Consider the following 72,089-nt stretch of genomic DNA (forward strand, 5'->3'; position numbering starts at 1 on the left):
TTGACCTTATCTTGGTGTACGGTGTTAAGTATGGATCAATGCCTAGTTTCTGCCATATTAGTTTCCAATTTTCCCAGCAATTTTTATCAAACAGTAAGTTCTTATCCCAAAAGCTGGGATCTTTGGGTTTGTCAAAGACTAGGTTGCTATATTTGTTGACTGTTTTATCCTTTGAACCTAATCTATTCCATGATCAACTAATCTATTCCTTAGCCAATACCAAATAGTTTTGGTAACTGCTGCTCTATAATATAATTTTAGATCTGGTACAGCTAAGCCATCCTTCTATTTGTTTTTTTCATTAATTCCTTGAAATTCTTGACCTTTTGTTTTCCATATGAACTTTTGTTGTTATTTTTCTAGGTCATTAAAATAGTTTTTGGGAGTCTGATTGGTATAGCGCTAAATAAATAGATTATTTTAGGTAATATTGTCATCTTTATTAATTTGCTTTCCCTATCCAAGAGCATGTTAATATTTTTCCATTGGTTAGATGACTTAATTTGTGTGAAAAGTGGTGTAATTTTGCTCATAAAGTTTCTGATTTTCCCTTGCAGATAGATTCCTAAATATTTTATATTATCAGTAGTTACTTTAAATGGAGTTTCTTGTAACTCTGACTGTTGGATTTTGTTAGTGAATATAAGAATGATGACTTATGTGGGTTTATTTTAAACCAGCAACTTTGTAAAGTTGGATTATTTCTATATTTTTGCGAATTGGGGTTTTAGTTACCATCATGTATCGGTAAAGAGTGATAATTCTGGTTTTGCTCTTGCTTTTTATTCCTTTAATCTCTTTCTCAGTCTTTGCTTATGCTAAGGTTTAACAATTTAAATAGTGACTGGTGATAGTGGGAACCTTTGTTTCCTCAGATTTATGTGGGAATGGTTGCAGTTGTCTCATTACATATGATGCTTACGTGGTTTTAATAGATGCTGGATTATTTTAAGGAAAGTCCATTTTTGCTATACTTCAGTGTTTTAATAGGAATGGATGTTGGTTTTATCAAATGCTTTTTTGCATCTTGAGATGATATGGTTTTTGTTAATTTGGTTATTAACATGGCCATTATTGATAGTTTTCTAATATTGAACATCCTGTATTCCTGGATAAATCTACTTGATATAGTGTATTATCTTGGAGATGATTTTCATAGTTTTTGCTAATATCTATTTAAGATTTAGTATGCAATATTCATTAGGGAGATTGGTCTGTAATTTTCTTTCTTTTTCACCTCCTGGTTTAGGTATAGTCCATGTCTGTGTATAGAGAAGAATTTGTGGACTCCTTCATTCCTATTTTATGCAAATAATTTATATAGCATTGGGGTTTAAATGTTTGGTAAAATTCAATGTAAATCCATCTGGTCCTGGTGATTTTTTTCTTAGGGAGTTGTTAATTGCCTGTTTATTTTCTTTTTTTCTGAAATGGGATATTCTAGCAATTTACTTCCTCCTCTGTTAGTCTGGGAAGTCTATATATTTTTGGAGGTAGTCTATCCATTTACTTATGGTTATAAATTTAGTGGCATAAAGTTGTTTATTTGCAGGAAATAACTCCTAATTATTTTCTTCTATTTTCCTCTTTCTTTATTGGTGGAAAGTTGCTTTTCATTTTAGACTATAATTTCATTTCCTCTCTTTCTAATCAGATTTACCAAAGGCTTATCTATTTTATTGGCTTTTTCATAGAACCAACTCTTAGTTTTATTAATTTGTTCAATAGTTTTTTTTTCTAATTTTTTAATTTCCTTTTTAATTTTAAATTTCAATTTTATTTGATTGGGGTTTTAATTTGGTTTTTTTAGTTTTTTAGTTATCTTATTTATTTTTTTTTTTCTGTTTGATTTCAAGTAAGCTTAAGGTTATCAAATTCCATGTTTACGTTGTGCTATTCAAATTTGGTATGTTCATGTTGCATTTCTTGGTGAAATTTAATTGTATTTTAATTATGTTTTCATGCAATATGGTTTTAAGATGATTGTTTTGTTCAATTGTTTTGTTCTTTTACTAATTTTTGTTAATGGTTTTTGATGTATGAATTGTAAAGATGTTTGCTATTTGTTTCTTAATTTTTTAGTTTTTCTATATGGTCATTCTTTGAATAGGTTCATGATGCTGAGAAGAAAGTGGTTTCTTTTATTCATTAATTTTTCTTAAAGATCGGATATATTTTTTGCATTTGCTATTTGCTTTTTAATTTTTTTTATTTGTTTTTGGTTTGATTTGAGAGTGAAAGGTTGGATTTCTGCTTTAGTTTTTGTTTGTTTTTTTCTTGCAATCTTACTTCTCTTTAGGAAGTGGATGCTATCACTTTGGTGATATATGTTTATTGGTTTTATGTTTGTAGCTCTTTGAGATTATTTTTCTTTCTTTATTAGATGATTTTTTTTGCTGATTGAGATAGATAAGCTTTCTTTTTTTTGGCATGATGGCTATAGATTTTGCTGCTATTTTTTTTATTCTCTAATGTGTTTTTGTAAATATATGTGGGTTCTGACTTTTGATTCATTTGTATTCTCTTTGTGGGGTTTTCTTTCATTTGGTTGAATTATAAATTTTTTTCTCATTTATAAATTTGTTGTTTATTGTTTTGTCAACTTTTTCTTTTAAATTTGTCTTTTGTGAATGATGTATTCTTTTATAATTCTCCCTTTTGGTTTTTCCTTTCTTATTTTTTTTTTTTTTTTCTTTTTTGAGGTGTAGAGATTTTTAAAAAATTTATTTTTTTTTTAGCAATTTTGATGAGATAGATTCAAATGTTTCGTTTAAATTCTAGATTGATTAAGTTTTTTGCCTTTTGTGGGATGTGGTTTCTCTTTTTATCTTTTCACTTTTTTGCTATCTCTTTTTCTTTATTCTTTTTATGTTATATTTTGTAAATGCAATTATATGGTTCTTTTTTGTTCATTAGAAATAATTTTTAGTGTTTTATTTCTTTTCTGTTTTGAGTTATTGGTTGGAGATCAAATTTTTGTTTGTTTGGTTTTTTTGGAAAAATGGATTATTGTTTTATAAATTTCATTTTCTCCTGGAAGAAAATGCTTTAAGTGGTGTTTTTTTGGTGATTTTGTTTTGTTTTTTGGATATTGTTCAGTTCTTTCCTTTATTAGAGGTAGGATTTGGTGATCTTTTTTGGTACCTCGTTTTAATGGGTTTTTTTTGGCTGTTTTGTAAAATTTTTCCTTAATTGATGTTTTAATTTTTCAAATATTCTTTGTTTTTTTTAGGCTTTTTCTAGAAGTGTTATGATTCTTTAATGCTATTTTACTTCTGATTTTTACATCTGGATTCTCTTTGATGATTTCTTGTAAAATCAGTATTCTAGGCTCTTTTTCATATGTTTTGGAAATTCATAATCCTCAGATTATTCTCTATCTTTTTTCCAAGTCTCGTTTTTGCAAGTAGATAATTATGTTTTTTTCAATTTGTCAATTTTTTGTTTTTTACTTTCATTGTTTGGTTGTCTCTATGAATTTAGCTTTCTATTTGTCTTTCTAACTTTTTAAGAATTATTTTTCTTCATTAGCTTTTTTACTTTTCTAAATGTCAATTGTGCTTTTAAATGTATTGTTTTGGTTCTGAATTTTTTCCATTTACTATATTTTTTTAGTGAATTATTTTTTTAATTACAATCTACTTTCTTGGAGTGTCTTGTCTTTTCAACTTACAGATCCTACTTTTTGAAGATTCTTTGTTTTCAATTCACAAATACTACTTTTAGTGAATTCTTTATTTTTCCAATTCAATTCTTACTTTCCTGAGATTTTTACTTTCAATTAGTGATTTCAGGAAGTGTTGCTCTCTGGTAAAGTTCTCTTTCTTTCCCATTATCTTCTAATCTTTTTGAGACTTTTAATGGTCTCTTCATGAGACATCATGAAGGAGACAGCTTGATGCCTTTGCTGCAAGGTCTCTTCAGGTTTGCTGAGCTCTTTTCTGCATAGAAGCTCCAATCGTTCGTTTTCATCCTTTTTATTCATGTTTAAAGCTTTTAGGGTAGGTCTCCTAGGCAAGGGTTAAGCTTCTCTGCAGAGCAGGAAAGATGTAAACCTTTGATCTCGAGGTAGAGTGTCTCTGGGTGAGAGTTTTCCCCTTCCCCAACGGAAGTGGATTCAAGACTGGCTAGCTATAAACTGTTAGTAGGGTGAGTGGGTTAGTGAATTGCTCGGCAGACTAAGTGAAAGTGTCACTCTGCATCAAGGTAAGAGACTTAGAGTTTGCAGCTGACCGCTGACGACTGCCACGCAGATCTCCCTAACACTGTCAAAGATGTTTCTCCAATTAATCGCCCTGAAAAGCCTTGGCCCCAAACTAGCTCCCCCCTGCACGTTGGAGGGTAACCGATCGCCTCCTGCTGCAGGATCAAACTGCAATGAAAAGCCCCATACTGCGGGTTGGGGCTGCAGTATGCTGAGATCTGTGCTTTCAATTTCGGTTTGAGGCTCTCTCAGAACCTAATTTCTCTCCGTCAGCTTGATCTCCCACTAGCCCCGAACCAACCTTTTTGGCAGACTGCAGATTTTCTTGGACGGTAGAGTTGTTCTATTTCTTATCTTTACGAATTGTAGCACTCAAGACTATTTTTGAGGCTCGATATAATATTGATAAAGAGGGTAAGAGAAGAGCTTAGAAAGTCGCGTGTGTCTTCTCCTCCATCTTGGCTCCGTCCCCTCTTCAACAATTCTTCAACAACTTCAACAATTAAACAATGATTAAAAAAAACTTCCCCCTTCAATTTATCCTTCCCTTCCATTATCCTTGCCCTCCTATTCTGCCCTCCCCTGCCTCCACTTTCCAGCCAACCAAACAACCAAACGCAAGAACTTTAGGGAAAAATTGATATATAATATCCAGGAGAAATATAAGGGATTCAATATGGCCAAATTGTTCATTTCTCATATGTGAAAATATAATCAGTACTCTTCTGACTGCCATCATTATTTGGATAGTTTGAAAGAAAGACTTGGACTAAGCTAAGCAAGATAGGGTAATTCTAAAAAATAAAATTGTGAAGGGAAAGATAAAAAAGTGTAATTATCTCATGCAAATGAGGCATAAAAGGAAAAAAAATTGGTACAGAAGAAGCTAATGGTGGGGAGGGCAGTTAGTGCTGGAACCTTTTTCTCACTGGGCAGGAATAAGATAAAGAGGGAACAATATATACAACTAGGAGGGTATAAAAGTCTTCTAAATTCATAAAGACATAAGAAAAAGAAGAGATAGAGGACTAGGGAAGTACTTGTGGAGGGGCGGATAGGTTAAGGAATAGGAAAGCAAGGTAGTAAGTAGAAGTAAAACAGTAGTGAGGAGGGACCAGGTAAATAGGATGAGAATAATGAAGAAAAAATAGGAAGGAAAAAAATACACAAGCAATTGTAGCTAAAAATGTGAGTGATATGAATTTATACATAAAACAAAGAGTAGGTTAAAAATTTGAATTCAATTATATATCACTTTCAGAAAACACTGAAAATGAGAGCTAAAGATAAAATGAAGGACAAGAGTAGAACATATTACTTAAAAGAAGCAGGGGTAGTAGTCATTATCTCAAAGTTATAGTTAAAATATATTTCATCAAAAGAGAAAATGGGGAAACTACACTATGTGTCAACAATATTATTTAAAATAACTAGGCAGTATAAAGTATCTTAGAGTATATGTGCCAAAATCTGAAGATTTCATGAACATAAACATAAACCACTTTTTGTAATAACCTTTTATTTTTCAAACTACATGCAGAGATAGTTTTCAACATTCACCTTTGCAAAAGCTTGTGTTCCAAATTTTCCTCTGTCTTTCCTCCCCTAGACAGTGAGTAATTCGATATAGGCTAAATATGTGCAATTCTTCTAAACATATTTCCATATTTATCATGTTGCACAAGAAAAATTGGATCAAAAAGGAAAACAAATGAGAAAAAAACAAGCAAGGAAATAACAATTACAAAAGGGTGAAAATAACAAGTTGTGATTGACATTCATTTCCCACAGTTCTCTCTATGGATGCAGATGGCTCTCTCCATCACAAGTCTATTGGAATTAGCCTGAATCACCTTATTAATAAAACACTTTTATCAAATAAATACAAATAAAATAATTGAAGTAATATTTATGTAAATAAAGAATAGGTATGTAAAATAAAGAATAAATAATAAAAAAAGACAATGTAACCTAATTAATCTTTTTATTCAATTCCATCCCAATTAAAATACTGAGTAAGAAAAAATAATAACAAAGTTAGCTGGAAGAACAGCTTTATAGAAACTGGGGGGAAAGATATAAAGAAAACAGATTAAGCAGTAACTGATTTTAAAGTATATCATAAGGTGAGTGCGCTATTGAATTATAAAAAGGTTAATTTCAGTTATGTTATATTAGAATTTTCTTGTACAAATAAAACCTATGTACTCAAGCATAGGAGGAATGCAAAAAAATTGAAGGAAAAAACAGAGACAATCTCTCAGATATGATGTGATTGGGTTGGAACACTGCTGTAATGTAGGGAATGATGAGCTTGTTGATTTAGAAAATAAGGATATACTTGTATTTGTGAAGGAAGATGCTACTCATCTTCAGAAAAAGAGGATAAAAAATGGAAATAAGCATAGTATGGTCATATATTTGTATTAGTGCATATGTGTATATATATATGAATGCATGTTTATTGATATCTGGGTGTGTATACACATACACATATATATGTGTGCTTCTCTGGAGCAATGAAAGAAGTGGATGGAGGAGAAAATAAAGTTAAAAAATGTCCACCACAAAGAAAAGAAAATCAATAAGGAAGAAAAACAAGAGCTGCATTTTAAAAAGTGTATAGTAGGGGCAGCTAGGTGGCGCAATGGCTAGAGCAACAGCCCTGAAGTGAGGAGGACCTGAGTTCAAATCTAGCCTCAGACACTTAATACTTTCCTAGCTCTGTGACCCTGGGCAAGTCACTTAACCTCAATTGCCTCAGCCAAAAAAATAAAAAATAAAAAGTGTATAGTATTTATTATATAGGTTTTCTTGAAATGGAAATTTGTTGTTTTATTAAATGGTATATTATGTTTTGCTGTGTTTTTTTTCTTTTTTCATTTTGTATTTAAGTATGAAATAAATTTTTAAAAATTACAAAAAAAGTATTTTGCCTTTTTGGTATTCACTTTTGTGTAGTCCTGTAGGCTTGACCTCAATTATTATACTTCTAAATTCCCCTCTTTTGATGTATTTTTGAGAGTTAATGGAGTCTGCAGAAAGTGTCTTCAATGTTTATATAAAAATAGTCACATAGTGGAAACAAATAATTTTGAAACAATGAAGTACTCCATTTAATACAATGACCAACCCTAGCTACAGAGGACCATGAGGAAAACTATTCATCTATGAGAGAGGTGATGAACTGAAAACATAGAATAAGATATACATATTTGGATGTACATTGGATGTATATACATATTGAATGTAGAAATTTCTTTGGATTGACTGAATATTTGTTACAATGATTTGTTTTTGAACCTTCAATCAGTCTAGCCAATTGATGGGGACATTTTCAAATTCTAACTCCATATCACCCCTAAAACATCAACATCCATTTATAGTTTTAGTTTCTTTTATGGAAAACTAATTCCTGGGTAGGTACGGTGGATAGAATACTGGGCCTGAAAGTTCATCTTCATGAATGGTCTCATACGTGACTAGCTATTTGACTCTGGGTAAGTCACTTAACCCTATTTGCCTCAGTCTAGCATCTACAAAATAGTCAGAGAAGGAAATCGCAAACCAATCCAGTATATTTGAAAAGAAAATCATGGAGTCATAAAGAGTCTGATATAATGTCAACAATTAAACAATGTTAAAAAAAATATTCCTCCTTCAATTTATCCTTCCCTTCCATTGTCCTTGCCCTCCTGTTCTTCCCTTCCCCTTATTCCACTGTCCAGTCATTTTAATCTAGATTTTAAGGGGACAAAAAATTTCCTGTATTCTTGTACTTCATGCAAAGAGTACAATGTCTTTTTTTAAATAAATTTTTATTGATAGAACCCATGCCAGGGTAATTTTTTACAATGTTATCTCTTGCACTCACTTCTGTTCCAATTTTTCCCCTCCCTCCCTCCACCCCCTCTCCCAGATGGCAAGCAGTCCTATACATGTTAAGTAGGTTACAGTATATCCTAGATACAATATATGTATGCAGAACTAAACAGTTCTCTTGTTGCACAGGGAGAATTGGATTCAGAAGGTATAAATAACACAGGAAGAAAAACAAGAATGCAAGCAGTTTACATTCATTTCCCAGTGTTCTTTCTTTGGGTGTAGCTGCTATTGTCCATCCTTGATCAACTGAAACTGAGTTAGATTTCTTTGTAGAAGAAATCCACTTCCATCAGAATAAATCTTCAGGCAGTATCGTTGTTGAGGTATATAATGATCTCCTGGTTCTGCTCATTTCACTTAGCATCATTCCATGTAAGTCTTGCCAATCCTCTCTGTATTCATCCTGCTGGTCATTTCTTACAGTACAATAATATTCCATAACATTCATATACTATAATTTATTTAACCATTCTCCAATTGATGGGCATCCATTCATTTTCCAGCTTCTAGCCACTACAAATAGGGATGCCACAAACAATTTGACACATACAGGTCCCTTTCCCTTCTTTAGCATCTCTTTGGGGTGTAAGCCCAGTAGAAACACTGCCGGATCAAAGGGTATGCACAGTTTGATAACTTTTTGAGCATAATTCCAAATTGCTCTCCAGAATGGCTAGATGTGTTCACAATTCCACCAACAATGTATCATCAGTGTCCCTGTTTTCCCACATCCCCTCCAACATTCCACATTATCTTTCCCTATCATTCTAGCCAATGTGACAGGTGTGTAGTGGTATCTCAGAGTTGTCTTAATTTGCATTTCTCTGATTAATTATGATTTGGAGCATATTTTCATATGGCTAGAAATAGTTTTAATTTCTTTGTCTGAGAATTGTCTGTTCATATCCTTTGACCGTTTATCAATTGGAGAATGGCTTGATTTCTTATAAATTAGAGTCAATTCTCTATATATTTTGGAAATGAGGCCTTTATCAGAGCCTTTGATTGTAAAAATGTTTTCCCATTTTATTGTTTCCCTTCTAATCTTTTCTGCATTAGTTTTGTTTTTACAAAAACTTTTCAATTTGATATAATCAAAATTTTCTATTTTGTAGTCAATAGTGATCTCTAGTTCTTCTTTGGTCATAAATTCCTTCCTCTTCCACAGGTCTGAGAGGTAAACTATCCTAAGGAGCACAATGTCTTGAAATAGCAAGTGCATTCACAGAATCTCTCTGACAATAAAGATTCTTTTAATTTGTACTTTGTCCAGGATACAGACTTTTACAAATGAAGAAACTTAGGCAAACAAGTTAAGTGACTTTCCAAAGGTCATACAGCTAATAAGTATTTGATATCAAATTTAAATTCATAAGAAAAGTTCTTGACTACAATTATAGCACTCTATAAATTGCACTATCTGGCCCTCTATTTATTCCTATAAATTCCATTTTGCTAGATTTGGCAGAATTTTCTAGATTGTTAAGATTGAATTCTTTCTCAACTCTGTCTCCAATATATAAGTTATTTCTTCTTTAGTTGTGTCATTTACAATTTGATAAGGATGTTAGTTATGACTATACAAATCACTGATAAAAATATTAAACAGCCAAACACAAGATTTCTGGGACCTGACATTATAGACTGGATGCCAAGTTGACTTGGGAACCATTAATGATTATCTTGAATCTGGCTTTCACCTTCAATGAAGTTGAAATGAAATATACTTAAATGATTACTTTTAACCACAGAGGACAAAAATAGTGCAATGAGTGGAAAATGCAAAGAGGCAGATTTAAACTTGAGATAAGGGGGAAAAAAAGCTTCCTGTTCTGAAGTAGAAATGGGTTGACTAGAAATAAAGGAATTTTCTAGTTTCCTTTTTACTTCATTTAGAGGAATCTTCTTTCTGAAAAGTTACAAATGACTCACTAAAGATCTTTTTAAAAATCATTTATTTTATTCTGAAATTAAGAAATAAAATAAGCATTTCCATAACAGAGTAGAATAGAAAAAAAGATGATTATATACAAAACTGCAACATCTAATATGTACAAATTGCTCTTCCTTTTAAATATATAATAAAGCTATCATGTGACTTTTGATTTCCTTTTTTAATTCTCTTCCCCCACTCCCTTTAGAGAGATGGCTACTATTAGACACAAATATGTATGTGTGTATGTATGTACACACATATATATGTATGTAAATGTTTATACATAAACATATTTTTAAAAAAACATTCTATACAAACTTATTTTTATCTATTCTTTCTATGGATATAATCAGCACCTTCCTTAACAGCTTCTTTGTAGTTAATTTGACTGTTTATAATGGTCAAAATGTTTAGTTGCCCAAAGTTGTTCTTAAAACAATTCTGTTATTATTGTACACAACATTGTCTAGGTTCTGTTCATTTCTTTCTTCATTATTTCATTCAAGTTTACCCATGATTTTTGAAAATCACCAAGCTCATAATTTCTTATAACAAAGTAGTATTTCATCACAACCCATGGAGATTTTTAATTTTTTTTTCAGTTCTAAGAAGGATTTTTTCCTACATGTAAGTTTTCACCCAGATATACTCAATCTTCCTGATTTTACCTGTTTAATTTCCATTTACTATTTCCTTATCTAATAAACCAGATGCTGAGTTGGTAGAGTCCAAATGCAACAATTGCATATCAATGTTAAGAATAGGGCATCATACCAAAGCTAAGAAACTTAATCTATTTCATATCTAATGGTTATCTAGTTTCATGTAAAAATTCTCTTGGCTCCTATGCCAAACTTCTTAAAGGTTCATTGCTACCTTAAATAATTTTCATTGCTTTGATGAATTTTATATACTAAGGCACATACTTTTCAAAACTTCATATAATTGTTCATTATTTTCTGTCAAAATTTTTTATGAATTAGTTTATAATTATTTATATCCATTGCTATGAATACTTATTTAATTTTTTAAAAAGAATTTGTAATCTTCTTGTTATGGTGACTATTTTGTATTCACTATGTTTCTTTCAGGAATACTGGAAGAGTAATTCTTGCTTTTATTTTTGTCCACTTCCTTTTTAAAACACACATTTTAGTCAAAGTTTTAATTAATCAGGTTTTAGAGCTGCAATATTTGCAGGCAATGTTGTCTTCCTATTCTTATCCTTTCTTCTTTTTATTATTGATTTTGTTCTTTAATCAATAGAGGCTCAGACTGCACACTGACAGCTGATACTAAAATTACTTCTATATGGTTAACTAGTTGTTTCTTGTCAGCTAAAATGTAATTGCATTTTTGTGACTTTATCTGATACTTGTCATGTTCAATGCTTTCCAATTTTCTTCTTGAAGATAAAAATCACAAACACAGATGTGAAGCTTCTGAGGTATCCATAGGCCTTTAACCTTTCTTTCATCTCTGATTTCTGTGTCATATTTATCAACATAATTCCTTTGTCTTCTGGTGTGTTTAGAGTTTCACATATGTCAAAGGAGAGGAAATTTATTATAGTGGGTAGAGAGTTGACCTTGGAGTCGAGAACATTTAAATCTTGCTCCTGCTACATGCTTACAGTATGATCCTTAATCTTAAAACACTTAATCTCCTATTGCTTCAGGCAACTTGTTAAGATTATAAACTGCTAAACAGTTGCCCATTTGCAGAGGTGAAAGGGGAATCCTCAAAGGAACTATACAACTCAGATGAAATCACAACAATTGCTGATCACATTAATCTCCAGAGTAACTCTACAATCAACAAATAAAATTTACAATTCAGTTCAATTCATCAGAAACTCGAAAAACTAAAATGTTTCAGGCATTTTATTAAGTATTAAGTGTGCGTGGATGGTAAGTGGAAATGGGGAACAGTGTGCAAAATAAATATGAAAAATAGTCTCTGCTCTCAAAAAACTTATATTGAGGGGCAGTCTCTAATGTAGATTTAGCTCTAGACTTAGAATCAAGAATATCTAAGGTTGAATTCTGCTTCAAACACTTATTAACCATGTAGCAATGGTGAAAAAAAATCTTTCTGAGCCTCAGTTTCCTTAACCATAAAATAGAGAGATTACTGTGGAGATCAAATGCAATAAAATATGTAAAAAAATTTTGCAAATATCAAAGTGCTTTGATTATTCTACAGGGGTAAAGCAATTGATGCATGTAGCTAAATGCTTCCTTCCTGACTTGGAGCCATTCATAATAAGGATATACTCCTCCCTCTCAGTGATGTCCTTTTCAGAGACTGTGATTTGAAGGTCATGGATAGCCCACTTTCTCTTTCATCTCACCTGAGCTTCGACTTTCTTACTCTCAAAACCATGAGTCTGCTTCAGTGTCATTCTAGAACCACCCTCAGTACCTTTTAGACCAAGAAAATATTTTTACTATTTCTGCTTTCTTCCACTGATGAGTTCCTTCTGAGGCCTTAATTTTCCAGAGAGGACCGAGAGGGCCAAATTTCATTCCCCTTCCACTTGTGCTTCTGGGTTTTCAGAATTCAACAATACTCCCCCTGAATGAGTACCTTCATACACTTTATCTTTCATTCTCCAGCTACTCTTCATGTTTTGCCTTTCCAAATTAGAATGTAAATTCCTTGAGGGAATTTTGGTTTTTGGTTTTTGTTTTGCTTATATTTGTATTTCAGTTCTTAGAATAGTACCTGATACATAGTAAGTTCTTAATAATGCTTCTTATTAAACTTTAACCTTAAGTAGATATGATGCATATGCAGAGTAAATACCATTTTCCTTGGGGTGGGGAGGAAAAATTATAACAATTGGAAGAATCAGATAAAACATTCTATAGGAATTAGTTAAGCTGTCTTTGAAGAAAACTGGAAATTTTACAAGACAAAAATGAGAAGGAAGAATATTTGAGGCATGGATAATTCCTTGTTAAAAGACATTGTGGCGAAGACAGAATACTTTTTTGTTGTTCAGTCATTTGTATTTTCACCACTCTTTTTAGAGTTTTCTTGGCAAAGATTCTGGGGTAATTTACCATTTCATTCTTTAGCTCATAGATGAGGAAACTGAGGCAACAGGGTTAAGTGATTTACCTAAGTTCACACAGTTAAGTGTCTGAGACCAGATATGATCTCACAAAGATGCATCTCCCTGATTCTAGCTCAGCACTTTATCTACTATGCTACTGATTTGGTTAATAATGACAAGAAGACCTGTAATTTAGGAATAACATTTTGACAAATGTGTAAAGGGTGAATCAAAGAGGAGAGAGATTGGAGGCATGAAGACTAATTAGGAGACCATTGCAATAGTCTAGGTTAGAGATTATAGGCTAAAGTAGTAGTTGTTCCAGTGGAGAAAAACAGGCTAACACAAGAGATGCTGTGGAGGCAAAACTTGTCAACTGATTAGGTATAAAAAGAATGAGGAAATGAAGAGTTAACAATTACTCTGACAAGTTAAATCTAATTATCTGCATGGGAAAGACTAGAAGCCAAATGTCTAGTTTATAATATGAGATGGAATGGGAAAAGGCTATGTTTCTACTCCACTAACACATTTGCTTTGGATAGACATGAGAGACAGATAGCGATCAAGGCCAAGATATAAAGAGGAGGAAAAAGAGAGCAAGGAACTTGCCTTTAAGGAGTGATAAAATGCTTCTAATGACTTGAATCTTCTTTTTGGAACAAAGGCTAAGCTTTTTTAGATTAATATTTTGTCACTGTCATAAGAGTAAGTTATTACCACTGGGCAATTCTATTAATCTATCAGCTTCTACCTAAGAGCATTGTGTCTAATAACAATGGACCTGTATTGGAGGATTTATAGGGAGTATATACAAGGAAAATTATGAGAAGGCATGAGCCAATTGTCATATGTGGCCACAGAGAGAATATTCATATTGATATCTTTCTTTTTTTTTTTAATTGAATAGTATTTAATTGTTTTGAATTACATTTGAAGACAGTTTTCAACAGTCACTTTTGTAAGATTTTGAGTCCCCATTTTTTTCCTTTCCCATTCTTCCTTCCCCAAGACAACAAACAATCTGATATAGGTTATACATATATAATCATTTTAAACATATTTCTATATTAGTCATATTGTGAAAGATAAATCAAAACATAAGGAAAAAACTATGAGAATGAAAAAAAAAACAAAAAAGGTGAAAATAGCATGCTTCAATCTACATTCAATTTTAATAATTCTCTCTCTCTGAATGCAGATGTCATTTTCCATCTCAAATCTTTTGAAAACGTTTTGCATCACTCTACTGCTGAGAAAAGTTATGTCATAATTGATCAGATAATCTTGCTGTTAATGTGTACAATGTTCTCCTATTATCCTGGCTCTGCTCCTTTCACTCAGCATCAGACAATATTGATGATTTCAAAAATTATTGACATACATTTACTTAATTAGCACATTTCATATCTTCATCTCTCATTTCTTAAAAGAAGACTTCTTTTTATCTAAAAACATCTTTTAAAAAGCTTTGCAGTATTCCAGCAACACGAGACTCAACCAAGAAATCTATGTTCACCATGTTAATACTCCTGCTTTAACTACTAATGTCAGCCAATCAGCTAATCAACCAATCAGCAAGAATTTATTATGCAGGTCTATCCCCTTTTATCATTTGTAAATCATTTTGATCTGATAGTAGAGAGGATATTTGATCTAAACTAAAAAAAAATCTGATTTTGAATTCTCAGTCAATTACTAGTCAAGTGACCTTGGAATACATTTAACATCTTCTAGTCTTAATTTTCTTAACTGTAAAATGAGGATAAAAATAGCGCCTACTTCCCAATGATGTTATATCAGATCATATATAAATATATCCATAAACTTATATATATGAATATTTATTTAAAGTGTTTTGCCTTAAAATGTATATAAATGCATTATTTTCATAGCTCTTTATAGATTATAAAATGCATTAAATACATTTTTTATCTTAATAGCAGAGCTTTGAGGTAGTCCAAGTGAGAAATAATATTCCCCTTTCATGAATCAAGAAATTGAATTTCACTGAAATTGCATAATTGTCAAACAACAAATGGCACAGCCAGGACTTGCATAGAAATCTTGTCTCCCATTAATTAATTTCTTCTTTCCTTTTTACTAGGTCTTTTCCAGTTTCATAATGTCCTTTAATAGGTGACCAGGAACAACAAAAATTCCAGGTACAGATAAATGGTGTCTAGTGTATTTCCAGTGGTATTCTTAGTCCTGCTCTAAAATTCTTAGACTTTTTCTTTAGAGCAACAACATAGATTAATGTCTTTTGGGAACTATCTACAAAAACTCCTAGATGTCTTTCCTTTATCTTCCTTATCTTCTAAATGTAGCTTACTTTGTTTTTTAAATAAGTATTCCATAACCTACATTTATAGAAATGATCCATAGTTCAGGAACTCTATCCACAAAAATATATCCAGCACTATATACCTACTGCTCGTGCAGCCCAGATGATCCCACTAGGTTTCTGAACCCTACTAAGCATCCTGGCTGTGATCACCTACCATAAGAGGCCTACAGAAAGCCACACTTAGCTGGACTAGGCCAATATGCTCTGGGAGGGAGTTTGGAGCTCTGAATAGAAGCCAGGGACTTTTCCTGAGACATGTGCTCTTCACTGGGGAACAATTTCAACCTAGCAAGATTAGAGATAGCAAGTGTTGTTCTTTTCCACTTATCTACAGTTCTGACAGGCTGCTTCCTTTATGTTTCTTCTCTGCTTCCCTGCATTTTGTGGATTATTTTATGGGTACTGTGTTGAGAAAAGTGCATGTCATCAGAATTAATGTTGTTATAAAAATTTTGAGCAGAAAAATGTATTTTCAGCAATGCAGCAAAAGATTACAGTTTTTAGTGGTTGAAAAAACTTTATCCACTATTTTATAGAATTTCACTTTGATCAGCATTCTTGTTCTTGACTTTTGCACTGTTTTTAAGGAATGTTAATCCTGTGAAAGTTGAAGATAGATTGTAACCTTAAATTTTGGACAAGTTTTCACTACAAAAGTAATGTAACTTAAAGGGAAAAAAAAGAAATCCTAGAAATAAATATGGTTTATTAGTTATCTATGCAATTTAAACTCATTAAAAATTTTAAATTGTTTTATTTCTTCTGGTTACACATGTATATTAACTTTTTAAGGTACATATTTCTTTATGAATTATGTTGGGAGAGAAAAATCAGAACAAAATGGAAAAAAACCACAGGAGAGGGAAAAAAAAACCAGAAAAAAAATTAACACAGCATGTGTTGATTTACAGTTAATATCCATAATTCTCTTTCTGAATACAGATGGCATTCCCTCTTTGTTTATTGGGATTGCCTTGGATCACTGAATTGCTAAGAACAGCCAACTCTTTCATAGTTGATCATCACATAATCTTGCTGTTAACTGTGTATGATGTATTCCTGGTTCTGCTTGTTTCTCTTAGCATCAGTTCATGTCAATTTTCCAGATCTTTCTAAACTCAGCATATTCATAATTTTTAGAACAATAATATTTCAGTATTTTCACATATCATAACTTATTCAGCCACTCTCCAATTGTTGGGCACCTACTCATTTTCCAATTTTTCAGCACCACAAAAAGAGCTGCTACAATTTTTTTTTTTGCACTTGGGTCTTTTCCCATCCTCCTTTGTAATTTCCTTAGTATACAGACAAAGAAGTGGTGATGTTTGATCAAAGGGAATGCATAATTTTATAGCCTTTGGGCATAGTTCCAAATTCCAGGATAGCTGGATCATTTCACAACTTCATCAACAATGTACTAGTGCCCCAGTTTTCCCACAGCCTCTCAAAATTTATCATTATCTTTCCCTGTCTTCTTAGCCCATCTGAGAAGTGTGAAGTGGTACCTCAGAGTTGTTCTACTTTATATTTCTTTAATCAATAGTGATTTATAACATTTTTTCATATAACTATGGCTTTGATTTCATCATCTTAAAATTATTTGTTCATATTATCTGTTGACAATTTATCAATTGGGGAATGATATTCTTTTAATAATAGCTTTTTAGTTGCAAAATATGCAACTTGAAATTCTAAAAATAAAAGGAGAAATTAATAAATTGAAAGTTAAAAAAAACTATTGGATTAATAAATAAAATTAAGAGTTGGTTCTATGAAAAAAACCAACCAAATAGATAAACCCTTGGTAAATTTGGTTAGAAAAAGGAAAGAGGAAAATCAAATTGTTAGTCTTAAAAATGAAGAGGGAGAACTTGCCAATGATGAAGAGGAAATTAGAGCAATAATTAAGAGTTACTTTGCCCAACTCTATGTTGATAAATTTGATAACTTAAATGAAATGGATGAATATCTTCAAAAATATAGCTTGCCCCCATTAACAGAGGAAAAAGTAAATTGGTTAAATAATTCAATTTTAGAAAAAGAAATAAAACAAGCTATTAATCAGCTCCCTAAGAAAACATCCCCAGGACCAGATGTATTTACGTGTGAATTCTACCAAATTTAAAGAACAATTAGCCCCAATGCTATATAAACTATTTTAAAAAATAGGGAATGAAGGAGTCCTACCAAATTCCTTTTATGACACAGACATAGTACTGATACCTAAACCAGGTAGGTTGAAAACAGAGAAAGAAAATTATCGACCAATCTCCCTAATGAATGTTGATGCAAAAATCCTAAATAAAATACTTGCAAAAAGATTACAGAAAATCATTCCCAGGATAATACATCATGACATACAATGACCAGGTAGGATTTATACTAGGAATGCAGGGCTGGTTCAATATTAGGAAAACTATTAACTTGAGTAACTATATCAATAACCAAATTAACAAAAACCATATATGATCATCTCAATAGATGCAGAAAAAGCATTTGACAAAATCCAACACCCATTCCTATAGGAATAAATGGACTTTTCCTTAAAATAGTCAGTAGCATCTATTTAAAATCATTAGTAAGCACCATATGTAATGGTGATAAACTGGAACCATTACCAATAAAATCAGGAGTGAAATAAGGTTTGCCCACTATCACCCTTACTATTCAACAATGTATTAGAAGTTCTAGCTATGGCAATAAGACATGAAAAAGAAATTAAAGAAATTAGAGTAGATAATGAGGAAACCAAATTATCACTCTTTGTAGATGATATGATGGTATACTTAGAGAACCCCAGAGATTCTACTAAAAATCAGGATACAAAATAAATCCACATAAATTCTCAGCATTTTTATACAGCACTAACAAAATCCAACAGCAAGAGATACAAAAAGAAATTCCATTTAAAATAACTGTTGATAGTATAAAATATTTGGGAATCTATCTGCCAAAGGAAAGTCAGGAACTATATGAGCAAAACTGCAAAACACTTTCCATACAAATAAAGTCAGATAGAAACAAATGGAAAACTATTAAGTGCTCTTGGATAGGTGGAGCAAATATAATAAAGATGACAATACTATCTAAACTAATTTATTTATTTAGTGCTATACCAATCAGACTCCCAAAAAACTATTTTAATGACCTAGAAAAAAATAACAACAAAGTTCATATGGAAGAGCAAAAGGTCAAGAATTTCAAGGAAACTAATAAAAAAAATCAAATGAAGGTGACCTATCTGTACCTGATCTAAAACTATAGAAATGGACTAGTTGATCAGTAGAATAGGTTAGGTTCACAGGACAAAATAGTCAATAACTATAGTGATCTAGTGTTTGACAAACCGAAAGATTCCAATTTTTGGGATAAGAATACACTATTTGACAAAAACTGCTGAGAAAATTGGAAATTAGTATGGCAGAAACTAGCCATTGACCCATTCTTAACACTGTACACCAAGATAAGGTCAAAATGGATCCATGATTTAGGCATAAAGAATGAGATTATAAATAAATGAAATGAACATAGGATAGTTTACCTCTCAAACTTGTGATCAAAGAAGAACTAGAGATCATTATTGATCACAAAATAGAAAATTTGGATAATATCAAGTTAAAAAGCTTTTGTACGAATAAAACTAATGCAGACAAGATTAGAAGGGAAGCAATAAACTGGGAAAACATTTTTACAGTTAAAAGTTCTGATAAAGGCCTCATTTCCAAAATATATTGAGAATTGACTCTTATTTATAAAAAATCAAGCCATTCTCTAATTGATAAATAGTCAAAGGATACGAACAATTTTCAGATGATGAAATTGAAACTGTATCTACTCATATGAAAAGTTATTCCATCCAAATCATTATTGATCAGAGAAAAGCAAATTAAGACAACTCTGAGATACCGCAACACACCTGTCAGATTGGCTAAGATGATAGCAAAAGATAATGATGAATGTTGGGGTGGGGTGGGAAAAGAGGGACACTGATACATTGTTGGTGGAGTTGTGAATGGATCCAATTATTATGGAGAGCAATCTGGAACTATACTCAAAAAGTTATCAAACTGTGCATACCCCTTGATCCAGAAGTTGTTACTACTCGGCTTATATCCCAAAGAGATATTAAAGAAGGGAAAGGGACCCATATGTACAAAAATGTTTGTGGCAGCCCTTTTCATAGTGACTAGAAACTGGAAATTGAATGGATGCCCATTGGAGAATGGCTGAGTAAATTATGGTATATGAATGTTATGGAATATCATTGTTCTGTAGAAATGACCAGCAGAATGATTTCAGAGAGGCTTGGAGAGACTTACATGAACTGATGCTAAGTGAATTGAACAGAACCAAGGAGATCATTATATACTTCAACAACAATACTATATGAGAATAAATTCTGATGGAAGTGGCTATCTTCAGCAATGAGAGGATCCAATTCAGTTCCAATTGATCAGTGATGAACAGAACCATTTACATCCAGCAAAAGTACACTGGGAAATGAGTATGGACCACAACATAGCATTTGCACTCTTTTTGTTGTTGTTTGCTTGCATTTTTGTTTTTTTTTCCTCAGATTATTTTTACCTTTCCAAATCCTGTTTTCCTTGTTCAACAAGAGATCTGTATACATATGTACACATATATTATATTTAACATATACTTTTGCATGTTTAACATATATGGGACTGCCTGCCATCTAGGGGAGGGGATGGAGGGAAGAAGGGGAAAAGTTGGAACAGAAGTGTTTGCAAGGGTCAATGTTGAAAAATTACCCATACATATGTTTTGACAATAAAAAGCTATAATAATAAAAAAGTTACAAAGTTATTTTTCCATCTGGGGATATAAACAATTAAACCTTTAAATAATATATATTTTTCCCTGTTTACCTTTCCATGCTTCTTTTGAATCCTTGTTTGAAGACCTATTTTTTTTTTTTTTTGTTTAGTTTTGTTTTTTTCAATACAAATGATTGAAAGCTTCTTACTTCATTGAAAATCTATCACCTCCCCTGAAAGATGATGATCATTCTCTCTGGGTAATTAATTCTTGATTGTAACCCCAGGTCCTTTGCCTTCTGGAATATCATATTCCAAGCCCTCTGATCTTTTATTGTAGTTGCTACCACATCCTGGGTAATCTTGATTGTTGTTCCTTGATACTTAAATTGTTTTTGTCTGGCAGCTTGCAGTTTTTCCCTTGAGATTATAGTTCTGGAGTTTTGCAACCATATTCCTTGAGGTTTTTCTTGTGGAATCTTTTTCTGAAGATGATTGATGGATTCTGTAAATATTTATTTCTCCTTCTAGGCCTATGGGCCTATATCAGGGCAGTTTTCTCTTGAAAATCTCTTGAAGAATATTACCCAGGCTCTTTTTTTTTTTTTTTTTGCATTTGGCCAATTATATATTTTAAGGAATTGATTTCTTCAGACATTGTTTTCTATCCTTTCCCAAGCTATACTTCTTGTATTATCTCTTTTTTCTTCTTTTCTCATTTTTTTCCTTCTATCTATTTATTTGACTTTTACAATCTTTTATGAGCATTTCTCAGAAGTCTCTTTGGGCTTGAGATCAATTTATATCACTCTTTGAGATTACCTCTATGGACATTTTGTCCTCACCTATTGCTTTTTTGGTCTTCTTTTTCACCACAGTAGGTTTCTGTGGTTAAAGTTCTTTTGTGTTTCTTGCTCATTTTCTTTCCTTCTCTTTTTCTTCTTTTGTCCTTTTTATGGTTGGTCTCTGCTCCTGGGGTAAAAGGGCACTGTTCCAATTTCCTGTGCAGCTCTGAACCTTGACTTTCAACACAAGGCCCCCTTGTGTTTGATGTTTTGGTCATAATAGGAAGTATCTTTATCTGCTCTTTGCAGGAAACAAGCTGGTTTCCCAGGATTTGTCTTCTGAGCTTGAACTGAAGGTTGCTCCACTGGTCTGCTTTCCTCTTGAGCCAGGACAGAGGGTTTCAGTTGCTGATTTGCTGTGATTAATACCCTCTACTGGCTTTGCCAGACTTTGAGTTGGATTGAGCATCCTTTTCACCCCAGTGAAACAAACCTTTCTTGAAGTTCTTTTAATCTATCTTGAGCTAGAGAGTGATTTCATTCCATCAGACTCTGTTCAGAGGCTTGGTTTCATGTGGTTTTCAAGAGAAACTGTTAGAGTTCAAGTAGCTTCCTGGCTTCACTATGCCATTTTTGACTCTGCCCTCAGAACTCAGCAATTTAAACTCATAAACCATATAGACTGAATGGTAAACTTTTCAAGATCACATTCTAAAATGGCACAGTACTGATATATGGAAGAAAGAGCTTTATTAGGATAGGGACAATAATTACTTGGCTTCCTGAAATGTTTTGGGGGAAATGGATTATGCATATGATGCATGTAACTTGTCATTTCCTCTTTATCAAATGGGAGGACCTTATGTGGTCACATGTCAAGTAGGTTCAGTAGCTTATTGTCTTAGGGAACCCAGATTGAGAAACTTGGTTTGTGCATGTCACAACTGAAAGGAAAACTTCCTACTCGTTGTGAAAGATAGAAAATTAATCACTTTTTCTAAAATAATTACCAAAGCTTTGACACTGCTTCACAGATATGGCCACTACAAGTGAAGACTAGACTGAAATGTCATTCAGACTTTTACAATTTGGACATTGTATACTAGTGTTATCATTTTTCTTTTTCTATATAATCAAGGTAGTAAAAAGAAATTGTAGTGGTGCATTTTCTTTTACCTTGTCTTTCTTCCTTCTGTCCTCTACACTTACTCCCATTTCCTGTATTTCAGCTGAAGATTGAACTTATTTAACTGAGAAATTAAATACCATTAAATTCAAAGTCTCTCATCTCCCATTATCTCCACTTCAGAATTTCTCTGCTTCTTTTCTGACTCTTTTCTCCTGTGTCTAGGTCCTGAAAAAGAGATTATCTTTATTCTTGCAAAAGCCAACCCTTGTAAATATGCACATCTTCTCCTATTTTCTCCATGAGATTACATCTTCAGTTATCCTTCTTTCTCTAAAAGCTTTAAGAAAGATAAAGAAGATACCCAGTCAGGATAGGTGAATCACATTTTTTTTTGAGATGGAGGGGAAAGAATTCTAAAAAGCATAAAAAGTCTAAGAAAAGCTTCTGTCTTTCAAAACTTTTGATAAGGCCTTGACACATAATTTAAAAGGTTTTGTTTGTTTGTTTGGCTTTTCTTTGTATGTTACATTTACACAGTATAAGTGTGCCTGGGGTCACTCAGCTAATAAGTTTCTGAGGCCAGGTTTGAATTCAGGAAGATGAGTCTTCCTGACTCCAGGTCTGGGACTCTATCTCTGGTACTCTATCTACTGTGCCACCCCACTGCACTACACACTGTTTAGCATATAGCAATTTTTGTTATGGATTATAGAATGATTAGTTGACTGAGAGCAGGAGCAGACAAGCATCAACTGTGACAGAAGATGCAAGATAGAGGGGAAGATCAGTTTATTATGTTTAGAAGAAGTTGAGGAAAAAAGAGAGGTTCAAGAGCATCTAACCAAACTAGGTTTTCAAAAGTCATTTTATCCATAAATGTGCTATTATAAAATACAAGAAAATGCAGTATACCCAGAGGAAAAGATGTGATTGTCCTTGTTTGTATTTGTTGGTGATATTCAAAAATTATATAAATTCCTTTAAAACAATGTTCTGCTGGATTGACCTTGAATGCTTGCCCACCCTCTTCATTGGGTCAAATAAAAGTTGTTGTATCATAAATATTCAAGTTTATTTTTGGACAACAAACAGAATGGAGAGCAAGATTAATTTATGTATCAAGGCCTTATGAAAAGTTTTGAAAGGCAAGAATCTTTTTTTTTTAGACTCATTGTGTTTTTTAGATTTCTTTTTCCCCCAACCTCAAAAAATTTGACCCTTCTATCCTGACTGGGTATTGTCTTATTTCTCTCCTTCCTTTTTTGTCTGTACCCCTTGAAAAGTCCACCATAACTGGTGCTTCCATTAACTTTCATCTCATTCTATTAACTCTCTGCAGCTGACCTTCTAATCTCATGATTCAGTTGAAATTGCTTTCTGAATTTACCAATTTTAGTTGCCAAAGCTAATACCTTTTTCTCAGTATTCATCCTTGATCTCTCTTGTTTTCACACTGTTAATCATATTCTCCATAATATTATTTCTTTCTATACTTTCAAGACTCTATTCTTCTTGTTTTCCTGCCTTTCTGAGCATTATTTTTGCTAGATCTTTATTTAGGCCATGCCCATTAACTACTAATTTCTACCAAAGCACTGTCCTGGACATTCTTTTCTTTTCGCTCTATATTATTTTGCCTATTGATCTCATCAGTTCCTATGCATCGTCTCTATATAGATAACTCTCAGACTTATTTATCCATCAAAAACTTTTCTTCAGACCTTGTCTTGCATCTTGAACTTCTTATTAGAAATATTGAACTGGATCTTTGATAGACGTCTTAAGCCCAACATGCCCCAAACCAAAGTTATTTTCATTTTTTCAGTTATTTTAGTCATGTCTGACTTTCTCCTTATCTGCCCCCTCCAAATATTCTTATTACTGTGAAGATCGTGTATTTTAAGATCAGCACAAGACAGGAATTCAGGTTAGGGGAAAATCGTCAGTCTTTATTCTCAGTGAAAAGGGATCGGAGGTGGAAGAGCGGGATACAATGTGTGCAACTAGTCAAGAACGCTGACCAACAACCCAACAACCACCTCGTCTGAACCCAGCCAATCCCCCAGCCTCTTCCTGTCTCTCTCTCTGCCTCCACCACCAAAATCGTCATTTCCTATACAATACATCAGGACTTGCCAGAGGGGGCAGGGACCTTCTTTATCCAATCTGTATATTAATAGAGTATAGCCCAATTATATCACCCCTCATGCCGGACCTCAGTGCATCACTCAAACCTCAGCCCATTACATCTCCCGCTTTCTTTTATTTTAGAACACAGGTGGTCATGCCATCCCTGACTCCTGGGAGGTCAAAACCCCCAAGGGGGAGTGATCACAGCCTCTAACTTCTCAGGAAGGAGGTGGCCCGAAAAGGAGGTGATCACAGCCTCTGACTTCTCAGAAAAAGGCGGTGAAAGCACTAAAAAGGAGATGATCCGCCCTACCGACATCTCAGGAAGGGAGATGAAAAAACCCAAAGGGAAATGGGGGGTTGCTGCGGGTTTCTGGGCTGAAGGGTCTTTTAAAACCCATCCAGGGAGGTTTTCAAAGCCTGCTCGAGAGGCTTTAGGGATGACCCTCCCCTCAGTCATGCAGGCTGATGTGGTGTAACAAACATGAATTGTACTAAGTAAGGGGCAAACAATGTAAATCAAATGGTGTTGGAAAAGATCACCAGAAGTCCAGAAGGCGGGTATAAACAACGTCACACAAACCACCTTCTTCAGCAAAGGTATCCAAACCAATCTATTGTCCATTGTTTTTCACATTCAGGTCCAAGATCCCCCTGAGTTTTTGAAGTCCTGAAAAAGTCTTTTTATGTGTTGAAATCAATGATTCCAGCAATTTTGAAAATCTTGTAACAGTCTTATCATTTCTCAGAGAATCAATGATTTGAGAGTTTTCAATCCCTTTGTCTCAGAAATCAATATTCCTGAGGGTTTTCAAAATCTTATGGCTCAAAGGAATCCAATGATTCCTGGGGTTTTGAAAATCCAACAATCTTTGATGTCCATGAGTCAAAACCATAACTGCCACGCTCTTTCAATGGTGAGCACAATCAGCAAAGCACCACCCGATTTTCTTGGGTCTTCTCCTTTGTTTCAAAGGTCTGCTCCGTCTCTCTCCCGATGGACAAGGCGAAATAGGTGTTGGCACCCATCATTCCTTCTCCACCTGTAGAGATACAAGCAAACCCTCTCCCCAAAGCAGTTAGCCTATCTGGTCCTTTCCATTCACCACTTTCTGGGTCTCCCAATCACCTGGCGATTATCTAAAGATAGTGGAGCTGCTCACTGGACACTGACCTTCGGTGAGTTATAAAACCTTCAGCGGACCAGTGCATCTTTAATAAAAATCAAAGAAGTTAATAGTATAAAGAGCTAGATTTAAAGCTCTCTAGGGTTCTATGGCTCCCCCCTTTCTTTTTGTTTTGGAGTAGTGTCTTAAATTCTCTGTTTCTCCTCCCACTTTGCCTGTCTTTGAGGATTAAAAAGGTATGCCTTTGTAAAATCTTATTCTGTGCACAAAGTGTGCAAAATGTTTATAAGCAGGACCATTGTCTGTTTTATTCTTGTGCACCCCTTGGAAATCTTGTAGGGAATTCAGTGACCACCGGGCTGTCTCTTTTCTGCTGGCATTCAAAAGTAATTGAAATGTCTACCACAACATGGATGAAAGACAGACGACCAAAAGATTTAAATGAGTCACATCCATTTGCCAATTTCATTGGGTCTCAAACCAAGGGTTCTTCCCTAGGCATATAGGAGGGCGTGGAAAGGAAGGCAAGCTGCAGCTTTACATGCTCTAGCTTCCTCTTTTGTTATTCAAATTTAATAAAGCTCGACGCCTGATGATATTTAGAATGGATCCCATTCTTGGAACAAAGGGTATTGACCAACATGTTGAACTATCTGCCTTTGAATTGCCATCAAATATTTGGGACCTGAAGTCCATATGAGAATGGACATGTAATATATAGATCTTACCTGGATGCTTTTTCACTTGCTCTTGAAGTTTCTTAAAGAGCTGATATATAAAGAGGCTCAAATTTTTTTGACTTTGTGGCAATTCTTTGTCCACACCTACTGAATAGGCGAATCAGATATTATTTTATTCTCCTGGATAATAAGTAAGGCTAGAAATCGTACAATTCATTCTGTAGTGGACTGAAAAGGAGTTCTGACTACTCTCTTTATGTTAATCTGAGGTACACAGCACAAATATTTGTTTGGATGCATCCTGAAGATTTTTGGTCCTTGGAGGAACTTTAGAAACTTTTTCTTCAAGAGTCCCCGCCAATTTGAATAGTCTATTATCTTTTGGAGACCCATGTAAAAATTTGGAATGGCTAATAAATTTGCCATTCTGGGATATCCCAAATACACTTAATTTGTGTATTGGTAAAAAAATTATATCAGGTCTTGTCCCAGATTTGTACTGCTCCTTAGTGGCCTTTAATAAAATTCTAACAAACTGGGGTAGGGTTAGCTTTGATCTGGTTGTGCGGAGGTTCACCCTCATACACTGTGTCCTTGATGAAGGACTGCTGTGGGTGCCTCTTGTGGAAAACGAATCTCAAGGGTTTTTGGTGACTCTTTCAACCACATTGGATAAAGCCAGTTCAACTTCTTTCAAAACTCTTGGAGCTTCTTTTTAAGCTGGCTGGTGAATTTAAAGCATTCTCCCCTTAAAATGTCATTGATTTGTAACTGATAGTAGTCAAACCTCAATTGCATCCATTGGATATCTCCCTATCAATTTCTGAAAATCATTCAATGTGTTTAGCTTTTCTGTTCTTAGGGAAGTTTTTGAACTGTAAGCACCTTAGGGTATACTTCATATCCTAAATATTGAAAAGGGCATGTCTTTGAATTTTTCTGGTTATTATAATTTGTAATTCCTTAGTTTTCTATGGTCTTTTGTAGACATCCTCTAACATTTGTTCCTCAGGTCACATCCCAAAATGTCATCCATGTATTAATGTAATGCTCTTTTGGGAATGCTTTTCTTATGGGCAAAAACGGCAACCATTTGACACATATAGGGTTTTTTCATTCCTGTGGCAAAAACTGTCCATTCATATCTTTTATAAGGCTCAGCTAAGTTGCTGGGCACTGAAAAGGCAAATCTTTTCATATCCTCCTTATCCAGAGGGATAGAATGAAACAATCCAATATCCCCAAAGGCCATTCTCTAGGCAACTGGTGGAGATGGAAGTCAGGCTGAAGGTTCCCTGTTTCCATCTGTTCATTCCTTTTCTTAAATCCTTAAATCCTCCATTTTTCCAGATTTCTTTTCACAACAAAACTGGGGAATTCCAAGGACTTAAGAAGGTTTTAAGTGTCCTTGGTCAAGCTGTTCCTGCTATATCTAAAAAGGTCTGAATTTTATCTTTACTTAAGAGGCCACTGCTCTATCCCACTGGTGTATCAGTTTTCCATTGGATAGGAACGGTGAAAGTGTTGGAGGCCTTCAACGCAAAGGCAAAAAACTGAATCTCATTTTAACCCTAATTGCTGTAAACGTCTTTCCCCACAGATTGATGGGGATTTTTCAACTATAAAAGGATAAAAACTCCTGTTTTGCCTTCAAAGTCCATCTCATGGGGCAGCACTAACTTTAGGCTAGTCCTCCCTACACCAGGCTTAGGTGTCTGCTTTAATCTTTGGCCGTGACTGGGCCAGCTGGCACCCTCTAATGACCGTCCGATCTGCAAGTGTCTACCAATCCTTCCAATGGAAGGCCATTTATATAGATTTGAGCATGGTCTGTCCAGTTGTTACAGCTGCTTATAAATTGCTGGATTTTTGATCTGGAATGAATCGGGGTGACTATCACTAGGCTGCTTATTAGGATTCTGTTGGGTAAACCTGATGCTACTATTTCTCCTGGGTGATAAGTCACACATTGTCTGCCTTATTGGTGACGGGATTTATCACACATTCCCCAGTTTCCCACATCAGTATGTGGATGGACACTGTTTTTCTACTCTCAGGGGTAAAATGGTCAAGCCTACTGTGCCTGGGGAAGGGATCCATAGGCTGGAGAGGAACAGATTTCCCCTCTCTGGGGGTATCTCAGTTGTCTTACTGCATACAACTCTATTTTCCTAATTTAAATCCCTTTCTTATAGTTTGCTTCTTGGCATTGATTTGTAATCCCTTTCTGCCTCATATGGCTTCCTGGCTGATTGGTCTTTGGGGTATTGGCCGTCTAGGCACCTCTGGGTGTACCATTGGCTGCCTCATGCCCCAAGTGTTTTCCTGGGGCCCTGGGGGCTGGGCCCCTCATCCCGTTCCTGAACCTGTCTACATTCTGAGGCCCAATGGAAGCCTCTGTTGCATTTGGACATGGGATCTGGGTCTTGTTCTCCCACCTGTTTCCATTTCTGCCTCTATACCAACTTGAGCTTTCAGATCCCTACTTTACCACACAAAGCATTGGCGTGTCTCTCTAGAATCCCTTGCTGGAAGGGACCCTATCTACCATTTGGGATCTTGGGAAGTCTCATCATAGTCGGCTATAAAAGGCATTTGTCCCACTGTGGCCGCGTCTTATGAACTCCTCTAAAGGGCATCCTTATGCAGTCCTAGAATAATCCTTCTGCACCCTCATTAGCATTTTTCCTTAGCAAGTTGCCTTATTAAAACATCTTTGTTGGATTTTCCCCATTAGTTCTTGTATTGATCTGCAAACGTCCCACAAAAGTCGAAAAGGGTCATCTCCCCTTCATTATTTTTGAAGGCCTCACCTTTATCATTTTTTTGAATCAAAGCCCGCTTTGATAGCTTGCAAACAATTTGCTACTGAATAATTAACCTGTGCTGTGGGTTGCATATGGACCTAACCTTTAGTAGGTCATGGTGATCAGCATGAACACATTTGACTATTTTTTGGGCTTTTCCTCAGAGCTCACTATATTCAGAAAGCCAATGTAATTTTGTCAGGTTTGGCATACCCTTGCTATAGATTTCCAGTCATCAGGTCAAGACTTTGAAAAAATTCTGTAACACACCTTAACAAGCGTGTAGCCCCATAATTAGTGCAGGCCTTTTAAGATCTTTAATGATTTCTATGTTAAAAGGGTATCTTGACTTTGTTGACCTGAGGCATTAGACTGAAATTACAGGACGATAAGTGTCTGAAGCTCCCGGATGTCCACACCCCTTTTCTTTGGCCTTCATTAAGCCCTCTTGAACCTCCAAGATTGGTCCTTCCTGCCCCCCACTGCCCCTCCTCCCTCCTCCCGGAGGTGGGTTGTGGAGGAGAGTCAATCACTTGCTCCTGGGGGTGGGCTGAAGCCCCCCTCCCTAGGGAAAGGTCACCCCCCTTGCTCTAAGTCCCATGCCCTGTGGGAATATGGTCATTAATCTCTTCATTTCTTCCTCCTTAATATCTAAAGCTAATTTGGGGAGGGTGGAAAAAACCACAGGTTTTTCTTTCTTTAGGGATTCTTATGCTAACTAAATACATTTATAAATAAAATGCCTCCATAAATTGAATGAGGACCATATTCTCTGAAATGTATGGACATCTCTTGTCCAACCGGGACCGTTTCTCTTTTTTTTTTTTTTTTTTTTTTTTTTAATAGCCTTTAATTTAAAATATATACATGGGTAACTTTACAATTAAAATTGCCAAACCTCTTGTTCCAATTTTTCACCTCTTACCCCCCCCCCCCCCCCCCCCAAATGGCAGGGTGACCAGTAGATGTTAAATATATTAAAATAAAACTTAGATACACAATAAGTATAATGAAAATTATTTTGCTGTACAAAAGTCAGACTCTGAATTATTGTACAATTAGCTTGGAAGGAAATCAAAAGATGCAGGTGTGCATAAATATAGGGTGGAATTCAATGTAGTGGTTTTAGTATCTCCCAGAGTTCTTTTTCTGGGTATGCTAGTTCATTCATTACTGCTCCATTAGAAATGATTTGGTTGATCTGTTGCTGAGGATGGCCTGATCCATCAGGACTGGTCATCATCTAGTATTGTTGAAGTATATAATGATCTCCTGGTCCCTCATTTCACTTGCATCAGTTTTAATAGGCCTTTCTGAAATCATCCTGTTGGTCATTTCACAGAACAGTAAACCATAATTTTCATATACCACAATTTTTCAGCCATTCTCCAACTGTGGACCCATTCAGTTTCAGTTTCTAACCAATACAAAGGGCTGCCCAAAACATTTGCACAAAGGTCCCTTTCCTTCTTTTTCTCTTTGGGATATAATCCCAGTAGTAACCCTCTGGATCAAAGGGTATCAAAGTTTGATAACTTTTTGAAACAAGTTCCAAACTACTCTCAAAATGGTTGGATTGTTCACAACTCCACCAACAATGAATCAATGTCCCAGTTTTAATCCTCAACAATCATCATTTTTTTTCCTGTCATCTTAGCCAATTGGGTGTGTATGGTATCTTAGGTTGTCTTAATTTGCATTTCTTGTTAATAATGACTTGGAGCATCTTTTATATGACTAGAAATAGTTTCAATTTCTTCATCGAAATTGTCTTTCATATCGCCATTTTCAATTGGAGAAGGCTTGATTTTTATAAATTAGAGTTAATTCTCTATATATTTTGGAAATAGGGTTTATCAGAACCGACTGTAAAATATTTTCCCAGTTTATTGCTTCCCTTCTAATCTTGTCTGCATTAGTTTTGTTTGTACAAAAAACTTTTCAGTTTTATAATCGAAATTTTTCTATTTTGTGATCAGTAATGATCCTCTAGTTCTCTTTGGTCTAAAACCTTCCCCTTCCCGGTCTGGAAGGTAAACTATTATGTTCCTCTAATTTATTAATAATTTCTTCTTTATCCTAGTCTGAACCCATTTTGACCTTATCTTGGTGTCGGGTTAAGTTGGATCAATCCTATTTCCCATATTAGTTTCCAATTTTCCCACAATTTTTATCAAACGTAAGTTCTTATCCCAAAAGCTGGGATCTTTGGGTTTTTCAAAAGATAGGTTGCTATATTTGTTTTTTTTTCCTTGAACCTAATCTATTCCACTGATCAACTAATCTTTCCTTAGCCAATACCAAATGGTTTTGGTAACTGCTGCTCTATAGTATAGTTTTAGTCTGGAAGCTAAGCCACCTTCATTTGATTTTTTTCATTAATTCCCTTGAAATTCTTGACCTTTTGTTTTCCATTGAACTTTTTTTATTTTTCTAGGTCATTAAAATAGTTTTTGAGTCGTTGGTATGGCGCTAAATAAATGATTGTTTAGGTAATATTTCATCTTTATTATATTTGCCCCTATCCAAGGCATTTAATATTTTCAATTGGTTAGATCGACTTAATTTGTGTTAAAAAGTGGTCTGTAATTTTGCTCATAAAGTTTCTGATTTTCCCTTGGCGATAGATTCCTAAATATTTTATATATCAGTATTCTAAATGGAATTTCTCTTTGTAACTCTGACTGTTGGATTTTTTGTGATATATAAGAATGCTGATGACTTATGGGTTTATTTTATAACCAGCAACCTAAAGTTGTGGATTATTTCTAATAACTTTTGAGAATCTCTGGGGTTCTCTAAGTAACCATCTTCATCGGCAAAAGAGTGATAATTTGGCTTCCTCATTGCCTATTCTTTTCCTTTAATCTCTTTCTCAGCTCTTATTGCTATAACTGGTTTCTAATACAATATTAAATAATGTGATAGTGGGCAACCTTGTTTCCTCAGATCTTATTGGGGAATGGTTGCGTTTGTCTCCTTACATATGATGTTACTGATGGTTTAAATAGATGCTGGATTATTTTAAGGAAAATCCATTTTTCCTATACTCCAAGTGTTTTAATAGGAATGGATGTTGGATTTTTATCAAATGCTTTTCTGCATCTATTGGAATCATATGGTTTTGTTAATTTGGGTTATTTCCAATTATATTGATGTTTTTCCTAATTGAACCAGCCCTGCACCTGAAAATCCTATTGGTCATATGTTTATCTTGGAGATGATTTCTGTAGTTTTTTGCTAATATCTTATTTAAGATTTTATCAATATTCATTAGGAATTGGTCTTAATTTTCTTTCCTTTTTTTCCACCTACCTGGTTTAAGGTATCATCCATGTCTGTGTCATAGAAGAATTTGGTGGACTCCTTTTTATTTTATCAAATAATTTTAATAGCATTGGGGAATTTTCTTTAAATGTTTGTAAAATTCATTAAATCCATCTGGTCCTGGGGTTTTTTCTTGGGGGTTGTTTAATTGCCTGTTCTTTTTTTTTCTGAAATGGGACTATTCAAACAATTTACTTCCTCCTCTGTTAATCAAAATCTATTTTGGGGTAGTCATCCATTTCCTTGGTTATAAATTTATTGGCATAAAAGTTGAGCAAAATAACTCCTTATTATTTCTCAATTTCTCTTCCTTGGTGGAAAAGTTCTCCCTTTTTCATTTTTTAAGACTACTAATTTCATTTTCCTCCCTCCTTTTTCTAATCAATTTACCAAAACTTATCTATTTTATTGGCTTTTCGAAAACTTTAGTTTTATTAATTAGTTCAATAGATTTTTACTTTCAATATTTTAATTTCTCCTTTTAATTTTAAATTTCCAATTTAGTATTTTTTGATTGGGGGTTTTTAATTTGGTCTTTTTTTAGTTTTTTTAGTTGCAAAAGCCCAATTCATTAATCTTTTCTTTCTTTTTTTCAAGTAAGCCTCTAAGGATTAAAATTCCCTCTTATTCGCTTTTGCATCCCACAAATTTGGTATGATTCCATCATTGTCATTATCTTATGAAATTATTAATTTATCTATAATTTTCTTCACCCAATCATTCTTTAAGATGAGATTTTTAGTTTCCAATTACTTTTTGGTCTTTTCCCCTAATTTTTTTGTTGAATGGTTTTTATTGCATTGATCTGAAAAGGCTTTACTATTTCTGCTTTCTTGCATTTAATTTTAGGTCTTTTCGGGACCAGTTATCTAGAGATCGCTCCTCCCTCTGATCCAAGGGGATCAGTTTTAAATATAAATCAAATTGTTCCCAAGTTATAAATAACCCATGTATTTCTGTCAGCAATCATGCTTTCTATGCCCCTCTTGGGTGGGGTTGGGGGCGGGATGGAGGTTTTGCTACATTTGTCCCTTAAAAAAAAAAAAAAAAAGATTAGGTTTGTTTTTTGAAAATAAGTTCCTTTTTGTCTTTTCTCACCCAAGTTCCTGGTCACGGAGCTTCTTAGTCCTTGGTTCCCAGGGGCGTTTGAAGATTGGTATTTTAAGATCAGTGAGACAGGAATTCAGGTTGGGAAAATCATAGTTTTTTCTCAGTGAAGGCGGAGGTGGGAGAATCCGATAGCAATGTTTGCAGCTGGTCAAGAAGCTGCTTGACCAGCAGCCACACAACAACAACTCGAATCTGAACACAGTGCAATTCCCCAGCTTCTCTTCCTGTCCTCTCTCTGCCTCCCACCCACCAAAATTCATTTCTATCCCACATCAGGACTTGCGGGGTGGGCGGGACCATTCTTTATCAATCATTTATATTAATGGTATGCCCAATTCTATCTACCTCATTCGGGACCTCGTGCATCAGCTCAAATCAGCCCATTACAATTTACATCATCTTTCAAGGTCAAAAGAGCATAATTTAGTTATCCTGCCGTTCCTTTTCTTTCTTCCTCCCATGTCAGTTGCCATTCTATGTAGCATCTGTAATACATGTTGTCTTCTCCAGATAGATACTGCCAAAACCCTGGTACAGACTCTCAAAACCTCATACTTGAATTACTGCAATAGCATGCAGGTTGCTCTCCCTGCCTCAAGTCTTTCCCTACTCTAGTCCATTGTCCACTCAGGTTTCAAGTCAATCTTCCTGAAGTATTTGACTATGTCACTTTTTTATTCAATAAACTCTAGTGGCTTCAAATTATGTATGGGATCAAATATAGAATCTGTTGCCTTGAAAAAGCCCTTTATAACCCAAAATCTCTTGCCATCATATTCTTCATACAGCTTACTCTTCTCCATGCACTGTGCTAACCAGTAATACTGGACATTTCTTTCACATCACATTCAATCTCTGAAATCTGGGCATTTTCAACATCTGTACTCCATGTCTGAAGTAACTAAGTGGCTCAGTTGCATAGAATTAACTGAGTTTAAATCTTATGTTGGGCAAGCCTCTTGCACTATTTATGTAGGAGGCATGTAAGTGTCTCAGTGGACAGACCTTTAGGCCTGGAGAATTTAGGAAGATCTAAATTCAAATTTGGCCTTAGGCATTGTTTTAGTCTACAATTTATCTAATCTCTGTTTGCCTTAATCCACTAGAAAAGAAAATGGCAAATCACTCCAGTATCTTTGCCAAGAAAAGCCCAAGGACAGAGTTGGTGTGCTGTGCTCCACGATGTCACAGAGTCAAATAGGATTGAATGATATCAACTTCCTATCTGTAACTGTCCCTTTTCAACTAGACTTCTTGGTTTTTATTTTGTTTATTTGTTCTTGCTCCTTCAGTCCCAGATAGCTTTTCATATTCTCCTGAAATCTTTCTCAGTACTCTTTACTTTAATGCCTTTCCTCTATCAATTAGTTCTAATTTATCCTCAACCATAACTTATTTATCCCTTGTTTGCAGTGCCCTATTCAAAATCTTTTTGGCTCCCTGACATCAGATCAAATTGCCTTTGCTTTTTTTATTCCCAATTAATCACTCCCAGCCATAGATTTTGATCAATAAATGCTTTGAACCTGACTCACTATTCTCATATTCTACTATATTATTAGTCTTTGAGCAAGTTCCTTATTATCACTTAATACATATTCACTGACTTATTAAACTTCTACTCGGTCAGTCAGTTCTCCTTTGATGTTAATTTACCTATTGGCGAACTATCTTTATTTAAGGGCCATTTTGAAATGATATTTTTAAGCCAACAAGGCTGTATTCACCACTGGCAAAACATTACATAAATACCTGAAAAGAATTTTTTTATTCTTCATTTTGATTCTTATAAGGTTAAATTAAATTCTGCTTAAAATGGTTGAAAAATTCTGTTTTGTTTAATGTTTTAAATAATTCTTTCCTTCTGATATCATATAATAAAAAGTACAATTGATACGTTTTGTAAATGGTAAAATAAAAACCTCAGACATTTCTATCAACCTATGAAGTACCCAAAGAAAGATATCCTGTCTGTATTTCTGAGATTATCTTGGAGGAAAGTTCATAAAACCATCGCTCTACTTGAAGGGACATGATAGTTTATAAAGTACTTCTCCAAAAGTTGATCAAACCTAAAAACAAGTTATATTTTATTTGTTTTTATAAAGAATTTCTATACTTCTGATTATTTGGCCTTTTAATAATTTCTTTCCTAGAATTATTCATACTTACAAACACTTGGGTCTTTCAATTTGGCTTAAGGATAATAATAGATCTGGAGAAATAGTTGTTTAATTATTTTTACCCCTAACATATTCAAAGTAATGAATGGGGGGGGAATGTTTAAAAAACTAGATAGTTTGTGGTTATGGAATTAGAATATTTGGCTTTTAGTCTCAATCTTCCTCATTATGAACTGAGTGACCTTGGACAAATTACTTAACCCAAAGAAGTTTCCCAAGATCAAGGCACTTAACCTCTGAGTGAAGTCACTTGCTGGAGTCATCTGTATGATGAATGATTGGCCTAGGTTACAACCAAGGTCCTTTAAAACTCTAAATCCTATGAACTTATGACTTAAGAATGTTTCACTTAGGAGTGACCCATTCATATTTAGAGTAAAAAAAATGATATTCAGTTATCAATAGGTATTAGCAAAGTCTGACTGAGGATCCTTTGCTATTCATGGGACCAATATTGCTTTATTCCATGAGTCAGAATGCTGGCCTGTGGAGTGATTTAATTAGAAAATTCTTTTTTTTTTATTGAGACATATAGTGCTTTGCTGGATTTTGTGAAGAAAGGTTTGCACAAGTTTCTCATGCCCAGAAATATCAAGTCTAACTATCCCATCCTTAATATTAGTGCTCATATTAGTGAACTATTGATAAGCCAGGGTTAGGAATTCCAAGTTGAAACTCTCAGCATTTTCCCATAGAAATAACAGCATGAGCATGAGAAAGTAGACTACTGATATTTGCATATATTGATTGAGTAGGTTTTTGTCACCTGGTGTAGGAGTCTAAAGAACATTAAGTTTCTACAGTGTGTCAGGCACTGTGTTAAGTATAAAGAAAGGTGAAGGACAATCTAGGTTTTCAAGAAGCTCATAGTATAAGCCATAGCTATTAAGAGTCTACTGTGTTCAATACCTTTCACATGATAAATGCCTAGTGAATGCTTGTTGAATGAATGAATAAATCTACCACCAAGGTCACTTGGGTCCTCTTTATTAATTTATCATTAATTAATTAATTATTCAATAATAATTGCTTCTTTAATGCTCAGCAAGGTGGCATCTCCTACCTAAGACCTTTTCTGATCCCCCCAATTTTTAGAGTTTCTTCCCTCAAATTATTCTGTCTATAGTTTTCCCCTTTTATGTACTTGTCAGATTTATATAGTAGACAATGAGTTCTTTCAGGAAAGTGATTCATTTTCATTTTTGTATCTCCATTGCTAGAATCGGCTCCTAACAAATGCTTGATGGTAATGGTTGTAATATGGAAGTAATACTCTTAAAGTGCTGTGATAAGCTCTGGGAATACAAAGAAAGACTGTCCCTTCTCTCCAGGAGTTTACATTCTCCTAATATATAACAATTAGAGGCATGAATAAAGCAAACAAAGGAAGAAATGAACAAACAAACAAATAAATAAATAGCATTTATATACCCCTTTAAGGTTTGTAATCACCTTATATTATCTTGGGTGAGCCTCAAAATAACTTTTTGAAGTAGGTGCTTTTATTATACCCATTTTAGAGATAAGTGACTTTAGACATTGAGTGACTTGCCCAAACTCACATGATTTTTTTATCCTTTGTTTGCTAAGAGGACCAATGACTTCACAGGTGGATGACTTGGCTTCTCTGTAAATTGGATATAAGTGAGGCAGAGTTACACAAAGTGGTCAATCTCTCTCTTCCAGAGTCATGAAATTTCAGTGACAAAATAAATGTCAGCACAACTGGCTATGGCCTGGGTCATAGTGGATAACTTTGGCTTCTTGTCAGCCCAAGTTCTAAACATTCCATAGTTCCTGCTTCAGCCATCTTTATGGATGGAGGAAGTCTTCACATGCTTGGGATAGACATTCCTCTCTCACCCATAGGATTAATCTATCAGTTTTTCTCAACGTGGTTTAGCCCACCTGCTGAGATTATTTTATTGGCGTGTGGCCATTGCACATACTACAACTTTTTGGAGCCAGCAGTGGGAGTTGGGGGAGAGGTGGATATCACAGTGCATAGGCATTATTTGAAAAGAGCACAGCAAGCCTTCACACAAGAACTGTTGGTCCTCCCTGAACAACCCAGTCATGCAGAGTAATATGGTAAATATGTTAGAGAACATTCTAACACAGGTCTTTCTGACTCCAAGCTTAGCACTCTATCTACTGGACCACAGAATGATATCATTTTAGAATGAAGGGAATATTTTTAACTGGTAGGACTATGGAATGTGGGAGGAAGATAGATAAACTTGTTCCTACCTCCCTATTGCCCTGACAATTACTAATATTCCCACCTTCCTCAAATAAAGTCTGAAGTGTATTTAGGTGTTTCCAAATTGAATTAGACTTGAGGAGGGAGTGTGTGGAGATGTGGAATAAATGGAATGCTGAGACAGATTTCATATTCTAAAATGCTAGCTTACAAATAACTTCTTAGAATACAATTTAGTTTCAGAATTAGGATTGTATGAAAACTAGGAAAGATTCTAAGGTCAATCTAATCCAGCCCCATTGTTTTGCAGAGGAAGAAATTGGGTTTTATATCCGAAAGAAAATTGACTTCAAACAAATAAGGATCATCAGAAGGAGAATTTGAACCTATATCTTTTGATTCTAGTTACTTCTTTTATGAAACTACTTATATCAGAATTTGTACAGAAATTAACTGAATATTTTGGTCAGAGAAAGAGGTTTAACCTAAAGTCAGTTGTTTCAAGTTTGCCCCTTATGCCTCAGACTAACTTCTTTCACCTCCTCCTCTTTCTTCCCCCCATGATTAATCCTTATCCTTGTTCTAGGAGGTTTAGGCTGCATCCTGGTTGCTCAGGACCTTCTTCTTCTCTTGATCACTTTCTAAAGTTTTAGATTGTTCTCCTTCAATTCTGAATTTCAACTTCCTTTCATATACCAAAGATCAGAATAATTATTTCAAACTAAGGCATTAATAATTGATAATGCCATGATGGATAAGTTGTCTATTGGCATAGACATATCTCTGTACCAGGAATATTTAACAATTGGCTCTCTGGGGGAAAAAGTATCCTTCAAAGTAGCTTCAAAGTTCTTAGTTTAATCTCTTTTATTATCACTTTATCCATTACTTTTAAAAGTCTGGACAATAAACAAAATGATTAGTCAAGCTCTTATTTCTAGTATTTATTGATTTCTGAAGTATAAATATCCTCATTAAAAATTTAACAATTGGCTAAAAAAAATTAACAATCTAGCTGATTCCAGCAAAATTTGTAGTATGGGGACAGTGCCTTAAATCAAGGCAACAAATATTTAACATTAGTTTCAGATTAGTAGGAAATGGGAAAATATTTGGGAGCAATAGGCTTTCCCTACATTCTATAAATCATAAATTACCTTATAATAAAACTTGCGCAGTCATAGTCTACTCTTAAGACTAGGTCTTCTGATAGTTTACAATGGACATACCTGTATAACACATATACACAAATAAAAAATATAACAATTTCTCAAAACTTTGTCATGCCAATATTTATATTATTAAATATAGATATTTATTTCTTTGGACTATAGGATTTTAATTAATTGAAATTAATAGAATCTGTAAACTTTAATAAAAAATGCATTTCATAAACTTGTACCCAAATTCATTTGATATTTTATATAACGACAGTTGAAATATGATCATTTTCCTTTAACAGTTACTTTAAAATTTTTGTCAAATATTCTCCCTCTACATATTGAAGAAAAGAAGGAAGGAAGAATCTGCAGCTCTTTCTTTGATGTCTTTAGGGTATAGGCCTAAGTATAAACAGAGGATCTTAAATTAACATGTAACTGACTATTATATTATTTCAAATAGCTCCTCACAAATACATGTGATAGTTTCACTTCATCACTAACTGTTCTTTATTATTGTTCAGTTGTACTTTATTATACTCTGTAAGCACCTTACTACACTCCAAAATTTATTATTTGTGCTTATCTGCTAATATTATTCTATAAAATATTGTCTGAAGGCTAGATCCTGCTAAGAAATTCAAAATATCTGCAATTAACATATATTTTTGAAATCCACAGATAATTATCTCATGCTAATAGGTTGTAATAACTATAATAAATAAACAGAGACTATTTAAGTAAATAGATGATTTTAGTTGAGGAACAAAACCTGGTATAAAAATTTAAAAGGCAGAATTATAATCTAAAATTTGTGGTCAACCTTAATTTGGGGGCCAAAAAGGGACAATTTTTAAAGACCTAGTTAAAATCTGTAGTTCATTTAGCAAATATTTATAAATCACATTAATAAGTATTAATCACATTATATGCATAAAACATTATGGTCTTTGATTTGAAAGTACAGTAGACATAAAAATGAAAATCCAATCACTACTCATAGTGCAATGACAATGTTATTAGGTAACTAGGAGCTTCTTCATGTAAACAAATATAAAGGCCTAAGAGAAGTACAGATTACTATGGTAGTTCAAAGGAAGAAATTATTTTGAAGTGGTGAGATGAGCAAAAATTAATCTCATGACCTTTTGCAGGGGCAAATTCATTAGCTGGCCTTAAAAAATGGATAGTATTTTTAATAGCTGGAAATGAAGAAAAAAATTTAAAACATTTAAGGAACAGAGAGAAATATCACTAGTTTTGAAGAAATTGCATAAAAACTGGAAATCACATATGTTCAGGATAGAGTGAGTAATCCAGTTTTAGTTTTGTTTTGGGATAACATATAACTCTAGAGTTGGAAGAGACCTGATCAAGAGATCTGTGGCTTATCCTAATTCACACAGTCATGAAATGAAAATTTGGGATTTCAATACAGGTCCTCTGAATCATGATTTAGAGTTCTTTGCCCTGTACTATTCTGGATCATGTTGGAGCTTTTTTGGAAAGGGATTAATTAATAGACTTTGGACTTCAGTCTATTCGTAATGAGGACTACTCATTGAAAATTTCTGAGGGGGAAAGTAGAGTAATTAAAACTATATTTTGGGAAGATTATTCTAGTTGCAATGTATTAAAGATAAGTCCATGAAGATCATATTCTAATATAGAGTATTCCTATGAATTAAATAGTATAAGTTAATGGACAATGGTTGAGTCCTCCCATTAAGTAGAGCATTTAAACATTTCATGATAAGCTATATCCTGATGCTTTGAAGTGATTGTCAGATTATTGTGGACAGATAACTGTTAATGGATCCCAGGAAGTGATGTCTCTGAAAATTTCAGAATATAGCAAGATCATTCTGGGATTGTATGTTGAATGCAAGAATGTGTTCAGTTATCATTGAAGATTTCTGTATCTATGATTGCTTTGAGAAAAGCCTATTTTTCCAAATAAGTATATTCTTGCCCCTGATGCCTAAGACTAAAGTATAACCTTAGGATTGATTATAATACATTCTCTCTGAATAGTAAATTTATTGGATTGAGATTTGAATCTTGTCTGTGAATGACTTCATCTGAATTCCATTTGAGATAGTGTTACAATAGCATTGTCAGATTTTCTGGCATTCTTTATAGTATAAAGAGATAGGTTATACAATTCTGTTTCATTGGATAAAACAAAGTTGCAATGGAAGATTCTTTATAATGACAATAGATATGGAGCTTAATACTGGAATTGAAGTGACACTTTCTCCAGTTTTGGCAGGACATTAGTTGTAAAGAATACAAAATCCTTAAGGAACTCATGCTTTATATGTAGGGATATTAAATCAGAGAAGTCTTTCTCCATTTAAAAGTAGGACAAGATTTTAGAAATAATCATTCTTAGGGAGACACACACAGATACACACACACACAGAGCCTTTGGGCCTCATGTATACCCACTGATCTTTAAGTTATACATTAATTACATACCTTGGTAGAATAAATAAAATCCAATTTCACCCTAGTTTTATGGAAAGAGAGGTCATAGAGATCATAGTATCTTCTGCAAGAAGAAGGGACCAGAGTAGGTTGTTTAAAATTTTGACATAATATGATAAAATTGGAAGTTTGGTTCAGTCTTTCATCCTCCAAGATAGCAGGTCATATCTCATTTCATTCATTATTTATTTTCTTTTTTACCAGTCTTCAAGTCTGGAAATGGTATCTCTCCACTGGGAACAGTGTGGGACTGTGTGCTTAGCTACATCTCTCTTCTTGAGGAAGCAGATGGAAAAGGAGTGATCTAAGTCACAGAAAGAGCTCCGAGATCTAGGCAATTGTCTGTCTTTGCTCCTGGAGTTGAAAAGCAGGCATTTTTGCCCCATTTTTCTTTTCATCTCTTCCCACTATTGTAAGTGGGAGGTAGCAATCTCTGATTTTTTTGTTTGTTTTTCTGTCTCCCTGCCAGTATAAGTAGGAGATGACATTTTCCCCACACTTTCTCCCTTTTTTTCCATTCTGTCCTAAAACAATCAGTTTCTAATTGCTGTCATTTATATAATTCAAAGTGTCATGCCTTGAATATGACATTGCAATTCTGTTAAGATGTCATCTAATTCCAGTCTCTATGTATAAATAGTGTGCATCTCTAGATATTTAGAGGATAACCTTCAGAAAACTCTTGATGATTCATCAGGGCATTACTCTGGGTTCTGAAGGCTTTTAAATATGGCTTTGGAAACAGAGCAAGTCTGTTTTCTCATGACCAGCTTAACTCACTATGGAGAGATGCATCACCAGGGAGCTGGTCAAAGGATAATGTTTATTTTGGCCCCACACAACTTATGAAGTAAAGGAAAAATTTAAAAAGTTGCCCTCAGAACTCTATGCCTTATGTTAGGGTGGTACATAAGTGGACAGAATATACTAAAATGGATTTAGTCTTTTTATCCTCAGAATTCAGCATTTTTAAATAAATAATTGTAATGTTCTGGTTGGTTTTCTGGAGGTCTTGGAGCAGTCTTCCTTTCAGCAAAATAATCACTACAAGAATAGCCAGGTGTTAAAGTCCAAATTCTTTATCTCCTTCACAATCTAGTTCCTTGTGTGGGGCCTGAGCTAGCTTTCTTGAGGTCCTCTGGAATGTGTCTGCCAGAGAACCACCACCAAGGTCTCTGTCTTGAAGTCTGTCCAAGTCCAAGAGCTTGTGCTCCAGCCTTCAGTCTTCTGTCTTCTCTAAGTCTGTCTCTGAGCTCTCTGAATCAGTCTCTCTCTCTCTTTCTCTCTCTCTCTCTCTCTCTCTCTCTCTCTCTCTCTCTCTCACGGGCCTTGGTCTCAGTGGAGAAATGGTGTGAGATGAAATGAATCTGTCTGGCTGAGTTTGTCCCAGCTTATAAGCTCTATTATAATTACATTATCATAGGTGTCAATCTTGGAGAATAGGTGTCAATCTTGTACTATATTAAGTATTAATACTGAACGAGAGAACTATTAATCTCCATGCTAAATAGGAACAGAAGAAAAATAAAAATGATTTTCAAAAATTATTTTAGCCCTATATGACTTTTATCAAAAAGAGTAGTAATAGGGTCCATGAGGTGCTTAAAGAGGAGGAAGAAATGACCCTCCACCCCCAAAGTAAGAAAAATAAGGAAATTAGCTAGACTATATCAAGTATGTAGTTCAGTCTTGGTGTTGAAATTGTAAGACTGTTGAAAAACTAATATATAAGGCATCTGAAGGAGGGAAAGACACTTGAGAAGGAGCAGTCAAGGCTTTAAACCTTAATAATGTTTTTTTTAAGGCCATCAAAAGAACTATTCATAACTATATATTCACACTCCCATTTACTCTAAACCTTTATGATGGTCATTTATACCAAAACTAAAAACATTTTCAAAAAGGACATTATTATGAAACAAGTACACTTTTAATAGTGATATTCAATAATAGACCACATCTTTGCCATATTGCAATTTACTGCAAGATATAAAAAGTATAGGATCTCAATGTACTTATTGTTTGTTGATTATAGATAACAAAATAAAACAAAACATTTGAGTAGGTTGAACAAAATCTGCCTTATGCTTCTTTTACAACAAAGTATTTCCCATCCATATGAAGATCATTCAGATTTCCTTGGAAGATATAATAACAGAAATAACCTTGTTTGCTAACCCCATGTAACAAACACTAGACTAAGTAAAGATGTTTGCTCATCAAAACTATTTCCTGTTGTGGTGGAGGAGATCGAATGTAGAATTCAGGACAAGGAAAAATTCCTAATGTAGAGGTTCATGTAAAGGCTCCTATTGGTATGACATTTGTTGATTGTACTCCCAAGATGTTGCAAGAACTCCTAGAAAAGATCACCCAAAGGTTATTCTATAGGAAGGAGTAAAGGAATGCAAAATTTTTATTGGTTAAATCTCAACATGTATCTGAATAGATACTTTATATAGCTTGTTTGTTAATATAGGAAACTTAGGAGCAACAAAAAATATTGTGTAATTTACCAAAAGCAAGCCAGCCTGCTATCTGCTTATTTTTCAATGCTGAGTCCAGCTCATTTTTCATCTGGTGGGTCTGTCTCAGATATATAGACCATCTTTGCTACCACAAGAAGACTTGCTATAAACATTTTTTACATCTTTTTTTCTTCCTTCTTTTATCTCTTTGGGTTATGGGCTTTAGTAGTAGTATTGCTGAGTGAAAGATTCTGTACAATGTCGTCACTTTGGGGGAATAATTCCCAATTTCTTTTCAGAATGACTATATCAATTCACAACTCCACCAACAGGTAGGCCATTAAATTTAATAATTAGGAGAACATTGGAGAACAATTCAATCAAGCATTTGATAAAAATGAATGCTATAATTTATTTGAGTTTTAATTGGTGATAAAGTATATTCTTCAATCTTAAATTTTTTCATGATTTCTCTTGATATTCAAAAGTTTTTGTTCCCCAGATAAACATTATTTTATCTAGTTTTATCAGGTAACTTCTTAGTAATTTGCTATGTATATACTGGAGATATGTATAGATTACAGATTAATTTAGATCAATCTTATTATATTACTACAGTTGCTGCATGAATTTTGAAAACTTTCCAACTATTATACCTTCCTTTAATTGTCTAATTGGTTTTTGGTTGTTTGTGTATGTCTTTTGCGTGTCTCGACAGCTTAACTTACATATCTAGATCTTTTATAGCTTATTTTAATATTAAATTTTCATTTTATTTTTTTCCAGTTTAAAAAAAAAAGAACTTCTATACAGGATGCTGATGAGTTTCATGGGTTTACTTTATATCAAGTTACTTGGCTAAAACATTTAATAATCTCAATTATATTCTTTGTTGATTTTCTGATGAAGTTTTTTGGATTTATGCTGGATTATGAAACTTTCTGAAGCTATTAATTGTCTTGATCAGTTTCTGTGTTGATTCTTTGATGATGTCTATGGATTTATTTTACATTCAGCTACTTTCCTGAGGCTATTAATTGTTTCAAGTACTTCTTTCATTTATTCTCTAGGGTGAAGTAAGGAGTCATATCATTTACAAACAACTATAATTCAGTATCTTTTCTCTTTTTTTTTTTTTTTTTTTTTTTTTGCTAACAATGATTTCATCAATTTATTTTAAAATATTTTTTAAAAATTTCCACATCTCTCTTTTCTAATATTATGTCAAACAATAATGGAGAGAAAGGGAATCCTTGCTTCATCCTTGGTTTAATTCAGAAAGCTTCTAATGTTTCTCCCTGACAAAACTGGTTTCTGCAAATGCCTTTAGTCATGTTAAGGAAAGATCCTGGCATTATTATTTTCTCTTGTTTTTTTTTTTTTAGGAAAAAAATAAGCCAGTGTTAAAGTTTGTCAGAACTGCATTTTCTTCATCTTACTAAAAAAAAAATCTATTTTTTTTATTTGTAAGATTATTTTCATAATAATTATTCATGCCATATTCATGTCCCTATCAGCCACATTCATGCTCCTAATATATTCCTCAGTTGTTTATAATGAAAAATTAAGATATATTATTGTAGCCTCTTTATCAAACATTTTTTACTCAATATTAATTATGGAGGTTGATCTTCAGATCACTATCTTTCCTTTATCCTTCCCTGGTTTGAGTATCGGAGCAATATTCATCTCATCAAATGAATTTTTCCTATTTTTGTATGTATACAATGTATAATGTAGTATAAAATATATAATGTAAATAGCAACAGGTTAATTATTGTTTAAGTTTTTGATGGAATTAACTTGCAAATCTTTCTAGGACAGGAGATTTAAGAGAATTCATTTATGGTGTATTCAACTTCTCCTTCTGAGTTTAGATAGTTAAAGATATTCATTTCTTGATTGCTTTACTGACCTGTTTCCTTTAACTTCTGTTTCCAGTTCTTATTAATCTGCTATATTTTATCTCTATTTGTTGGGAATTGACCACAATCATTTTCAAGTGTTATAAATGTGCTTCATACCCTTTATTTAAAATAATCAAATTAGCTAATTGTTTAGCGTATTAATGATTAAAAAGTAGTTTATCATTTCAATAGTCTTTTTGTTTTAAATTAAATTTGTTTTATATTATTTAAAATAATACTTTGTTTCTTTTGAATTATTAATTTTTTCATATAAGTTTCATGCTCATTTGTAATTATAAATTTTGTTCTTCAATTTGTAAATTTTCAATTAAAAATATCCTTTGAGGATGGTTTAGCTATAGTCAATCTATCTTAATGTAGCATTCCCCTGTTTTCAATCTCTTTAATAAATTATCTTGTATTAAATAAAGTATCTGACATCTAGTAAGTGCTTAATAGGTGTTTATTGATTCTTTTTAAAATTATATCTATTCTTGTATAGTATCAAGTATAGTTTTCATATTTGTTTCATATTTCCCTCTTCATTTAGGTTTTAAGTACATAATATTTTCTGATTTTCTATATTTTTTACTATCCTTTCCCTCTATTACATGTTTTTTTTTTCTTTTTTTGGTGAAAGCCCTTAGGATATTTTAAAAATGTCTTAATATAAGATTCCAATGAAATATTTACCATGATATAGCAAATTTAGTGGGTTTTTTTTTTTAAATTTGGTGATTGGATATAATCCCATCTTGTTTATTTTTCTATTGGATTTATCATGTCGTAAAAGGAATTTTAAATATATTTCTAAACAAAAACAAATATTGATTTATTATCAAGGCATTTTTTACTTGGTAGCTTGCTTTTCCTTTAGGCACTGAAGAAATGCATCTTGATTGATTCACTAAAAGCTTAGATGTCATGCTATTTTATACATTGCATTTAATAATGATACTTCATTTCAACTGCTCCATCATTTCATTTTAGAATTCTAGCATAGTTTCTTTATTTTTCTTTTATTCTACAGTAAGTCATCTTTCTGCACCTTATTTCTCTTTCTACTTCTATTGAATATGGGGTGAGATTGAGCCAGACAATATCCAGATCCATTTTCTTTGCAAGTTTACTATCTTAAAAACTTCATCCTTCACACATTTTTCAAAAATTAAGTAATTCCAAATTTCCTTTTAGAGGCTTGGTTGATAATCCCCTCTTCTTTATTCTCTTAATTGCCCTCAGGGAAGGTAAAGAGTTCTAAATGTCTCCTTCTTTGCTCATCCTAGAAAGGAACATTTGTATTTCGACTGACTCTTCTTCCTTTCCTTTTCTCTTTGTTTTAATAATCTTTACCTATTGTTGTTGGATTCCAAGAAATATTAATCTCATTCTTACCTCTAAGCTTCTGCCCTCTTCTAAATTATTTTTATTAAACTTTTTTATTTGAATTTCATTTATTAATTATCATTTTGACTTTTTTCCTCTCATTGCTTCTAAAATATCCACCATAATTTTGTCTCTTCCTTAATACATGCAACTCATATGTTTAATCTTTTCATCCTATATGAGTTTAATTTTGATGTCTTTCTTTTTAAAATTAATTTCCACATAAAATTCCTTAATTTGTTCCTCTATAGTAGAAATTATTAAAACTTCTTCTTACTCTGTGTGACATGCTACTTTGTGATATAGACAGATATCCTTAGGTTTTGGAATATCATATAACATCCCCCTCCTCCTTTCTCAACCTTATTAAAGTGGGACAATTTTTTTTTGGTTGTTTGTTTTTAACTACAAGGTTTACCCTTGTAGTTGTTGAAGATTTATGACTTAATATTGAAATATTGAAGAGCTCAAATTTGGTTACAATGGGGTCTTTAGTTTTATTTTTTAAAATGGGAATTTCCCATTGGCTTTTGTTTTGTTTTGTTTTGTTTTGTAGTTTTTATTTATTTGTTTATTTATTTTTGTTTTGTTTTGTTTTGTTTTGCTAGGCAATTGGGGTTCAGTGTCTTGCACAGGGTCACCTCTGCATTTACTGCCAGAGGTCAAATTTGAACCTAGGTCCTCCTGACTTCAGGGCTCTGCTCTATTCACTGTGCCATCTAGCTGCCCCAATTTGGGAATTTTATAAAAATCTGTAAGTTCCATTGAAATGTACAATCCTTTTTCTTTCTATACACATAAAAAACCACTCTTTTGGTTTCACAGTAGTGTTTCTGAGAGAACAAACTGTTTCATATTATGTTATGCATTCATTTCAAATACTCAGTTGTTTGGGTTTTAAGGGATTTCAGATTGTCTTCATTTTTTTTTTTTTGCTGCATTTTAATTTTGTTTTGAAGATAATTTGTTCCATTTTTTTAAAAAAAGTATGCCCATCTCATTTTTTAAAAAGTCACTTTATATAGATTCTTTATAAATCTCATATTTTCTGAATTTTACTTTGTAATCTCTGATTTCTGTTCTAATTTCCATCATTTTCTTAATTTATTTCTTTTAATATGCTTCTAAAATTATCATTTTGTAAATTTGTGAGATTCTTTAGTTATTTTTCCTTTTGATCTTCTTGTTGAAATAACATTTCTTTCTTCTTCTTGCATTTTTGTCTCTGTTTTCTTCTCTCATGGCATTAAGTTTTAGACACCGATGAGTTTTCAGTAAACTTAACTCTTGTTGGACTAAAGGAGAATCTTATAATTTTAGAATATCAGAAACCAATAGCTACAATAGTAAGTTAGACAGTTTTTCTTGAAAACAGATGTTTTTCTTTGAATTGGCCAGAGTTTGCAAAGACTCAGAGTACCAACTTGTATGCTAGCATCTGGTCCATGAAACATACAGAGTATCTAACAATAATGATTATGGGAGTTTTAGGAGTTTAAGATCTAGACAAGGACTTTATGTCACTCTACACACACACACACACACACACACACACACAAAACACTGACATCAAATAGACAAAAAACAAATAGACAATCTTATGGAAAAATTAATGGTATATTAATATAATTATAATACATATCACAATTATAATATAATATATTACTTAATGGCACATTAATATATTATATAGATAGAATATATTTATGTATATATACATGAATATACATATAAATTTCTCATATAGGAGTGAAACAGTATAGAAATTGAATGTATATAGATAACATAATTTGTATATATTATATATAGTATATATATGGATTTTTAATATATTTGGATAACTAAACATGTTAGCTATAGTAGCAAGGCATAACTATTTTAATCCCTCTTTTAATTTAGAAGTATTGGGGGGGTCTTTTTGTAAAGAAATTATAAGTATTGTTTTTATTACTTAGTGTTTTATTGTTTCATTATTGTTAAATGGTTTTTTGAAGATGATTCATATTTTGATTATATGCTTAATTATACTGTATCTTTTATTTTTTTAAAATAAAATGTTAGTACCTATTTGGGGGTATTGTCAAAACAAAAGTATTTTTTGTAAACATTAATTGAATAAAATAAAATAAATCTATTCATCAATATTGAAGCCTTTTTTGTTTATTTGCTTATTTTCTTTATTTTGATTTTTATAGAATTTTTCTTTTTGAATTCTTTATTTTATCCTTCTTTGTCTTTTGTCTTTTAGCTTTATTTGTTCTACTTCTTATGGTTTGAACTGATTGACATCTGGACTTAGACCTCTCCATATTTTTAGCCATTTTTCAGTTGATACTATTCCCATTGAATAGCTGATTGAAAGAGTCAGAGAACACAAGATGTTATTTTTTAAAAATGAGAATAAAAAGTTCAATGAGGATAAATTTAATTAAAATAAAAATTTAATGAGAATAAAAAGATATTTGGTTTAGTTTAGAAAAAGTACCTATAGTTGAAAAAATATATCTCTTATTGTCATACAGAATATTGTTGTAAACATCTTAGTTTCTACTACAAGCCAAGAACTCTTAAATTCTGAAGTTTAAATAAAAAAAAAATGACTTTTACTCTTAAAGAAAAACAACTTACAATTCAATGGAAGAGGGAATTTTTATGTAAATGAGGAGGATGTCCACATATGTAATGTTCTTGATGGTTTTTTTTGAGGCCTTTAGAGAAGCCTTCCTTTCAGTTGAGTAATCACCATGAGACTAGCCAGGTGTTAAAGTCCAAATGCTTTATTATCTCCTTCACAATCTAGTTTCCTTGTCTGGGGTTCAGGCCAGCTTTCTAGAGAGCCTTTTAGACTAGTCTTGGTCTCAGTGGGGGAAGTGCAGGAGGCCAGCCACCCCAGTGCTATGAGATGAAGTGAATGAATATGGCTCTTCCTCCCTTCTGAGGCTGTGTCTGGCCCTTCTGAGTCTCTCTCCAAGCCCTTCTGAGTCTGTCTCTGGTACTGAGTCCCAGCTTATATGATCTACACTGAGTATATACCCATCATTATATCACTAGGAAACCATTATTTATTGTAAGATTAAATCAACCATACTGAACTTAGAGAACTATTAATCACCACGTAAACTAGATAATCATTGTTTCATCAATTTCACTGATTTAACACCTTGTAAGAATCCTTGTTTCAGAGTTCTGGCCCATAACAATAATATTAGGTAATACTATGTAATGACATAATATTATGTCATTACATTATGTTAAATATATTGAGCTCTAGATATTGTAAAATTAAATAAGAACCTTGATCACTGAAAATGACATAACCTAAAAATACATTTAGGAAAAGCAAAGGGGAGGGGGCAGAGCCAAGATGGTGGAGAGCAGCATGACTTTCTGTGACCTCTTCTAATCTTCTCTCAAACCAACAGTACATAGGACTCTAAACTGGCTTCAGAGTCAAAGAACCCACAAATATTTGAAATACAACACATTTCCAGAAGAAGATGCCTTGGAAGAACTTCAGAACAGGTCTGTTTCAAATGGATAGAGGGACAATCTGCCAACCCCACACTGCAGCACAGGGAGACTGGTGCAAGAATCTGGGGTTGGAGTCAAAGCTTTGCAGCTTCCATGCACCTGGGAATCTTCTATGAGCCTTTTAGGCTACTCTGATCTGGTTTCAAGCAGGTGGTTTGGCAAATTTTCTACAAAAGGCAAATTGTAAACCAGTGAGCCTTGAAAGAACTCAGGACCTAGCTATGATTGATGACCCAGCAATCAAAGTCAATCAGCAGAACTGCCCCAGGGCAAACTAAAGCAGCTATCTTTTAAGAGCAGACCTCAAGCCTTAAAAAAAATAGTAAAAATCAAAAATAACTCTCACTATAGACAGCTTTAATGGAAAGAGAGAACAGACCTCAAATCCTGAGGTTCCTAAAAGTAAATTAACTCTAGATAAAGCCCCAAAGGGAGATGAGAGCTGGTCCCCATTTCACAAGGCTTTCTTGGAAGATTCCATATATAATCTTAAAAGAGTTAGAAGAAAAATGGGGAAAGGAAATGAGATCTTTGCAAGAAAGGATGGGAAAAGCATATAACTCCCTCCAAAATAGATATGAAAAAAGATAGCAATTCACTTAAAAACAAAATTTGTGAAATAAGAAAAAAATGCAATGAACAAAATAATTCAATTGGCCAAACATAAAAGGAGCTAAAAAAGGTAATTGAAGAAAATAAGACACTAAAAATTAGAATTGAACAAATGGAAGTGACTCAATTAGACTTCAAGAATCAGTCAAACAAAAACAAAACAAAAATCTAAAAACACAAAATAAAAAAGAAGAAAATATGAAATACCTCCTAGGAAAAACAACTGGCCTGGAAAAAATAGATCTAGGAGACAATCTAAGTAATATTGGACTTCCTGAAAGCCAAGATGAAAAAAAAGAATGTAGACATTATCTTGCAGGAAATCATAAAGGAAAACTGCCTTGACAAAAAGCAAAGTGGATGAAAAATACATCTTATATAGGCTACCATATTCAGTTGTGTGACTAATTCATAGATCTTGTTTATCAGTACTTGGATGGAGTAGTAGGAAAGACTAAATTAAACCTAGAAAATTATTTAACAGTTATAATGATCCCAAATTTTTCTGTAAAACAAAGATCCATTTTCAATACCTGGATTCTTTTGGAAACATTATATGAATACAAATCATTGGATAGCACTGTTTTTAAAAGTATAAGATTGGGATTCATACAAAGGACACATGATAGAGTACAACACTGTAACAGTAATGAATTTGTATAAATAGTTACACAGAAGTTATAACAATGGAAATACATAATTATAAAAATAGAAAAAAGGCTACTAATTTGCTGCTTTGGGGCCTTCACTGCGTTAAGAAAATTTTCAGGAGGACCCAAATGTGGTGTTCTCTTCTTTAAAATATAATGGTTCTCTCTGGGAGCAGGTTTCTTGGGGAGGTTTTCTGGAGGCAGCCTTAGTTTCAGTTCAGAGTAATAATCACTCCAAATACAGCCAGCTGATAAAATCCAAACGTTTATTTCTTATCTCTTTCCTTGGGCCGGATTAGTTTTCTTAGAGGCCTATCTCTTTGCTTGGTTCCAAGAGCTCTTGCAGCTTGTCCTTTGCCTCTGCTTTCTTCAGCCTCCAGCCAGCACAAAGGTGGAAGATGGAATGAATCTGACTTCGCCTCCGAGAATGGGGTTGTGGGCTTCTGTATCTCCCAGAGTGCTCTTTGGCCCTGAGAGCTTCTTACTTATATGCTGTTCACTGAATACACACCAATCATTATATCACTGGGAAACCATTATTTGTTATATGATTAAATCAATGCTAAACTAGATTTTAAACATTGTCTCCTCAATTCCACTTAATACCTTGTTTCAAGTTCTGGCCCATAACATCTGCTTGTGGGATCAGATCAATCATATCAAACCATGCTAAATTAGATAATTAGTGTCTCTATCAACTCTAATGAGTTAACACTTTGTAAGGATTCCAACACCCAAACAGAGTTTCATAGGATGAAAAACTGGGAATAAGTTATATCTTTCCCATTAGTATTGATGAATAGGAACCACATATTGATGAAATCACAGATTCACTGAATGAAGAAACACGTTTCCTCATGGTAATTGATAGAAAAAAAAATACAAAAAAAAAAAAAAAAAAGGAAGCAGAAAAAGAGAAAAGCTGGTGGTTTCTACCTCATGTGAAATTAGTTAGTGATAATGCCAAGATGGGAAGAGTAGTGGCAGCAAAATACCAGACAGAAGTCCAAAATTTGAAACTAGTTAGTTTAAAAAAAAAATTCGGGTCACAGGGTTGCAGTGGCCTGTGACATCATATTCCTAATAAACAAACAAAAGTACACAGCACTGAATTATGCTGGAGACTACAGGAGGCTATTAATTTACTTTCCTGGCAAATCCTTTATAGCATTCATCATAAGGAACCTCTCAGGGAAAATATGAAATGTATCAATGCAGCCATTCAGTTTTATTCTCCCTTTCACACAGAGGAGTATGGAACAAAAATGAGGCATGACCCTTCTCATCTCCACCTTTCCCTCCTCCCACCTGTCATTTGCCATTCAAAATACTTGCTCAGAGACTAATGAATAAAGTTCATTTCTCCACTCTGTTTTTGTAAACAGTCTAAAACACTTACTGTATTATGTAACAAATTTTATCCAGGCACATATTATCCTAGTAAAAATATATGGTGCTTGAAATCAATACAGATGATTTTTGGACAATTAAAATAAAATCTTCAAGTTTACTAGAACTATTTTATGTTTATCCCCAAAAAAAGTCACCAACATAATTACTTCAGCAGGTTAAATATTCTACTTTACATCTTTATATAAATTTTCAATATTGAAAATTCCTCTTTGGGAAATGTCATTTTTCTTAGGAAAATTTTGATCAATAGAAAAAACTGTGTTCTAAGAAATGGCAAAATTGATAATTCCACAAATAATTGTAGTGCATATACAACATAGTTGCATGCATGCTTTCTGTGCCATTAGGATGACAGCTTCCTATCATATTTTTGCCTTTCTTTTTATTTCCAGTGAATAATAAATACTTAATAAATGCTTTCTATGAAATCATGTAGACCAAACTGAACAGAACTAGGGGAACAATTTATAGATTAACAATAAAATGGTTTAAAAAAAAAACTCCATTGAGAAATGTGAAAGAAACTTGTTCAAAACAGTGACAAACTATAATTCCAAAAGATAGAAGAATTGATTTTTTCCCCTTATCCTTGTGATCTCTCAAACATTTCCAAAATAGTAATTTTAAGTGAGAGAGAAAATAATTTCAACTTCCTTCATGATGAAGGATATCAATAAACCATGGAAATTAACAGGAGAGAGAACTAATTCCTAACTTTTAATGTGCTGAGTCAGTACTGTATCTCTAACCACACTTAGGGGGGGAAAAAGCTATTCAAACTTTCCTAAATGCTTTCCAAAGAATACAATACTGCCCCTTCTTCTTCCCAATATATGGTGGAATGTATGTGATACTCCTCTAAGCCTGAGGGAAAAACCCTAGCACTTAAATCCCACCAGTCTCCTCATTGTCAAGCTTTTCTGGATTAGGTGGATTGGACTAGAATACAGCCTTATAAACTCTGAAAAGTTAAAGATCACTAACTGTGAATGAACTAGATAGAGTCTATGCTAGAGTTTGTGCACAGCCAAATACAAGGCTAATGAAGAGTAAGGATCTGGGTGACCTACTTGAATAGGTGACATGATAGATCAACATTAAGATGCTGGTTCTATAAGTTGAAATTCAATCTTTCCACAATTTCCTTCACATCAAAAAATGAATTCTGTAAATACAAATGTATCACAGGAATTACTTTAAGTTCGAGTCCACTCTCCCTAGGCATCATGGAGGTATGCTAAAAGTATGACTTTGGGATGTAGGGATGTATTTGCACTTCTTGCCATATTATCTCTCTATATATCTTTTTGCAAAGGCTAACTGATATTAACTTGTTAACTGATACTGTAACACTATTGGTAAGATATTACTAACATGTTAAAATATTGAGGACATAGTAACTAATATTTATTAAACACTGAAGAGACTGACTGATGGATTGGTAGCACAGTGGAGAGAGTGCCAGGCCTGAAGTCAGAAAGACATTTGCTCTCAGACACTCACTAACTGTGTGACTCGAAAATTTATTTAACCCTCTTTTCATCACTTTCCTCATTTGTAAAATGAGTAAGAGAAGAAAATGGCAAACTAGTCGAGGATTTTTGCCAAAAAACCCCAGATGGGGTCACAAAAAGTCAGACATGATTGAAATAATTAAAAAATAACATAATAAAGGCATAATTAGTAATTAATATTGATGAGAACACAGTAGAACACAAAAGCATTAAAAGGAATAAATTGAAACCTTTAGGGTTATTCCTAGAATCCTAAGGGGAAAGATGTACACATTTTCTCTAGAAATGAAGACTTTTTATCTCCAGATCTAGTGTTCCCCTGTGACAATTAGCACTCAGAATTTATAAAGATTATATAAATTAGATTCATTTTTCACATGATAATTCATCAATTAATAATAACAACTCACATTTGCAGAATGATTTAAGATTTGCAAAGTGCTTTACAAATTTCCTCATTTTATTTTCATAGAAACCCTAGGAAGAAAGTACTATTATTCTATTCATTTTATAGATAAGGAATGTATCTAGGGAATCTTCCTTATGCAGCTACTAAGTATCTAAGACTGGCTTTGAACTCAATACTTCCTTAATCCAGGTCTAGTGTTCTATTCACTGTACCACCTAGTTGAATCTAAAGAGTATGATTATGTCCCAGTCTAAGTTTCCTCTTCTCCCTTGAAAACATCCTGATTCCTTCAAATGATTTGTATTTGACATAGTTTTGAGTCTCTTGTCTTTTCTAGTCACCATCCTCTGAACACATTCTACGTTGCCATGTTTTCCATTGACTTATGGTGCCTAGAACTGAATAAAATGCTCTTGAGTATCATTAGTTCATTAGTACACAGTAGAATGGATCTATTATTTCCCTTGTCTTGGTAGACTTCTAATGCTTCATTTATCACCGACTTACTTCATTTCCTCCATGGTATTCCTGTTTTTAGTGTCTGTTGAATGAAAACATTGAAGACTATCCTTTCTGTACTTATTTGCCATTTGATATCATCATAATTGCGAGAAAAAACTGGAAGTCATTCTTTGAATATGTTTTTAATTTAAAAAAAATTGTGAAGAACACTATTTTAATTTAATTTGATAAACATGAAAACATTGCCAATAGAAATAGGATCATTTTCATTTTAGGTCTTCAGGAAAACTAAGACAATTTTAAACAGAATTTACAGGAAAAATGTCATGACTTTCACATGGTAGAATTTTCATCATAATTTCTAGATGTTATTTTTACTGAAACAAATATTTTGAACACTTTTATATTTTTTGCACTCAAAGAACACTGTATAGATAATTTAATCCCAGAAATGCAATATCATAATTCTGTTTTTGATATAAGGTTATACTTGGAAAAAAATGATTTGCTACTGGTGTTGTAGACTTCCCTGTTTCTGCTGAGAGTGCTACCATCTTTCTGGTCAGCAAAATTCAAAACTTCAGAATTATACTGAATTTACTTTCCCTTTTGTCCTTCATTTATAAAGTAATCATTTATATATTTTTTTATTTTGCCTTCATAATTTATCTCATATTTATTCCCTTCTAGAATTCATCCTGTTCATACCTGAGTTCAAACCTTCATTCTTCTTTTGCTTATTTTGTTGACTTCAAATTGAACTCCTTCCCTCCAGTCTTTTCCCTTCCATTTATTCCTTTATATATTTGCCTAAGGGATATTACCAAAGCTGATCTGACTATGTCATTTTCGTTTACTATGTACTCCATTGATTCTCCTTTTAACTCTTAAAATAAATACATTTTTTCCTTCTCTTGATTCCTTCCTAATGATAATGTGTTCTGCTGCTGATTGTTTCCAATTAGTTACTGTCTTCTGTCGTTTTTTTTTTTTTTTTTATTCTTAGCATTCAGCAGTGTTTGACACATGGTAGAACAAATAAATACTTTTTGACCAACAAGATGACTCTGTTTGACTTTTAAATCCCTTCACACCACACATCTTGTTCTAATCTACCATGCTCAGTTTATGTCATATAACTAATTGGGTTACTATTTAACATTCCAGTCAAACTGTCCAGTTTGTTACCCTTCATTTATGACACACCAAAGCCAATTTTTTTTAAACAATCTGTTCTTCCATAATCAAAAAGCTTCCTGACCTCATTTCTGTTTCATAAAGTCCTTATCTTTAAAGCTCTTCTTAAATACTACTTAATCTGGTAAACCTTATTTCTATTATTTTGTTATGATGTGCTTATTTGTTTGTGTTTGTATAGTTTCATGTCATTTCCCTCCAATAACTATAATAGCAACAATAATGGCTACCATTATTTATACTTATACTTTATACTTATAAATATTATCTTACATGAACCTCAAAAGAACCTTAGAAGTAGATGCTATTATTATCCTCATTTTACAGATGATCAAACTGAAGCAATAAGAGTTTAAGTGACTTGCCCAGGAAGTCTCTGGAGCAGGATTTGAGTTTGGGTCTTCTTGATTACAGACCTTATATACTATATCCAAATGATCACCTAGGCAGTCCTATACAATTGAATGTAAACTCCTTGAAGGCAGGTACTACTTTGTGTTTTATTTTCTTTCTATCATAATACTCTTAGGTGCCTATTAAATGCCTAAAGAATGAAGTTTAACCTTTAAAATAAAAAAAAAATCCTTTTTGGATATCTTAAATGTAACTAAAAATATCAAACTCTTGAGGACTATGGTTATTTGTTAAAGAAAAATATGAAGCTTAAGATACCAAAAGCTTCAAGGAGAAAAATAGACATTTCCACTTGTTTCACAATAGATACATATTTATGCCAATGGAAATACTTTATTTAGCTATCATAAGCCTAATGGACACATAGTTTCCATTAGTTAATCTTCTCCACATATGATCAATTACACCTAAACTTTTGCCTATGAGGTATGCTCATGAAATGAATGATGCCTTGAGTTTGACTCTTTTTCCTGGCCTTCAGAGAGTAATCAGCTTTTCCATTCATAATAAATTAAGGATACCAAATAACTAGAGTTAAATTTTACTAAATATAAACCATCATATATAGTTGGAATGTTACAATTTGATCATCATCAGTCCCTGCGTGATAAATGAGCTTTAACTTCTTGAAAGACTTCAAAAGGCAAATAAGAGAGGTAGAAGAAAAAAATAAGAAAGAAAATGAAAGGTATGCATGAGAGAGTCAACAATTTGGAAAAGAAAGGGAAAAATAGCCTGAAGAAACAACTCTTTAAACAGTAAAATAAACCAAATGGGAAAAGAGATACAAAAGATTACTGAAGAAAATCACACATTAAAAACTAGAAGAGGGCAAATGGAAGCTAATAAATTTGTGAGACAACAAGAATCAAACAAATTAAAAAGCATGAAAAAATGGAAGAATGTGAAAAAACCTCATTTGGAAAACAGCTAACCTGGAAAATAGATCCAGAGAAGACAAATTTAAAATTATTGGCCTACTCGAAGGCCTTAACCAAAGAAAGAGCCTGGATAGCATTCTATAAGAGGTCATTAAGGAAAACTGACCCAATATTCTAGAAACAGAGGGGCAAATACTCATTGAAAAGAATCCATCTATCACCTCTGGAAAGAGATCCCACAAGGAAAAACCTAAGGAACATTGTTGCAACACTCCAAAACTATAATATCAAGGAAAAATACTGCAAGCTGCCAGACAAAAACAATTCATATATCAAAGAGTAACAGTCAGGATTATCTGGCATCTGGCAACTACTACAATAAAGGATCAGACAACTTAGAATATCATATTACTGAACACAAAGGACCTAAGGTTACAACCAAGAATTAACTACTCAGTGAGAATCAGCATCTTTTAGGGAAGGAGATAGAGCTTCAATGAAGGAAGAGACTTTCACTCCTTGCTATGAAAAAAAAAAAAAAAAACCCAACCCAACAGAATTAAATAGAAAATTATTTAATCTACAAGCAGGACTCAAGAGAAGCATAGAAAGGTAAACAGGAAAATATAGAGATAGATAGATAGTTAGATACACACACACACACACACACACACACACACACACACATTCCTAGATGGGAAAATAATATCTGTAACTATTGAGAACTGTATCTGTTACTGGGGCAGACAGAAGGGGTCATCACATGGACTGAGGATGGGGTTGTGAATGAACTCTGATGTGATGACATCAAAGAAAAAAACATTAAGGAATGAAAAAGAGTCAGTATTGGAAAATGAGGAAAGGGTAGATATAATGGGACAATTACTTCACATGAAGAGGTATAAAAGACCTATTATAATGGAGGGAAAAAAGAAAGAGGGATGCTCATTGTCTGAAGCTTGATTTCATCAGTTTTGACTTTAAGAGGAAATAATTAATCATTCATTTGGGTATAAAAATTTATCTAACCCTAGAAAGAAGTAGGAGGAAAAAGGAAAGAAGGGAGGGCAGAAACATAAGGGAAAAAGGTAAGAGAAGGAGGGAAGGTGTGATAAAAGATAAGGTAGTGAGTGGAGTGGGTGAAAATAAACATACTACTAAGGAGAGGATGGAGAGAACAAAAGTATATACAGGTGAGAAAATAGGAGTAAATGGTAAATGTTTCCTTTTCAGAGCACAATGTAATAAAAAATATATTCAATAAAGGGCCAGATAAAAATAGACTACAAACTAAAGGGAAATTAAATTATCTAATTTTAAAGAATTAGAGGAACAAACAAACAAAAATCACAGAAACAATCTGTGACTTCATCCAAGAAAGTGACAATAATGAAATACCATCCCAAAACCTATTTGGATGCAGCCAAAGCAGTTCTTAGAAGAAATTTTATATCTCCATATAGCTACATAAATAAAATGGAGAAAGGAGAGATCAATGAATTAGGCACACAACTTAAAAAGCTAAAAAATAAACAAATTAACCCCCCCAATTAAGTGCCAAATTAGAAATTTTGAAGTTGGTTTTTATGAAAAAAAACTAACAAAATTGATAAACCTTTGTTAATTTGATCAGAAAAATGAAAGAAACAAACAAACAAACAAATAACCAGCATCAAAAATGAAAGGGGTGAACTTACTACCAATGGAAAAGAAAGTAAAGCGATAATTGGGAGTTATTTGCTCAACTCTATGGCAGCAAGTCTGACAATCTAAGCAAAATGAATAAATAGTTGCAAAAATATTTTACATTTCTACAGAAATACAATATAAATTAAGTTATTTAAATATTTCTATTTTAGAAAAAGAAATTGAACAAGTCATTAACGAATTCCCTAAGAAAAAAATTTCCAGGGCCAGATGGATTCACAAGTGAATTCTACCAAAGATTTAAAGAACAATTAATTCTAATACTATGCAAGTTATTTGGAAAAATAGGCAAATAAGGAATAATGCCAGATTCCTTCTATGACACAATATGGGACTGATACCTAAAGCAGGAAGGGCTAAAACAGAGAAAGAAAATTACAGACCAATCTCTCTAATCAATATTGATGCAAAATTTTTAAATAAAATAATAACAAAGAGATTACAGCAATTTATCAGCAGGATAATACACTATGATCATGTGGGATTTATAGCAAGAATGCAGGTTTTGTTCAGTATCAGGAAAATTATTACCATTATAGATCATATCAATAACAAAATGAACAGAAATCATATGATAATTTGCAATAAATGCTGGAAAAGCTTTTGACAAAATACTGCACCCATTCCTATTAAAAAACACCAGAGAGCACAGGGATAAAGAGAGCTTTTCTTAAAATAATAAGCTGTATCTATCTAAAACCTACAACAAATATTATTTGTAATGAAAAGGAGCTAGATGTTTTTTCCAATAAGATAAGGGGTGAAACAATGATGCCAATTATCACCACTATTATTCAACATAGTACTAGAAATGTTGACTTTAGCAATAAGAAAAGAAAAAGAAATTAAAGAAATTAGAATAGGGAATAAGGAAATAAACTATCACCTTTGCAGATAACATGATGATATACTTAGAGACTCCTAGAAAAAAATCATCCAAAAATCAGTTCACAGCTTTAGCAAAATTGCAGGATATAAAACAAATCCACAGAAATCATCAGTATTTCTATGTATTACTGACAGAGCCCATCAGCAAAATATAGAAAGAGAAATCCCATTTAAAATTAACGTAGATAAAATACTTAGGGATCTACCTGCCAAGAGAAAACCAAGAACTATATGAACACAATTTCAAAACATTTTTCACACAACAAAAATCAAATCTAAACAATGGGAAAAAATCAGTTGTTTGTGGGTAGGCTGAGTTATTCAGTGCTATAGCAATCAAACTACCAAAATATTATTTTGTAGAACTAGAAAAAATAATGACAAAATTCATCTGGAAGAACAAATGGGAGTTAACAAAAAAAAAAAAAAAAATACAAAGGATGGAGTTTTAGCCACCAAACCTAAAACTTTATTCTATTACATAATATAAAATATATATTATATATAATATTATTAAAATATTACATTAGTTATTATATATCATTAATATTATTTATAGTTATATTTTAATTAGTATAATATGACATAACAAATAATATATATTATTTAATAATTATTAATTAATATATTATTATATTGGCATATATTAACTTGGCATAGACCTGCATTTCACATCCCCTAAGAAAATAAGGTCAAAATGTACACATGATTTGGGCAGAAATGATGATACCATAAATAAATTAGGAGAAGAAGGGATATTTTACCTATCAGATCTTTGGAGAAGGGAAGAATTTATGACTAAGGAAGAACTAGAGACATTATGAAAGGCAAAATGGACAAGTTAGATTACATTACATTAAAAATGTTTTGCACAAACAAAACCAACTAAACAAGATTAGAAGGGAAGTACAAAGCTGCGGAAAAATATTACATCCAGTATTTCTGATAAAAGTGCCATTTCTAAAATATATAAAGAACAGTACAAATTTATAAGAATAGAAGTCATTCCTCTATTGATAAATGGTCAAAGAATATGAACAGATAATTTTCAGATGATGACATTGAAGTCATCTATAATTGTATAAAAATGCTCTAAATTACTGTTGATTAGAGAAATAAAAATTAAAACAGCTCTCAGGTACCATTTCATATTTTTCAAATTGACTGAGGTGACAAGAAAAGGTAATGGTAAATGTTGGAGGGGATGTGAAAAAACTGGGACATTAACACATTGTTGGTGGAGTTGTGAAATTATCCAACCATTCTGGAGAGCAATCTGGAACTATATCCAAAGGACTATAACACTATGGATATCCGGTTAGGGGATACCCAGTAGACGTATTACTGGGTCTGTATCCCAGGGAAGTCATAAAGAAGGGGAAAAGACACACATGTGCAAAAATGTTTGTAGCAGCTTTTTTTGTAGTAGCAAAGAACTGGAAAATGAGTGGATGCCCATCAATTGGGAAAGGTAATGAAAGATTATTATTTTTTTTTATTAAAGCTTTTTATTTTCAAAACATATGGATAGATAATTTTTTAGCATTGACTCTTGCATAGTCTTGTGTTCCTATTTTTACCCTCCTTCCCCCTACTCCTTCTCCCTGATAGCAAGCAATCCAATATATGTTATACATGTTAAAATATATGTTAAATCCAATATATGTAAACATATTTATACAATTATTTTTCTGCACAAGAAAAATCAGATCAAGAAGGAAAGAAAATGAATAAGAAAACAAAATGCAAGTGAAGAACAACAAAAAGAGTGAGAATGTTATGTTGTGACCCACACTCAGTTCCCACAGTCTTCTCTCTGGGTGTAGATGGCTCTCTTCATCACAAGATCATTGAAACTAGCTTCAGTCATCTCATTGTTTGAAAGAGTCATATCCATCAGAATTGATCATCATATAATATTTGTGTTGCCCTGTGCAATGATCTTCTGGTGCCGCTCATTTCATTTAACATCAGTTCATGTAAGTCTCTCCAGAACTCTCTAAAATCATCCTGCTGATCATTTCTTGTGGAATTGTAATTTCTTGTAGAAAAGTAATTATTTTCTATAAAGAATGATGAACAAGCTGATTTTGGAAAGGCCTGAAAAGATTTACATAATTTAATGCTGAATGAAACAAGGAGAACCAGGAATACATTGTACAAATAATAGCAAGAATGTGCAATGATTGGCTAAGATGACAGGAAAAAGTAATGATGATTGTTGGAGGGGATGTGGGAAAACTGGGACATTGATGCATTGTTGGTGGAGTTGTGAACGAATCCAACCATTCTGGAGAGTAGTTTGGAACTATGCTCAAAAAGTTATCAAACTGTGCATACCCTTTGATCCAGCAGTGTTACTACTGGGCTTATATCCCAAAGAGATTCCTTTTTTATAAAGGAAAGGGACTTGTATGTGCACGAATGTTTGTGGCAGCCCTTTTTGTAGTGGCTAGAAACTGGAAAGTGAATGGATGCTCATCAGTTGGAGAATGGCTGAATAAATTGTGGTATATGAATATTATGGAATATTATTGCTCTGTAAGAAATGACCAACAGGATGATTTCAGAAAGGCCTGGAAAGACTTACATGAACTGATGCTGAGTGAAATGAGCAGGACCAGGAGATCATTATATACTTCAACAACAATACTATATGATGACCAGTTCTGATGGCCCTGGCCATCCTCAGCAATGAGATCAACCAAATAATTTCCAATGGAGCAGTAATGAACTGAACCAACTACACCCAGCCAAAGAACTCTGGGTGATGACTAAAAACCATTACATTGAATTCCCAGTCCCTATATGTATGCCCACCTGCATTTTTTATTTCCTTCACAAGCTAATTGTACAATATTTCAGAGTCTGATTCTTTTTGTACAACAAAATAATGGTTTGGTCATGTATACTTATTGTGTATCTAATTTATATTTTAATATATTTAACATCTACTGGTCATCCTGCCATCTGGGGGAGGGGGTGGGGGGTAAGAGGTGAAAAATTGGAACAAGAGGTTTGGCAATTGTTAATGCTGTAAAATTACCCATGCATATAACCTGTAAATAAAAGGCTATTAAATAAAAAAAAAAAAAAGAATGTGCAATGATCAACTATGAAAGGTTTGGTTCTTCTCAGTGGTTCAGTGATCCAAAACAATCCCAACAGACTTTGAACAGAAAATGCTATCTGCACCCAGAAAAAGAACTAAAGAGAATGAATGTATATCAGTACATGTTATATTCACCTCTTTTTTCTGTTTTTTAATATCTCTCCATTGTTTTTTTCCTGTTGTTCTGATTTTTCTCTTCCAACATGATTCATAAAACAATATGTATTAAAAAAATAAATACTACAATAAAAAAGGGGGGAAAAAACTATCTGTGTTTGTATTGGATGGTCCTGTGTATCACAAATGAATACTTCATTATATTTTGTATCTGCAAGTGGAACTTCTGAAACAATGCTTTGAACTCTTGAAGGAAGAGACTCTGTCTTTGGTTGATCATAACTTACATAGGAGCTGAACATTGCAATCCCTACAGGGGAAAAAATCCACATTGATTTAAGAGCCAAATAGTTGCTTATTAGTCAGATCAGGATAAAGCAAATGAATGCTGTGGATCTTGGCAATTTCTCTTTCCTTAGACTATATAACTTACAACCTTTTTTCCTTTTGTTTTTTTTTCCTTAATGAATAATGGTGTGGAATCATATTTGAAATGGGTAAGTATACACACTATACATAAGTGTGTCCAAACACACACACACATACACACACACAAATTTGGAAACCATATTGAAATTCTGGTACTCAGTAGAATAAAGCAACATTTCAATTTGGCACTATTTAGTTATTAAAGGGTACAGGGTACTCAGCACAGATATAGGTCTATCCATATTTCATAGTTGATATTTTTCACAGTCATCCTTGATTTTTGTTGTTCAGTTATTTTTCAATTGTGTCAGAGTCTTCATGACCTCATTTTGGAATTTTCTTTGTGAAGATATTGTAGTGATTTGCCATTTTCTTTTTTGGTAATTTTATAGATGAGAAAAGTGAGGCAAACAGTATTAAGTGACTTACCCAGGGTCACCTAGCTAGTAAGGCTCTGAGGCTAGATTTGAGCTCAGGAAGATGCATCCTCTTAATTCCAGACCCACCACTTTTTTCTTTGTCTCACCTAGTTTCCCATCATTGATTGGACTTTTCAAAACAAATTTAAATTATTATTATTTTTTACTCTTTCTACAAATATTCTAACTGCTGGAAGCTTGGTTTCTGAAAAATTCCACTTGTCAGATTTTCTAAAACTTATCTAAAATGGCATATAGTCAACTATCATGTCTAATTGTCAAAAAATTCTGGTTTCTGCAGTCTTCTAAAAATCTGCTAACAACCTCAGGAAGCTTCCAGTTTTTTTCTCTCTCATTTTCCCTCCAATACTCCCTACCTACAGTCAAAGAAGTATTTGGCAGTCCTACAGATTTCTGTCTTCAGGCCTCTCCTTTTCTCCTTCTATACCATTTCCTATGATGGTCTCAACAAATCACACATATTCAATTATTTTATCTAAGCTGATTATTCTCAAGATATATTTATCAAGTCCTAACCTCTCTCCTATTCTCCAGTATTCCATCCCTGACAGCTTATTGGACATCTTGAACTAGATGTCTAGTAGACATCTTAAACTGAGTTTGTCCAAAACCTCACCATTTTCTCCCCAAGCTAACCCCTTCATCTATCTCTCCTATTATGGTGGAGGGCTTCATACAATACAAAGCTTTTGTATTTATCCAATCATCCTGGTGTGAAATCTTGGTGTTATCCACTTTTTATAATGTCCTTCATTCAATGTCTCTTGTATGTCTCCATCACTTCACATCTAAACTATTACAATAATAATAATCAATAATAATCGATTGGCTTGTCTATTTGCCACAAATCTTTTCCTACTTTAGTCCATTCTCCACTAAGTTGTCAAATTGGTCTTCTTTATAAAGTTCAAGTCCGATCATGGTCCTCTTTCCATTGAATAGATTCTAGAGTCTCTTTATAATAATATATAATATAACCCCGTACCACATTTAAAATCCCTCTCTCATTTGTATTCAGATCTTTTTCATAGCCTACTCTTTTCCCATTTTCTAGTATTTTTACGCTTTCTTTTCTGCCCTAACCTGATATGCTTTGTAATACAATAAAACTAGCCACAATCTACTTCACAAATAAGGAAAATTTTGCTATCCACCATGCCCAGAATTTTCTCCCCATTTTTTCTACCATCTTACTTCCCTCATGATTCAGGTAGAATCTTACCTTCTTCAAAAAGTCTTACTATTCCCAATTAATGATAGTGCTACTCTTCTGTTCTGTGATTATCTACAATTTATTATTTATACATTTCTAATACCTACTAGACACTAGAATCTTTTCTTTCTTTCTTTCTCTCTCTATCTCTCTTTCTTTCTTCCTACTTTATTATTTATGTTTATTTAATATATTTTATTTATTTATGCATTATATTATATTTTAATATATTTATATTTATTACTTAATATTTATTTTAGCTGTGTATGTGTTGTTTCCCCCATTAGATTGCAAGAATCTTGAGATCAAGAACACTTTTTTTTTTTGCATCTTTACATTTTGGTGACTGCAGTGCTCAAGTTTCATGGAACTTGACACATGCACATATATATATATATATATATATATATATATATATATATATGTATATATGTATATGAATACAATACAATAAATGCTTGTTCATTTGGCCTTTTAATATTATGCATATGGGGATTTTCTTCTTATCAATGGCCTCATTGAAGGAAAAAGAGAATGACTTTCAAGTCTTTTTTTTTTTTCCTTTGATGGGAAACAACCTTTGGACACAATACAAATGGCTAATAGGCAATTGATATCATATATCTATAGAAAGAGAACAAGAGGGCACCTAGATGTCTTCAATGAATTTATATAATTAACTTCAAATTAATTAAATACTTGACCACTCATTGTAGTTAATGATATTTGAATGATATTTCAAAAGCCTAAGAGAATGAGAGTCTCTATTGGTTGGAGAATTATCACTCTTGATTAAAAAAAAAAAAAGTTTAGGGAGTAGGGACTGGATAAAGAAGTATTAAACTCAAATAGAAATGGGGCATGCATAAGGATCCTTAGAGATACACTCTAGGTATACTCTATTACTCTTGATATACTTGGAGAGAGGTATACTTACTCCAAGGCTAATTATGTTGTATTATACTTTTACTTGTCATATTTTTATTTATTTTTGTTAAATATTTCCAAAATGCATTTTTATCTGGCTTGATTCACATTTGGGATGTTGTAGGCTGTGGTTTCTTGCCTCTGGAATAGGGAATACACATTATAAGCCCATGAAATTGATTTTATTTCTTCAAAAATTTATAGTACACTATCAAATAAACATAGAATTTTTAGAAAAGAAAGTTGTTATGACAAAGCATTAATATTATCCTTCTTTACTAAAAATATTTTAGGTCACATGAAAGATACAGATATAATAATTGATTATTATTTTATTAATCAATCAATTAACAAGAATCTGTCCAATCCTTATTATGTGTCAGGCATTGTGCTAAGTCCTGGAGCTGCAAAGAAAAGGAATATATACTTATATAAATACATATACCTACATCCATACATGTGTATACACACACACACAGGAGAGAGTAGGAGAAGCAAACAGAGAGAGAAAGAGGGGGAGAGAGAGAGAGAGAGAGAGAGAGAGAGAGAGAGAGAGAGAGAGAGAGAGAGAGAGGAGAAAGTAGAGAGAGAAGGAGGGAGAAGGAAGGAGAAAGAGAGAGCGAACATATACAGTAAAGATAATATATACCTGATCTCTTTCTAGTGGGACTCCAAGATAAAAATAAAAATGTTTGGCAAAAGCAATCAACATATTGACACTATCTAAAAGCATTCAAAAAACCCATTTCTCCCTACATTTAAACAATAATAGAAAGGAACATTTTTTTTTCTTCTCCAGAGCCAATAGTATTAATTTACATTATATATTTTTACATTCCTATTGTCTTTTGCTATAGTCATGTGTACATTGTTTTCCTGTTTCTGTTTACTGAATTCAATATCTGCTCATGTAAGTTTTCCCATATTTTTGTATTATTATAATATTCCATTACATTTATATATTTCATATTTATTATTTAATGGATACCCATTTACTTTCCATTTATTTGCTACCTCAAAAATTGTACTATCCTTATTATACTGTATACATGTCCTTCCTGTTGGAGTGTATGTCTATTGGTGGAATAAAAATAAAAAAAAAAAACATTTTAGTCTTTTGGGGAGGGAATAATTTCAGATTATTTTCCAAAATGCTAGAGCAAAGTCTCATTACTATAAATTGTGTATTAATTCTCCATAATTTCTATGACCTCTTCAACATCAATTATTCACATTTATCTTTCCCATTGGCATTCCCATTGATATGGCTTTCATTCCTTTTATTGTTAACACTTCAGAGTAATCCTTCACGTGGTATTAATAATTCATAATTATTCCTCTGAGAACTACTCAGTCATAACCTTTGGCCATATATCTTTTGGGGAATGATTCTTAGTCTTACACATTTGTGTTAGTAAACTTTGGGGATCAGGCATCTATTAAACATATTAGATGCAAAGATTTTTCCCCAGTTGAGTTTCTCTTATCTTAGCTTCATTGATTTTGCTTATGGAAAGCTTTTTAGCTGTGAAATTTTTGAAAACTATCTTTAACTAATTATGTAAAAATGATAGATTGCTATGCACTAGACCAGTGATTCTCAAAGTGTGGTCCAGAGAATCTGGGGGTCTCTGAAATGATTTCAGAGGGTTTACAAATTCAAAATTAGTTTTTTTTTTCTAATATGGTCAATATCTATAAATATAACCAATGTAAACAAAAACTCTTTGGAGATACCCTCAATAATTTTTTAATAGTATAAAGATACTGACAACAAAAGTTAGAGAACCACTGGATTAGACAAGGAGTCCTCAAGTAGTAGCCAAAGACACAAAGAGTCAGGGAATAGTGACCTAAATCTAAGGGAAAATTGATTGGCCACGTTTGAAGATGGAATATATGCTATCCTTGCAAGCTCCTGACTAATAGGATTGTTTAAAATCACATTGTAGGAAGGATATTAATAAGCTAGATGTCATTTCAAAGGACTACCGAAAGGCTATTAAAGGGCCTGGTGTCGATGCCATATGGCAGTCTGTGGAAGAAACCAAATTTTCATAATTTGAGAAGACTCAGTGTGATATATTATTATACTTTTTATGTATTTGAAGGGCTATCATTCAAAAGAGAAATTAGATTTGTTATTGGAGAATTTCATGTAGAGATTGGACTACTGAATATCAGATAGGTTGTAGGGAAGGATTCCCTTTTTGTTTTAAATTGCCCTAACTGACCCCTAGAGTCCCAATCAAACTCTCAAATTCTCTGATTATGTAAAAATACATCATCGAAAACATGTGTAATTAGAAAATTTGTTGGGTGGCTTATGTAAGGTACAAGAGATTGAAGGAACTACAAGAAGCCCTACAGTCATCTGGTTAGATATTTTATAGAGTATTTGTGTAAGATCTCTCATGGTTGAGAGTCTAATGGGATGCAAAGGCAGAGAAAACTGTGACCTATAGCAGTAGATGGAGTACCCACTGACAATTCAATAATGCTAAATCCAAATGTTTCAATGACAACACAAAATTTGAAATATGGAAATTATCCAACATTTGAACCTGCATATGACAACAAAAATCACACTTTCAGATTACATGTTGAAATCAGCAGAAATATTATACTGCAAATCTATTACTTTGGGCAAGAAAAAAGGGGGAGTCGAAGAAGCTCTTTTTTTTGTGGTAAAGAAAAGGAAACTTTTTTTTCTGAGTGAATGAAAACTTTCTGAAAGACAACTTTTTATTTTTCTTCTCATCAAAAATCTATGGTAATATACAGCACTGTGGTGTAGACATTTTTGTAAGGAAGAATGGGTGGAACAAAATACCCTGTCCAAAAATCACTGACAACTTTATTTGTCCTATTTTGTATTCCTTAGAAATAACCACTTCTTTCACTTGCCACAAAGTCTCTCTCACGACTTCATCGACTTCCTTCACTAGGAGACTATTAAGACTTCATTAGTTGGTTTGGTGTTAGTGGAAACCTTTCACAGAATGATTCAGTCTACTGTTTGGAAACTTGGAATAAGAACTCAACCCATTTTTTTTCGAATCTTGTAAACGAAATGTGGCTGACCAAGAAGCTGCAACACTGGAAATCAGAAATAAGTCACTGAAATTGATTTGAAATCCTCTAAGATAAAAATCTCTTATAGAAATAACTATTCATGTATATTACAAAATTTGATCATGTGAGGTAGCTGTTATTATTTCCTCCATTTTACCAATGAGGAGACTAATGCCGAGAGACACTAAGTGATTTGGCTAACTTTACACCATTATTAATATCTGAGGCAGTTTTTGAACCCAGATTTTCCCAATTAGTTTAAGAACTCTGCATTCTGCTACTCATTTAAATTTCCCACTATTATTTTCTTCTTAAATCAGATTTCATTTTTAGAAATACATTATTTCTTCCCAATATTTTGTACTTGCATTTAACTTCAATTTCCTGCAAAGGAGCAAGTTTTGTGTACATTTTAAGCCAAGGAAATGAAAACCAAACGTATTGATAAATAGTATTAAAATAAATAATTCTGGAAAGTTTATCAAAGGCAATCCTTACTTTGAGAAAATATCTTCACATTTATCTTTGGTTTATGTCCTTTTTACAAAATTTAAAAAGTACAAACACACATGTATATCTGTATGCCTACAAATATATATACATGATTGTATACACATAGATATTTGTATATAAAATAACAAAAAAATGAAGAAAATTCCCACATATATTAAAATATTTCTAGAAGTAAGCAAAGGATCAGAACAGCAAAAGAAGGAAGCAAAGAATCAGAAACAAGAGATACGCTTTGATTAGAATATGGCCAAATAGATTTTAGTACATAACTCAAAGGCAATATTCTCATATTATAAGTATCAAGGAATAGTAACAATATAGAGATGCAAGGGTAGATGTGGCTTGATATAAATAAGTGAGCAATGTCAAGATAACATAACTACAGCACAAAGACTGAGATGATATCAATAGAAAGGGGAACAACAAAAGTTGATTACTGTGTAATTGTAATGACTAAGCAAGGTATTGAAAAAAAATCAGAGAATGGATCTCTTCTTTGCATAATTGTGGGACTTTGGATATGGGTTATTGTAAATACTGTCAATCTTATTTAATATTGACTAGTTTTGTTGTATTGCTTTTCTTTTTAAAAAGCATTACAGGTTCTGGAGAGGTTAATAAAAGAGCTATATTTAGATAAATAAAGATTATATAAAAACAAGAGATAGGTGTATACTATAATAAATGTTTAGCATGACCTTTTTATATTCAGACTAATTTTACCATCTTTATATTTTCACTTCAGATTATCCACTGTCTTTTGACTTGTAGGAAAAAAATGGCTGCCTGTTTTGTTGGACCTCTTTCAAAACCAAAAACATCATGCAAAATGTACTTTTGCCCATTATAAAGTGGTTTTTGTTCTGTATCAAGAAGTGCATGACCCTTGGTTAAAAGAGAACAAACATCCTTAACAGCATGGATTGCTTCCAAGTTTAAACATCAAAATGTTTTCTCCCCAACCTTCAAAACCCACAAAATCCTTTCCAAGCATTTCTCTACCCAGTCCCCAGGTGATAAGCTTAAATGTGATAAACAATAAGAAAATCAACTTCTGGCAAAGGCTATCCAAGGTGATTCTTTGCTTTGAGAAAACTTCCTCACCTTGACTTTTGGTCCTTTTTTCTGGCTGCCAGGCTAACTTTTTTTTTTTTTTTTCTACTTGATTCTTTGTTTTACAAAGGATATCACAATGTAGCTAGGATATCTAGATCTTACGGAAAGACATTCTTTCAGAAATACTTCACATTCTTGGTAGTGGAAGAGCAGATAATGAATAAGGATCTTTTTTTTTTTTTTTTTTTTTTTTTAAGTTTTTTGTACCTTTCATGTTAAGCCCTCAGGATTCCAACATTCCTGTGAATGAAATATTCTTCCTATGTACAGAAAGGAGTACTGAAACAAAGTTGCTATCTTCATAATCACTAGTGCATGCTTTGGTTTAATCTTTTTTCCCCTTGCTATGGTTAATCT

The sequence above is a fragment of the Sarcophilus harrisii genome, chromosome 1, assembly GCF_902635505.1.
Source record: "Sarcophilus harrisii chromosome 1, mSarHar1.11, whole genome shotgun sequence".
In the NCBI taxonomy this organism is placed as follows: Eukaryota; Metazoa; Chordata; class Mammalia; order Dasyuromorphia; family Dasyuridae; genus Sarcophilus; species Sarcophilus harrisii.